The 72089-nt window shown below is 33.7% G+C and overlaps 1 protein-coding gene across 2 annotated transcripts; it reads right to left on the bottom strand.

Moving 5' to 3' along the window:
- Window positions 1–27295: 27295 nt before the first annotated feature.
- On the bottom strand, window positions 27296–48364 carry LOC149813322 (uncharacterized). 2 transcript variants are annotated; one of them, XM_089991893.1, is made up of 6 exons: window positions 46947–48364; window positions 30746–30804; window positions 29631–29759; window positions 28463–28598; window positions 27588–27701; window positions 27296–27505 (listed from the first exon to the last, which is right to left on the bottom strand). In XM_089991893.1, exons 1-6 carry the CDS (start codon window positions 47649–47651, stop codon window positions 27365–27367), a joined length of 1284 nt encoding a protein of 427 aa, XP_089848019.1. In that variant the 5' UTR covers window positions 47652–48364; the 3' UTR covers window positions 27296–27364. The 2 variants fall into 2 exon arrangements, with proteins under 2 accessions (XP_089848019.1, XP_089848018.1); XM_089991892.1 differs by having other exon boundaries at window positions 27296–27701.
- Window positions 48365–72089: the final 23725 nt, after the last annotated feature.

Raw genomic sequence — 72089 nt, 5'->3', positions numbered from 1 at the left:
TCATCTTGTAGGGACAACACAGTCCCAGTCTTTGATGTCCTTTATCAATTTTTGTAAATACTTAGTTGTTGTTCTTAGCTTTACTTAATCAATGAAAAAAAATGATCTTCTCTTCATGCCTCAGTGCCTATCATTCTTGCTTATATATTGTCTATGCCATTATTCTTTGCTTTCGTATAAAAGGCTATTTTGAGACAATATGCTAAGTCTGTCATCGAAAGAAGATTTTGAGCTAATGATCTGGTCCTTAGATCAACGACTCATCTCAAACACCATCCGCATGGCAAATGGTCACCAAATTGGGAAGGCCCTTACATGGTTAAGGAAGCATTACCCTGTAATTTGTATCGTCTAATAAACGCAGATGGAGTGGAGTTGCCGGATCCCATCAATGCCATACATTTGAAGAAATTTTATACCTAAAATGTTCATTCTATCCTTGTATTCTTCAAAGAGTCCTCTTCAATAAACAATGATCTCTTATCTCCGACCTTCTTCTCTTCTACAATAGGGCATCTTTTATGTAAGTTCATTTTTACTTCAAAAATTCTATATGCAAGTGAAATCCAAATAAAATTCTTCATCATTAAATGTCGCCAATTTTCTATTCTACCCCATTCAGGATAAGGGGCAATTCTGAAACATTATTTTTGCCCATAACATCTTGTGGACATACAAGATTGAGAGGGTTTTTCACCATCAATTTTTGTCATCTCTTAATCAACTTCTTTTTTTTACCCATTTAGGATAAGGGATAATTCTAAACCATGCCACAGAAGCAATAGAACCACCTGCAATTCAAATCATAAATTTCCTTAGATCAAGAATTTTCATATGAATAATCAGAGGTTGATAATCTCCAGATTCAGTTCATAATCATTATTAAATTCTTGCAAATTCAATCTCAGATAGAATCATTTTCTAAAAATCCAGTTTTCATTGGTCGGGATTACCAAAATCCAGTTGTCACTAGTCAAGATTACCAAAATCTAGTTTTTACTAGTCGGGATTACCAAAATTCAGTTTTCACTGGTCGGGATTATTAAAATCCAGTTTTTCACTGGTCGGGATTACCAAAATCCATTTTTTCACTGGTCGGAATTATCAAAATCCAGTTTTCACTGGTCGTGATTACCAAAATCTAGTTATCACTAGTCGGGATTACCAAAATCTAGTTTTCACTAGTCGGGATTACCAAAATCCAATTTTTACTGGTCGAGATTATCAAAATCCAGTTTTTCACTGGTCGGGATCACCAAAATCTAGTTTGTCACTGGTTGAGAATATCAAAATTCAGTTTTCACTGGTCGGGATTATCAAAATTCAGTTTTCACTAGTCAGGATTATCAAAATCTAGTTTTTAATAGTCAGAATTATCAAAATCTAGTTTTTCACTAGTTGGGATTATCAAAATCCAGTTTTCACTTGTCGAGATTATCAAAATCCAGTTTTCACCGGTCGGGATTATCAAAATCTAGTTTTCACTAGTCAGGATTATCAAAATCCAGTTTTTTTTCACTGGTCGGGATTATCAAAATCCAGTTTTCACTGGTCAGGATTACCAAAATCCAGTTTTCATTGGTTGGGATTATCAAAATCCAGTTTTCATTGGTCGGGATTACGAAAATCCAGTTTTCACTTGTCGGGATTATCAAAATCCAATTTTCACTTGTCAGGATTATCAAAATCCAGTTTTTTTCACTGGTTGGGATTATCAAAATCCAGTTTTTTTCATTGGTTGGGATTATCAAAATCCAGTTTTCACTAGTCGGGATTATTAAAATCTAGTTTTTCACTGGTCGGGATTATCAAAATCCAGTTTTCACTAGTCAAGATTATCAAAATCCAGTTTTCACTAGTCGGGATTTCCAAAATCTAATTTTCATATTAGTCCTTCCAAAATTTCAGCCAAAGGTTTCGTCAAATCCGATATCGAGTAATTCTTTTGTAAAGGATTCTTGAACATTTGACCAATTTGCTAAAATTATTTGTTGATTTCAAAATTTTACTGCACAAGAAAATCACCTCAATTTACCACTAGTATTTTTCCCAAAAAAGGCGAAGCTTTCTGTGAAAAGAACAAAATTCAGTTTTTTCTCCTTGTTGGTCAACCAAAAGGAAGAAAGAAAAATCTTTGGTCTGATCAGCAAAGGAATCTTCAAGGATGTTGACAAGTCAGAAGCGAATTGATATTGATCATAGCTATGACACATTCTCAAAGGCGATTATTCTAGCAACAAAGCAATAAAAATATCTTGAGCAATAAAGAATTCAATCAATTTCCTCAATATTGAAAGTATAATCAATTATCTGCAAAAGGGATCTCTTAACTATCGTCAAACTGAAGACCGATATGCGAGTTAGACCCTTAGGGACAAAGAAGAATCAGATCGTCTCCAAATTGAAGGAGTATGTGACATATTCCTCCAGGAAGAGTTCAAATCATCACCAAGTTGAAGGTTGATGTGACGAACCTCCCGACAACCCTAAAAGATATTTTGATTCATACTATTAGAAGATTTTAGAGAGATGATTCTAATTCCTGGGGACAAGGAAGACCCTGATTATCTCCAAGTTGAAGGAGCATGTGACATGTTCTTCTAGGGAAAATCAAAACATCTTTAAGTTGAAGGTTGATGCAATGAACTTCCCCCAAACCACAACAAAATTCAGGTCTGTCTCAAAAAGTGCAAACAAGTATATGTGGATAAACCCCCAAATATCATACTGCCAAATTACCAGGAATATTCTTTTCTTATGCAAAATTCTTTCAGCGATATCTTTTCATTACTTGCTTTTATGAAATTAAAAATATTTCTTCTCTTTCCGTATCAAGGAAATTGATAGCTTCCTTGAAGAATCTCAACAACATTAAAATTTGAATTTGACTCTTGAATTCATGGAGTTAACCTCATGGGAGGGAATACTCTAGGTGGAAGAGGAAATATCTTTTACACATACATGCACATTTTCAAGCATTTGAATCAACCACAATTTTATCTTATTGACAATATTTTCTAGCTATCCCGATATAAAATAAATACTCGATGTCCATTTTGATACAACTTGGCATTGTTTACTTCTTCGAAAGAATTGTCTTATTCATTTTTCCAATTTGCTCCTACAATATCATTTTTCATTCCCAATCAGGTTAAGGGTCAAACCTGAGCCTCATTTCATGAGGTATTTTCATTCTCAATCAGGTTAAGGGTAAAACCTGAGCCTCGTTTCATGAGGTATTTTCATTCTCATTCAGGTAAGGGTTAAAACCTAAACCTCGTTCTATGAGATATCTTTCGTCCCATCCAGGTCAAGGGCTAAACCTAAACCTTTTCAAAAAGCTTATCTTGTCTCAGCCATGAGACCTCCTTTTCACAATCTTGGGATCTTCATTCAAAAGTCCCATCACGATTTTCTTATTCTTTCTTTCCTTCATCCTCGAGGATTTCATCATGTTCAAAAGTCATTCAGAATAAAGGATTAAGCCTGAACCTCATTTTATGATGGACATTCAAAATTAATTCTTTCATACCCAGTCAGATTTTTTCTAATCGGGGCATTTTATTTTTTAAATTTGTTGTATTTTCTTTACTACTAAGCTCGACTTTCAACCAATTTAGCAATAAAGAGGGGCATCTATAAACACCTCAAATTTTTTAAATCCATTTCAAACATCCTCATTTCACAGATGCCAGTGGTGATATAGAGCCTCCCCTAGGTCTACCCCAGTCTAGAGGTCAGTCTTACCTCATTCAGCTAATAAAATTACCATTTTACCCCTAGGTCACCCTTAGACCTTTCGTCAACTAGGTCCAACCAAACTCATCTCAAGTTCAGAGAAGTTAGAATGTTTATCATTTCTAGCTCTTCTGAGCTCGCGAGGAGCGAACCCTGGCCATTTTTACCATTTTTAGCCAATTTGGCCCGTTTCAGGCAAAATAAGCACATTTTAGCTCAAATTTTAGCCAGTCTGTCTTTGAGTCAGCCAAATCCAGTAGATCTTATCCCCAAAAGTCTAACATGAGTGCATCAAGAGTTTGAACGGTCCAGTTTCAATTTAAAGTCACTTTTTACACACTCAGACCTTCGTTTTAACTTATTTTATCTCTTTTTTAGCTCATTTAAGCTCAATACAACCCAAACCGAGCTTACTCTAACTGGTTGAGCTAGTGTTTTAGCTCTTAATTCAGTTCATCTGAGTATAACTGGCTTCAGATTCAGTTTATTCCAATCCAAATTAGTTCAGACCAGTCTAGTACTGTGTTTCTGCCCTTGTAGGGCGAATAACCAAAAGAATAAAATTATCTAGGACACTATTTCCAACAATTTTTGAACTAAGACAGACCCCAAATTTGGACTCAGATCAATTTCTTCATCCAATATTTTATCAATATCTGAGATCCGCTCCACTTTATTTTGGATATTGGATCCAATGTTGGATCTGGTATGTAATTTCCTCCTAGACCTGAATTTTTCATCTGATTCATTCAAAAATCCATATCTAGAGTCCAATTTATTCTTTGAACCTAGAATATCTCATCAGATATTCAGTATCCAATTAAACCATTTTGGATCCATTTCAATCTAGATCCACCTTCTGAACCAATCAGAAGTTTAGTTCAATCAAATTCTGAACTCAGATTAATCTAACATCTGAGATTGAATTTCACTTCTAGAATTCTGATTCAAATCTAAATCTAATTTCATCCTCTAAACTGAATCAAAATCCAAAAACTCAATTTTATGATGAATTTAGGTTTTTTTTCATTCTTTAGAAATCCATATTCAGGGTTCGATTTCCATTTTTGAACAAAAAATTAAGATCCAGATCCAATCTTTTTCAAAACTTTGGATCCAGATCCTTTTCAAAACTCAATTTTTATTCTAATTTCAAAATCAATCTTTGAATTTTTAAATTCAAATCCACCATTTTGCAAAAATCTTTTGAAAAATACCTTGGATCTAGTTCAAAATTCAGTTTGGATTTCAAAATGTTAAAATAGATCTAGATCCAATTTCAAAATCCATTTTTTATTCAAAATCAATTTGGGGATTTCAAATTCAAATTCAAAATCCAATTTTTATCCCCAAATCCAAAAACAAACCTTTAAATTTTAAAATTCTTTTGAAAAATACCCTGGATCCAGTTCAAAATTCAGTTTGGATTTCAAAATATTCAAAAGGATCCAAATCCAATTTCAAAATCAATTTGGGGATTTCAAATTCAAATTCAAAATCCATTTTTTATCTCCCATTTCAAAATAAACTTTGAAATTTTAAAGATCAAAAATCAGTGTTTTACAAAAATTCTCATAATTTCAATCTGGATCCGGTTCCCAATTCAGATTTTATAAATCAAAAATTGAATTTTGAAGTTCAATTATTTCCAAAAATTCCCTTTTTTCACTTTCATATTTTATTCCCCTTTTTCTTAATTTTCAAAATAAAAAATAAAAAAATATTGTTTTCAAAGAGGGGCACCACTGGGCATTTTTGAAATTCAAAATAAAAAATATTTTTTGCAAAACTTTAAAAAACCCCTTGCCTTTAAAAACCCACGTGAGCATCACCCACAAGATGATGCCATGTGTCAAATATTTCAAGAAAATCCCATTTTTGCCCATCTATAATATAAAAAAAAGACACACATGGGCACCCTCTTGCAAGAGGGTGCCATGTGTCAAAAGATTTCACAAAGGGCTATTTTGCCCATTTACACAATTGGGAAAAGACCCACATGGGGTTGGCTCCAACCCCATGTGAGCCTCCTTTGCCACATGGGCACCCATGTGCAAGCAAGGGTGCCATGTGCCTAAGCTTTTCTAAAAAGGCCATTTCATCCATTTACAAAAAAGGGAAATGCCCACATGGGTTTGACTTCTCCTTGAGATCTTGTTTCATTCATATCTCTCTAATGAGCAGTTATTTTTTAGATCTGTAAAAAGGAGTTTTCTCCTTAGAATGTCTAGTTTATGCATTCCAATTTTAAAAAATTTCTATTAAGTTTTCATTTGTCATTTGGAAAATTAGAAACCTGTTGAATTTTCTCTGACAGGCTTTTACAGATTTTTGATCAACTTGATCAGATGGGATCTCCCTAATGGAAGATCATTTTCTAGATCTGTAAATTAAAAATATTTCATGGTTGAACTGAGCAACTGTTTCTATAAATTTGGAAGAAATTGAATTAGTTTAGCCTCTGAAAATCTAAAATTACAAAAACTTATCTGTCAAAGCTCAATTTCCTGATTTTAAAATTTATTTCTCAATGTTTTAATCATATCCCGAGTTTTAAAAATGCTTTTTGAGATATGTAAAAAGGAGATGATTTCTTTAAGAGTTATGAATCCATGTAATCAATTTTCAACTCATTATGAGTTGTTTTAGGCTTCAATTTATTCAAAATACTTTGGCACGGTCGATTTACATATCTCAATTTTGAAATATCTTGGTTTACTTGAATAAAAAAAACCTAAATTTAGGTTTTTTTCAAATGTTTTATGCATTTTTTTATTTTAGGATACTTTTAAGGTTATTAGTAACCTTCAAATCAAATTTCATCAATTTATAATATGTTTATAGATTTTTCTTTCATTTTTTGGGGCATAAAAAGGCTAAATTATAGATTTTTCTCAAGTTTTTAATAATTGAAGAAAATCCATAAATGCCTACATTTATTTCTAACATGTTTGCTCATTTTTCTGGATTTTTTTTCTCTATTTTCAATTGATGTAAATTCATTCAAGTATTGTAATAATTCATTAATGAGAATTTTGTTTTATGCTTAGTTTAGAATGAATGAACATTTAGATTAAATTTTATTCATTTTCCTTTTCTTTTTAAGAAATTCACTATAGAAAAATATGAATGGAACATGCACCATTTAATAAAGAATAAATAAAACTAAGTAGAGTTCATATTCGCGGCCATAGTCAGAATATGAATAATACTTAGAATTATTATTCTTTATTAAAATACAAAAATCGACTTGCACTCTTAAGTCAAGTTCAAAAATCATTATATTTCAAGAAAAATATATTTTCTCCCTTTATTAGATTCTAAAGTGAATATTAAATTGAAGTATATTTGTGGCCATAGTCATAAATATATGAAAAATTAATTTTATTTTAATTCTACAAAGGCATAAAAATTTATTTCATTCTTTATTAGAATTTAAATAAAGATTAAATTAGAATATGTTTGTGACCATAGTCATGAATACATTAAAATTTAATCTTGTTTTAATTCTATTAAAGATTGAGATTTGCTTTTAAATTCCAATAAATTCTTTTAATGCATTCATCATTTAAGATAGAATTGTATCATTCTTTTTCAAAAATTATTATTCAAGTTATTTTCGAATTTCCAAGTAATTTTTTAAATAATTTCTATTTCTAAATTCAAAGTTATTTCTCAATTTTCAATTTTCGTTTCTTACTTTCAATTCTAACTTTCCATATTTGAGTTTCTAAATTTAACTTTGAAATTCATTTTTGATTCTGTGTTTTAAATTCAATTTCTAAATTTTAAATGTTGGTTTATTTCAATTTTAAATATCAATTTTATTTTTTATTTTTGAATTTCAAATTTTTACTTTGAATTTCACTTCAAGTTCAATTCTTTATTTCTTTTAAAGTTTTGAATTCTATTTTCACTTCAAATTCAATTTCAAATTTTCCATTCTAAAACTTCAATTCTTAATTTGGAATTTCATTTTAATTCTCAATTTTTATTCCAAATCAAATTTCAAAATTCCTTTTTAAACTTCTAAATCCTAAAATTCTAAATGCAATTCTAAGTTTGATTTTAGAATTCAATTCTTAATTCAGAAATCAAACTCTAATTTCGATTTTCTATCACAATTCAATTCAGATTTCAGATTTCAAAATTTAACTTTGAATTCAATTTCAAAAACTTCAAATTCAAACTTTCAATTCAAATTACAAATTCTCAATTTCGATTTCTGAAACTTCAAAATCATCTCTTAAAGGATATTTTCAAATTCAATTTCAAAATCACTTGGAAAATTCAAATTTCTAAAAAAAATTCAAAAGCATACACATTCTCAAACTCAAAATCATAGCATAAGCCTAATTCAATGTGCATTTAGGACTTAGAAATTCTTTTTAGATAAATTTAGACAAAGCAAAGGCATAAATTTGATCCTTGGTTTGATTACCTCTGGTAAAGGTGCCAGGAACGGTTAAACCTTGTACCGACGAGCGAATCCTGTCTCCCCATTTTCTCACAATTTTTAAAACGGAGGCGAGTAATTTCAAAATATCTTTACAAAAAGTCAAGTGAGACCTTGCGAGAGTTTTTCTCTTTCTTCCCCTAAAAGAAATAAAAGGATTTTTTTTGCAATGATCACACTAACTCTCTGCTTATTACATTATATGATAATCATATCATCAACTTAGAGAAGTAATATCACTATTCCTACATTAGAAGACTTAACAAACAATGCAGTGTCAATATAATAGGATTTAAAACTGAGTTGTGTCATCATACTACTGAATCTATCATACCAAGCCTTTGGAGTTTGTTTTAGACCATACAAAGTTTTTTTTTCATATGCTAAACTTAATCATGATGGGGGTCCATGTAAACTTCCTTATTGAGGTTACCATTCAAAAAAGCATTTTTTACATCTATTTGAAAGATGTGTCATTTTTTAATTGATGCTATAAAAATAAGGGTTCTGTCAGTGGTCATTTGAGCAACCGAGGTAAAGGTTTCATTATAGTCTATGTCGTACTCTTGACTATACATTTTGACTACTAGTCTAGCTTTATATCTTTCTAATGTTTTATCACTTTTGATTTTAATTTTATACACCTATCTACATCCTATAGTTTTCTTTCCTTTGGGTTGTATTTGAATTTCTCAACTTTTGGCATTTTTTAAAGCTTTTAATTTATCATTCATTGCAATAATTCATTCTTGGTGATTTTTAGATTCATTATAAGAGGATGGTCCACATATGAGTGTATGGCTATTAAACATGTTCTATATTTAGGTTTAAAGGAGTCATAGGAAACAAATCTACTAGGAAAATTTGAAATTCTTATGGATCTTCTAATACTAGATGTATCTATATTTTGATTTTGAGAATATCTTTTTATAACACATGGAGGATGGTCTTCGGTACATCAAGTATATGTTTGAATTTCATTACGAGATTGGTTTATATTATCTAGACCGTCATTCCCATTCTCATGCACATCATGAACATTATCATGAGTTACTATTTTATTATGTTCATTCACAAAATAAAAAAAAGAATAATCACAATGCTCTTAGATATTATTTTTACTAAATCTATTTTTGTTTTCAGGAAAAGTGACATTTCTTGTCACATATAACTTGTCCTTTAAAATTTAATAACATTTATATCCTTTTTAGTTTTTGACATATCCCAAGAAAACACAAAAAATGATTTTAGCGGAAAGTTTTCCATTTTTGTTGGTAAAAACAAAGCATTTACAAAAAAAAACTCTTAACCTATTGTAATCCAGAGGTATTTTAAATAATTTTTTAATGTGAGAAATATTTTCAATAGTTTTTGAAGGCATTCTATTTATCAAATAGACTGCTGTAAGTGCGGCTTCGGCCCAAAATTTTTTTGGAACATTTCTTGATATAAGAGTGTTCTAGTAGTCTCGTCAATATGCCTATGCTTTCTTTCGGCTAGTCTATTTTGTTGAGGAGTATAAGGACAAGATTTTTGGTGAATAATCTCATGCAAATCAATATAGTTTTTTAAAAAAATTTATACAAATTCGCCTCTAGAATCAGATCTAAAGATTTCAATATTGGCCTTAAATTGAGTTTTTGCATAAAAATGAAATTTTTGAAAACAATCAAATACTTTAGATTTGTGTTTAAGAAAATATATCCAAGAGTGTCTACTATAGTCATCCACAAAAATAACATAATATGATACTCCTCTTTTGGATATAACCAGAGTCGGTCCCCATTCATTTGAATACACTAACTCAAATGGTTGTTTTGATATGAAAAGACTAAGTCCAAAAGGTAGAGATTTCATTTTTCCAAGAATGCAATCTTCACAAGCTAAATCTTTTTCTTTATAATTTGCAAAAAATGAAAACAAACATAATTTTGATGCACTAGGATGTCCTAGTCTCTTATGCAAATTTTTTATATCTTTCTTTTTCATAAAATTAAAAAAGTATATTCTAATAACTCAAGATTGTCAATAACATAGAGATCTCCTCTTCTATGGCCTCACCAATCAGCTTCTCGGACTAGAGATCCTGTATTAAACAATTATTAGATGAAACCCATGATCTGCAATTTTGGTTAAGAGGATTAAATTTAATTTTGGATAAGAGGTTTAAGTTTAATTTTGGTACAATTCTAACATTGGGTACATAAAAGGTTTTATATTTTTGTAAAATTTTAAAACTTTTGATTTTTAAAGAAGTTCCATCTACGATTGAAACATAAGAATCATTTGGGTTAATATGGCATTAGAATAGTGTAGACTCATTTGGGATCATATGAAAAGAAGCGTTGAAATCAAGAATCCAAGAAGTCTTACCGGGATTAATAAATGTAGATACGACCACACCCGAGAGAGAGGAAGCTTGGCGCTTGAGCATTGATTGTAGTGCCTTCATGAGTTGTTCCAAAGATAATGAGCCAATGCTTTTATCATCTACACCATTTATTTCAATAGATGGTCCCACGAAAAGCACCTTCTTTTCATCTTCTCTCCTCCTTTTAGGGCAAAAAGGCTTGATATGACTTAGTTCATAACAAAAATGGTATACTATTTTGCCACTCTTTTTGTATTCATGGTCACCTCTTCTATCATTTGGACTCCTTCCATAATCATTGGAATTTCTTTTATTCTCATTATTTATTCTAAAGTGAGGGGGCTTATAAGCCCTAATGTGGTTTTTGTGCCTTGACATAGCAAGCATAGATTCTTCATCATTAATGAAAGAGATTTTCTTCAACCTATTTTTCTATATAGTCAACTCTTCAAGTGTTTCTACTATGGTAGGTACTCCTCCTTTATGTAGAAGAACAAATTTGGTTCTTTCAAATTTAGGTCTAAGCCCATTTACAAATTAAGAGAAATGCTCTATTTTAATTTATTTTTTACGGAGTTTTACATCTTGAGGATAGTGCCACTTAGGCTCTAAAAGAGCCAATTCATCTTAAAAAAGAGACCAAGCATTATAATATTCTCTAATGCTCATATCTCCTTGGGTCATGGTTCATACATTGTTTTGCACATTACATATATGTGTTATGTCTGTTAAACTATACATGTCTTTAAGGTATTTTCATGCATCACTAGCAAAATCAAATTTTGCTAAGCTAGAACATTTTTTGATGTCAACACTATTGAAGAGTCACCCAATGATCTTGGAGTGGCCCATCTTTCATTCTTTCTATTTTTTTTTTATATTCAATGATGGCCTTGGACGTATCTTCTCCTTGGAGAGCCACTTCCTTCCCATTTTCCATCTTGGTGAACATAAGTTTAGGCTCTCTTTTGATATCATCAACCAAACCCCATAGACTTTTTTTCATATTTTGTGTTTTACTATGGATGCCCACATCACATAGTTAAATTCATTGAGTCTTGCAGGAATGGAGACAACAACTTTTCTTTCATCCTCCATTTATATAATAAAGACAGAGAGAAAGAGAGAGCAAAAGAGGAAAGAAATGAAAGAATATATCAACGATCCTACGAACCGATGCTCTACCAATCTTTTTAATTCTCTTCTTGGTCTTTACAAATAATTTCACAATCCAATAGCACCAAATCTCTTATACCATTTAATGAAACAAGAACAAGAACAAGAACAAGAACAAGAACAAGAACAAGAACAATAGAGTGTCTCTTATGGGCTAACAAGAACACAATATGGAAACACAATGGATCAAGCATACATAAGCCACTAAAGGGCAAAGAACACAAATTGAAATATAGGATCTTGTATATTGATGAAATGCTTAGAAAAGCATTAAAGAATACAAGGGGAGAACCCCCTATTTATAATAAGAAAAGAGGGGGGCAACCCAACTAGTTGTTAGGCTCCCAATGGTCACATCAGCTCCAACAGCTAGTTTGAGCTATCCTATCAAACCCATGTTTCAATAAAAACAAAATAAAAAATAAAAAAGAAGATGAAGTCAGCCACTAATGGGTTGACCACTATTACACTATGAAATAACTGAAATACCCTTGATGGGTATTTCGGTTTATATACATTTGAATATAAAAATTGATAACTATAACTATATATATATATATACATTCTTAACACACTAAGTGCATTAGAGAGATATTTCCGAAGTCAAGACATAGATCAATTTAGTGTTAGAAGATCTACAAGAATATCCCAAGCACCTAGTAGGTTTGTATCCTATGAATCATTCGAACCTAATTATAGAACATGACTTATGGCCATTCACTCCTATGTCGAACCATCCTCATATAATGAGGCTAAAAGTCATCATGAATGGATTGAGGCCATTAATAATGAATTAGAAACTTTCGAAAATGCTAAAACATGAAAGATTCAACCCTTACCTGTAGAAAAGAAAATCATAAGGTGTAGATGGGTTTACAAAATCAAAACTAAAAGTGATGAAACATTAAAAAGATACAAAGCCAGGCTAGTAGCTAAAGAGTTTAGTCAAGAATATGGGATAAACTACGAAAAAACCTTTTCTTCATTAGCTAGGATGACTACACTTAGAAGTCTCATTACCATAGCTTTTATTAAGAAATGACATGTCTGTAAGTGCAGTAGGATTGAGACAACGAGCACTAGAGGGGGGTGAATAGTGCTTTTAAATATCGTCTGCAGAATTTTGACGAATTTTGTAATTTGCAAAGCAAACACACAAAGAACACAATAATTTATCTTGGTTCGGTCTTTCCCGACCTACATCCAGTCCCCAAGCAAAACTAGCTTGAGATTTCCACTATCAACCTTGTGTAACTACAAGATCATACAAACCAAATCCGGTCCCACTTTAAGTAATACACCTACTGAAAGCAAACAACTCCTTTAAACCAAGGAGTCCTTTCTTTTACAGAAAATTGAAATAAGTAACAACTTACAATACAACCTATGAGCCCTTCTTTTGAATGCAAATAAGATGCAATTGGCTTTTGAAGTTGTTGAAATACTATACTCACGAATTCACTATTTCTCAAAAGAATTTGAGTGAAAAACTGAAGTGAAAATATCAAGTGAGTGAGAAAATGAATATGAGTGAAAAGCAAAGAGTAATTGATTCAAATTGATTGAATTGAAGTGCTTTTGAGTGTAAAATGCACTCATATTTATAGTTGAAAGTTTTCATACATTGAGGGTATGAAAGGGTGTCAAAACAGTCCATTTTAAATGATCAAAATGTTTGAAAAATGAAAAGACATGCCTTTTTAAAGTTTCAGGAAAAAACGATAAAATTAGTCGACTGAAACAATAGTTAGTCGACTAATAATTAGTTATTAGTAGACTGACAGTTATCGTCAGTCGACTGATCTGTTAATCGAGCTGTATGAAAAACTGAAGTTTTGAAACTTAGTCGACTAGAGATAATATTAGTCGACTGATAATATCATTAGTAGACTGAAAAACCTTTCAGTCGACTGCCGCTAAAATCTTCTGAAAATATACATTCTGTCCGGTCGACTGATAAAAGCATTAGTCGACTGCTGCTAAGTTTCCAGAAAACACATGTTCTGTTCAGTCGACTGATAAAGTCATTAGTCGGCTGCTGTTAAATTTTCCAGAAAATAGACATTATGTCCAATCGACTGATAAAACCTTCGGTCGACTAATTTGACAAAAATGACATTTTGTTTAGAAAATTTGGCGCGAAAGGATTAGTCGACTGGTGAGTCTATTGGTCGACTAATAAATACGAAAATTTAAGAAAAGAGTTTTCTAAAAAGATTTTCATGAAGGGTTCTTTTAGAAAAGTTTTCTAAAGACTTTTTAGGTGAAATGCAACCTAAATATGCACTCTAAGTAAGGCTTTTACAAGAATCTAAGACTTTTAATGAATTTAACATTTACACACTAGTCTTCAAAGATTCTTCATCGAATTCTTCAATGCTTGTCATCTTTCTTCATCGCCTTAGCTGAAATGCAATTGATTTACTTGTTCATCATCAAAACCTTGTACTTGAAGTATCATGTACGACTTCAGTGGCGTAACAATCTTCCCCTTTTTGATGATGACAAACTTAATAAAAAATGAAGCATTTAGATGCATAGATGAAGATTTTACTCCCCCTATCAATATGCTGCAAAACATTAAAAGTTAGCACATTCAAAGCACATATATCACATATTGATTGGTTTGCATTTCCATTCATCATTAGTTCATGCATTTAAAACTTTTTCATAAATGCAATTTTCTATGCTTTCTTTTTCTTAATTTCGCATTTCTCATGCAAGGTCTCCTGCAATTTCCATGCATGTATCTAATTCTATCTTTTTCTCCCCATTTGTCATAATAAAAAAGAGTAAGGGCAGAAATAGCATAAGCAAAATGTAAATTCAAGTTCAAAATATTACAACCCATAAAGTATCAAAGTTCAGTAAAGACAGAAAACAAAGATCAGAAAAGTGAGTTGAGCAAGTCCTTGATTGCAGTAATATCTTTCTGAATCGAAGAAAGTTGTTGAGCCACATCTTCACGAAAAGTGTGTTGATGCAGCTCCAAAGCTTCCAGTCGCTGCAAAACTTCATCATTGTCTTGACTAGTAGAAAATTTCTTTCGTTTTGCTTGAGATGAAGGTGTCACAAAAGATGGTGATGGTTCATAAATTGATGGTTCTGTTTGATCAAAGTTTAAAGGAGGCAAATATTTGATTTTCATTCGTTTAAAAATAGTTTGATCAAAGAACTCCTTTTGCTCAATATATTTTCATTTGTTAAGGGTACTTTGAAATGTCTGAAAATATGAGTAAGAAGACATCCATAAGGAAGAAATGGTTTTTGTTTCCACAAATTAGTAATATACACGTTGGCCCAATTTATAGAAATATTTCCAAATAAAACATAAAGAGTCATAGAGAGATCTGTGGAATAATAATCAAAAGAACCAGTTTTAGGTAGAACATTGTGGGCAAGAATTCGTTCAGCAATGCATGCACGAGTTTGAAGATTAGTATTTTTGAAAGGAGGACAATGAGGTGCCCCGGGAAGAAGAATTTGTTCAAAAATTCTTTCATCATTAAGTTTAATAGTATTGAAAAGAGTGTCTGAAGGTGGAATTTCTAGGATTTTTCCAAGTAGTTTAGAATCAAACTCAATTTCAACATCACGAACAAGAGAGGAAATAACTCCAGTTTCATGATTAATTTGTAAATTTATATAAAACAAGTGAATCAGAAAAGGATAATAAAGGGTGTCTGCACATGCATCAAAAAGATGTGAAATACCTGAAAATAATTCTTTTATTTTGTAACGAGAAAACAGGTGAAACAGTACATTTCGGCTTGGTAAAATAGGTAGTGCAGAAATCGATCCAAAAGTATCATATAAAAGGGGATTTCGGAGTAATCTGAGTGAAAATCCATGTCTTGTTGAAGGTGTAGGAGAAGGAGAACCTTTTGCAGATGCAGTCTTAGAACGAGACATGGTTAAAACAGATTCACCTCAAAAAAATTAGTTGAAGAGAATGATGTCGGCTTCCAAATGACGTCCGACAGAAGGAAGATGTTGTCCGGCGTTGTGAAAGAGAACCAATACAACAGAAACATTGAATAGACGAGGAGGAGTCCGCGGTGGATGACGACAGATGCGAGGAGGCTGCCACAAGGGGATTCCGGCGAGGATTGAAGATGCACCGGTCACGACAAGAGGATTCCGACAACTCCCTGTCACGACCAGAAGATTCTGGTGAGGAGAGGTTCGAACGACACTCTGAGGGTTTTTCGGAAGAGAGAGAGGAGAGAGAGAGAGGGTTTCATTTTTCAAAGGGTTTCGTTTTTAAGAAAAACAAAAAGGTGCGAGAAAAAAAATGAAACGATGCCCTTAAAAAATCGGGAAAAAAATCCAAGGGGTATCAGGTCCCTTCAGTTAAAATTTAAAAAAAAAAAATAGTCGACTAAAATTTTATCGGTCGACTAATAAGGTGCGACTCATTCTAAAAAATTTTAAAGCATCAGTCGACTAGAAATTTATCAGTCGACTAATAAGATGCGAATTTAAGATTTTGTTCAAAAAATCAATATTTTATAAATCTAAAAATGAGCAAATGCCTAGTTCTCTCCTAATTCTCATAAAATCTTCATTTTTAAGTGGTTTAGTGAAGATATCAGCATGTTGTTCATTAGTGGAAATAAAATTTAACGAAATATCTCCTTTTAACACATGATCTCTTAAAAAATGATGTCTAACTTCAATATGCTTAGTTTTTGAGTGCTAAATAGGATTTTTTGAAAGATTTATAGCACTAGTGTTATCACAATAAATAGTTGTTGTGGAGTAATTCAAACCAAAATCTTTTAAGGTCTGTTTCATCCATAGTACTTGTGAACACGCTAAACTAGCCGTTATATATTCTGCTTCAGTTGTTGACAGTGACACTGAATTTTGCTTTTTACTAAACCAAGAGACTAAGGAATTTTCTAAGAAATGACAAGTTCCGCTAGTACTCTTGCGATCAGATTTACTTCCTGCAAAATCTGCATCACTATATGAAACTAAATCAAAGGAAGATGATTTCGTGTAAAACAAACCAAAATCTGAAGCATCTTTCAAATAACGAAGAATTTGTTTTACTGCAGTTAAATGAGATTCCTTTGGATTAGTTTGAAATCTTGCACACATACAAACACTAAACATTATATCAGGTCGACTAGCAGTTAAGTATAATAGAGATCCGATCATACCTCTGTAGAGCTTAGTATCTACATTTTTACCATTTTCATCTTTATCAAGAGAAGTAGTTGTACTCATAGGATTTCTTCTTGATTTCGATGAGTCCATCCCAAATCTCTTAAAAAGTTCTTTTATTAAAAATACGATAAGCTTTACTTCTAGAAGAATATCCAAGAAACATTGATTCATCTGATTTTGAATCAAACTTATCAAGATTATCTTTGGTATTTAACAACAAACATTTACTACCAAAAAAATTTGAAATATGAGATCTTTGGTATACAATCATAATACAATTCAAAACATGCTTTATGTAAAATTGGTCGAATAAGAACATTGTTTAAAACATAACATGTTGTATTTATTGCTTCAGCCCAAAAGTATTTTGGTAAATTTTTATCTTGAAGCATGGTTCTAGCACATTCTTGTAAAGTTCTATTCTTTCTTTCAACAACTCCATTTTATGGAGTCGCTCTAGGAAAAGCAAAGTTGTGAGATATACCATGTAAATCACAATACTTTAGAAAAGATTCATTTTCAAATTCACCACCATGATCACTACGAATTTTAATAATAGATGTAGATTTTTCATTTGTAATTCTTCTACAAAGTTTAGAAAATTCCGAAAAAGCATCATTTTTGCTTTTTAGAAAAATCACCCATGTAAATCGAGAATAATCATCTACTATAACAAAAGCATACTTGCTACCATTCAAGCTTTGAATTCTAGATGGTCCAAATAGATCTAAATGTAAAAGTTCAAGAGGACGTTTTGTTGAAACTATATCTTTTGCTTTAAAAGAACTCTTGATTTGTTTACCCCTTTGGCAAGAATCACATAAGTGATCTTTCTTATATGGTATTTTAGGTAGGCCTCTAACAAGATCATTCTTGGATAACTTGGAAATAATTTTAAAGTTAACATGTCCAAGTCTCTTGTGCCATAACCATTGAATTTCATTTGAAACAATAAGACATTTTTTATTAAAAGTGAGTAACTCATCTAGATAAAGTTCATACACATTGTTCCTTGTTATACCTTTAAAAATGATCTTTTTAGATTGAAAATCAGAAATTAAGCATAAATCATGTTCAAAAGAAACAAGAAAACCTTTATCACATAATTGACTAATGGATAATAAATTATGCATTAAATCATCTACTAAAAGAACGTTTTCTATCAAGGAAAATTTTGGATTACCAATATTACCAATACCTATTACTTTTTCCTTGTTATTGTCACCAAAGGTGACGGTTCCTCCATCCTTACTTTGGAGGGTGGAAAATAACTCTGGCCTTCCAATCATATGTTTGGAACAACCGCTGTCCAATATTCATTTGCTCCTTATTTTGTGTACCTACAACAAAATTAGACGACAAAGCATTTGGCCCCTTTCTATTTTTGGGTTCATGAGAGTTAGTCTTAGGAACCCATATCCATTTGGATTTTGGTTTCCTTTGATAATAAATATTCTTTCTATAAAAAGATTTAGCATTTCTAGAGAAATCATGTCTAGGCTTATAAGCATTATAAGTTCCATGATTAGATGCATTTCTATTAGAACTAGAAATTTTAGTTCTATGAACAAATGGTTGAGAATATTGTCTTTGATTTTTCACCACATAGTTTGGTCTATTTTGAGTATCAAAGAAACTATATCCCAATCTGGTTTTATTAACCGAGCATCTTTGAGAACCAAGAAGTCTTTCTAGATTCTCTTGACCATTTGTGAATTTGGTCACTATAGAAAGAAGATCATTTGAATTTTCTTTCAGACTCGTTATTTCTTTTTGTAAGAGATTGGTTCTAACTCCAATTTCTTTTATCTCAAATGCTTGACAAGAGTTTTCCTTCTTGAGATCTTCTATCTCTTGAAGTAACACTTTGTTTTGAGAGTGAAGAGTTGAATTTTCAGTTTTTAACTCTTTGTTTTTAGAACCAAGACTCTTAAATTTAGCATATAAATCATTAAATGCTTCTAATAAATCATCATAGTCAAACCGACTTACTGAGTCTTCTTGTGCTACAAAACACATGTTGGTGACTTCTTCATTTGATTCTTCATCGGAAGAGGAGTCACTATCATCCCAACATGCTTGAAATGCCTTTTTCTTCTTGAATTGGTCCTTGGGCTTGATTTTGAGAAGATGATAATCTTTCTTGATATGTCCTGCCTTTTTGCAATTAAAGCACTTAACTTCATTTGGATTGAAAGAATCCGTTTTCTTTACCTTTCTTTGAAATCTTTCCTTTTTGATGAATCTTCTGAATTGCCTTGTAATGAGGGCAATATCTTCATCTTCATCTTCTTCTGAATTTTCAGAGTCAGAAGTAACTTTAAAAGCAAGAGATTTCTTCTTGGGTTCTTCTTCTTATCTGTCTTGAAGTTGAACTTCATATGCCATTAGGTTACCAACCAAATCTTCAAGAGTGAGAGTGTTTAGATCATTTGCCTCTTTAATAGTTGTGGTTTTTCTCTCCCATTCAGGAGTTAAACACCTTAGGATCTTTCTGACTAAATTCACTTGTGAATATTCTTTTCCAAGGGATTTTAAAGTGTTAGTTATATCAGTAATTCTTGTTACCATGTCCGATATAGATTCATTTTGCTTCATTTTAAACAATTCAAATTTATGAACTAAAGAAGCAATTTTAGATTCCTTTACCTTTGACGTACCTTCGTGAGTCACGAGAAGAGTACGCCAGATTTCATTTGCTGTAGAGCATTAAGAGATGCGATTGAACTCTACCTTGTAAACGACACAATACAATGCATTCATAGCTTTGGCATTAAGTGAAACAATCTTCTTTTCTTCATCGGTCCATCGGCTGAAATCAATTGATGGAGTTTGGTACTTATCTGAAACAACTCTCCAAATATCGAGATCCATGGATTGCAAGAATATTGCCATTCTCACTTTTCAGTATCCATAGTTTGTTCCGTCAAAGAGAGGAGGACGAACAGAGGAGCATATTTCTTTGTGCTGAGATGTTGTAGTTGTCATGCTAGATGATGATCAAATCAAAATAATAGCAAACCCGCTCTGATACCAAATGTAAGTGCAGTAGGATCGAGGCAATGAGCACTAGAGGGGGGGGGGGGTGAATAGTGCTTTTAAATATCGTCTGCAGAATTTTGATGAATTTTGTAATTTGCAAAGCAAACACACAAAGAACACAATAATTTATCTTGGTTCGGTCTTTCCCGACCTATATCCAGTCCCCAAGCAAAACCAGCTTGAGATTTCCACTATCAACCTTGTGTAACTACAAGATCATACAGACCAAATCCGATCCCACTTTCAGTAACACACCTACTGAAAGCAAACAACTCCTTTAAACCAATGAGTCCTTTCTTTTACAGAAAATTGAAATAAGTTACAACTTACAATACAACCTATGAGCCCTTCTTTTGAATGCAAATAAGATGCAATTGACTTTTGAGGTTGTTGAAATACTCTACTCATGAATTCACTATTTCTCAAAAGAATTTGAGTGAAAAACTGAAGTGAAAATATCAAGTGAGTGAGAAAATGAATATGAGTGAAAAGCAAAGAGTAATTGATTCAAATTGATTGAATTGAAGTGCTTTTGAGTGTAATATGCACTCATATTTATAATTGAAAGTTTCCATACGTTGAGGGTATGAAAGGGTGTCAAAACAGTCTATTTTAAATGATCAAAACATTTGAAAAATGAAAAGACACGCCTTTTTAAAGTTTCAGGAAAAAATGACAAAATTAGTCTACTGAAACAGTAGTTAGTCGACTAATAATTAGTTATTAGTAGACTGACAGTTATCGTCAGTCGACTGATCTGTTAATCGAGCTGTATGAAAAACTGAAGTTTTGAAACTTAATCGACTAGAGATAATATTAGTCGACTGATAATATCATTAGTAGACTGAAAAACCTTTCAGTCGACTGCCGCTAAAATCTTCTAAAAAATATACATTCTGTCCGGTCGACTGATAAAAGCATTAGTCGACTGCTGCTAAGTTTCCAGAAAACACATGTTCTGTTCAGTCGACTGATAAAGTCATTAGTCGTCTGCTGCTAAATTTTTCAGAAAACAGACATTCTGTCAAGTCGACTGATAAAACCTTCGGTCGACTAATTTGACAAAAATGACATTTTGTTTAGAAAATTTGGCGCGGAAGGATTAGTCGACTGGTGAGTCTATTGGTCGACTAATAAACACACAAATTTAAGAAAAGAGTTTTCTAAAAAGATTTTCATGAAGGGTTCTTTTAGAAAAGTTTTTCTAAAGATTTTTTAGGTGAAATGCAAACTAAATATGCACTCTAAGTAAGGCTCTTACAAGAATCTAAGACTTTTAATGAATTTAACATTTGCACACTAGTCTTCAAAGATTCTTTATCGAATTCTTCAATGCTTGTCATCTTTCTTCATCACCTTAGCTGAAATGCAGTTGATTTACTTGTTCATCATCAAAACCTTGTACTTGAAGTATCATGTACGGCTTCAGTGGCGTAACAATATCTTTCAGATGGATATTAAAAATGTTTTTCTAAATAGAATCCTTAATGAAAAAGTCTATACAGAACCACCTTCCGGGTTAGGTTTCTTTGTTTGAGAAAGGCTTTTTATGGTCTAAAACAAGCTCCTAAGGCTTGGTATGACCGTTTTAGCAATGTGATGGTTCAACTAGGATTTCAATCTTTTTATATTAATATTGCATTATTTGTTAAGTCTTCTAATATAGAAATAATCATTTTACTCCTTTATGTGGATGATATGATTATCACAAGAGGTGATAAACCGGCAGTTAGTCATATAAAAGATGTTCTAAAAAATAACTTTGATATGACAGATCTTGGTTTTCTTAGATATTTTCTTGGAATTGAAGTTGCTTATTTGCTACATGGATATTTTTTGCCTCGAACAAAGTATGCAGCCGAAATAATTGAAAGGTCATGTCTTACTGATGAAAAGAGAGTTGACACCAGAAGTCATGTAAACACCCCAAATTTTTACCTTCACTCACCAATACCTGCCTCCTGCCACTGAAGCCCACTCTCTGAAGCCTTCAGAGAATCAGTTGGTCGACACCTGAGCCAGAACCCAAATTTTGCACCAAATTTCAATATTTTATCTTGCAATCAAGATTCAATCTCTATTTTGGCTCAATTTCAATTATCAATTTTCATCAATTTTTAGCCTTCGAACAGAAATGTTCAATTCTTTGTCTCTGCCAGGGGTCTGGGACTTCAAATCCCTCATCCAGGGTTTTCCTTTTGCATCTCATTTTATATCATTTCACAGTATTTCACATCATTTTATAGCATTTCATATTATTTTATGTCATTTCATTGCATTGCATATCATTTTCGAGATCCAACACTCTCGTTTTTCAAAATCTTCAATCCAGATTCGAGTTTTAAAATTTGTCTTTTGAAATTAATTTCAAACACCTGGGTTTTAGATCGATATTTTGCCATTTATCAACTTCGAGGATCTTATATTTTCTTATTTCAGAAACATTTTCTTTAGAAAAATAATCTAGATTCATTTTAAACTCAATTTTAACTGATCTCAATTCTCAGATGAGACCCATCTAGGTAGTGTCACTTCTAGATCCCTTCTTTCATCCAAATTTCTCAAATTTCAGAGTTTTAGTGGGATCAGGACTCTGTTTTTTTACCTTTTTAAACCCTTTTCAAAATTCTATTTTGATTTTAAACCAGAAGTAGCCTTATCCCTAGTCTATTTCATTCATTTTGGCCAAAAATCTCATAGTTTCAGTTGGACTAAGACTCTATCTCACAATTCTATTTTCATCTATTTTTAAGAAAATCTTTCATTTTGACCCAAAATTTTAGAGTTTTAGTCGAATTAGGACTCTGTCCCAAAGTTTTAGTCGAATTAGGACTCTATCTTGATTTAATCCTTTATTCATGTTTTTTACTTGTTTTCAAAACCCTTCTCATCTGACTTTCAAAAGAGCCAAAATCTTAGAGTTTCAGTCAAACTAGGACTCTATCACAGAGTTTCAGTCGGACTAGGATTCTATCTTTCATCTATATTTTCACTTGTTTTTAATAAAACCTGTCAAAATCTTTCATTTTGGTCAAAATTCCAGAGTTTCAGTCTAATCAGGACTCTATTTTTCATTGTCATTTTTACTTGTCTTCAGAAAAAACTTTCAGAATCTTTCAAAAGAAGTCAAAATTTCAGAGTTTTAGTCAGATTAGGACTCTATTCTAGAGTTTTAGTCGGATTAGGACTCTAACTCTGACTTCATTTTTTAGAGAATCTTTCAAAAACTTCTCCATTTATCTTTCAAATAATCAAATTTCAAATTTTAGGACTTTATTGTAGAGTTTCAAAATTTTAGGACTCTGCCCCAAAGTTCCAGTCGGTCCAGAACTCTACTCTGATTTTTGCTTTTTACTTCTATTTCACTTATTTTTTAAAACAAATTCAATTCTAAGAGTTTCAAAATTTTGGGACTCTACTCTAGAGCTCCAGTTATTTAGGACTCTGACCCTGGTCTCGTCTTTTCATTCATTTTTGCTAATCTCTGAGAAAATCTTTTAAAATCTCTTTGTTTGGCCTTCCAAAACCAAAAATTGAGAGTTTTAAAAATTTGGGACTCTGTCCCAGAGTCCTAGTCAGTTTAGGACTTTGTTCTGATTTCTATTTCTACTTCCACTACCACTTTTTTTTAAAAAATTCACTCGTCTTTCAAAATTTAGTCTTTTTGCAGAGTTTCAATTGATTTAGGACTCTATTTCAGAGTTTCGGTTGATTTAGGACTCTAATCCCGACTGCATTTTTTTAGCTCATTTTCATCAGTTTTGGAAAAATCTTTCAAAAATCTTTTGGTTTTGTCTTTCAAAAGCCCAATTTTAAGAGTTTTAGTTGGTTTAGGACTCTGATCTAGAATTTCAGTTAATTTAGGACTCTGTTTTCAAAACTTTTGATTTTCACATGATGATTTTAACTTTGTCTTAAAACCCGTTTCAGTCTTTATTTTAACTTTTTCAAAACCCTAATGTGGGGCCCACACAGTTGGCGCCACATCTGGAAGAGTTTCAACTCATTCAAAACTCTAGTTGATTTAAAACTTTGATTCTTATCTTTTGTTTCAAACTTCTTTTTGAAAACATTACTTTTAACCCATTTATTTTCATGTTTTTAAAATTATTATTATTTTTTTTTTAAATCAAATGGGGCCCACAATAGGTGGCGCCACATTTGAAAATGTTTTTAGGTCAGTTCAAGTTTGATTAGTTCCCTAATTGAATTAAAATTTCAAAAGATCAAAATTGATTTTAAAACATAACCTTTATTTTCACTTTTTATAAGCATTGTTTTTAAAATCTTGAAATTAAGGCTTTTAAAAACAAATATGGGCCCACAGTAGGTGACGCCACATTTGGATTTGTTTTATGTTAATTAGGACTCAATTATGTTAATTAGGGTTGACCAATTAGTAGTTTAGTTAGGTTAGAAAGCTCTAGGAAAACCGTCCCCCTTAATTGAATTAATTAGGAAGAATTTTGAAAAAATTCAACTCTAATCAAAAGGGTCAACCATGCTTTTTCTCCTCTCTCTCTCCCAAATTTGTGGCTCCCTCTTTACATCAAGTTCCTCCATTGTTGAATCCCCCAAGGTGAGTCAACTTCTCCTCATTTTTTATTTTATTTTATTTTTTTTTTATATTTTTGCCATTGTCGCCTTTTAGCATGCTTTTTCCTTGTTTTTATTTCAAAAAAATCACGTGAGAGCCTCAAGATGATGATCAACTGATGTTTGATGGTCCCTTACACATTTTTGATCCATTAATAATATTTATTTTTTGTTTATTATATTAAATACCCAGAAAAGATCGAGATTCGACCGCTCAATGGATCAAATCCCTCTTTTAATGGCTAAATCAAATTCCAATCATGTTTTCCCTGATTTTTTTTATTTTTTTTGTCATGTTAATGTTTATTTCATGTGTTTAAGCATCAAAATATAATTCGTTTCATTATTTGTATTTTGTTATGATTTTTACATGCTTAAATTATGTTTATTCATGCGCTTTGTCGATAATATACATATCTCAATTTTGGACATGCAGGAACAACATTATTTTATATTTATTTTTTTATCATTAAATTTTATTTTTTTTAGGGTTAAATTGTGCATGTGTCAGTGACTTTTCATAAAAAATTTGGATTATTTTGAGTTCTGTAACCCTACTAAAAAAATCAGAAACCGAACTCTACTTCTTGTACCGTGAAAATGTTACATGAAATCGGGGCAACTTGTCGAGGTGATATCTCTCTCATCGAAAATTCGATCGATGATCCGTAAAAAATAGTGGATTCTTTATGATGTCTATTATATTATGTGAAATTTTTAGATTTTTCTATGGTCATTTTTTATTTTTTCTTTATCATAAATCAGAACTTGTTTTACAGTGGCCGTTATGTATGATTTTAGCCTTTGGTCAACTTACGTAGATCGTATCTCCCTAACCAGAGATTTGATCGATGATCCATAAAAAGTAATGAATTTAGCAGCATATCTAGTTTTATCAGTGTGATTTTTATAATTTTTTAACACTGTCTGTTATTTTTAATTAAGCCAAAATTAGAACTATCTTTTTTGGAGTCGTTACGTATTCGCTGGAATCAAGCGTATATTGCCAAAACGATATCTTTCTAAACAAAGATGATTTTTCTGATCTGTAAAAGGAAATATTTTTGTTTATTTGTCTAGTTTTTTAATATAAAATTTTACTATTTTTCATTATTGTTATATGCCTGATTTGAGTCTGACACTGTGACAGGTATGTGCCTGCAGGCAAAATCATATATTTTTATGTTTTTATTTAATTTTTTATCAAAATAATACAAAAAATTCTATTTTCAATTCTATTTTAATTTTAGAGTCATTAGAAGTGTTAATGTCTATTTTTGTGAACTTTGGAATTTATTTGATGCATTATTTGATTAAATCATAAAAGCAGGATGCCCGCAGAGTCCTGATTCAACTGAAATACGGGCAAAAATTGCTATTTTCGTGATATTTCATTTTTTTAGGAAAAGTTAAAAAACATGATCCAAGGTGTGATCACTCGCAAACAGAACTTGTTGAACACGTGGTCAGATTGATTGAAAGATTGTTGACATGAGTGCACAAAGTGCACGTCTTAACTGGTGCACAGCTACCAATCACTGCGTGTGTGTGTGTGTGTTGCATTTATGTTCAAGAGAAACCTTGAGCTTTTGTTTTAGGTCCTTTTTTCCCCTTTCATTACTGCAGAAAAAGGATCCTATATTAATTGTTGCGTGTGTTTCAGGTGCTGAATGTTGCGTGGGAAGTTAACATACATGTAGCCAGTGAGAATGCTCTGTCATGTCACGATAGAGATGGTTATAACAAGATTTTGGAGAATGCAAAGCCTCTGAATGATCCTGATAAAAGGCACCTGTCTGCATTCACTTATCTCAGACTGGGCCCAGCTCTGATGGAGAGAGACAACTTCTTAGAATTTGAGCGCTTTGTGAAGAGAATGCATGGTAAATACTATTTCTTATCTTCCCTTCACGTTTATCTATTCCATATGCAAAGATATATAGTTTTGTGTTGCTTCTGCTGGGATGTTCGAGTCTTTGGTAAATATTTCTTTTTTTTCCCTCTACCCAGTTTACTATTTATTTCTGGTTTTTGTTGGTATCAATTGCACATCCGTTCCATAAGCGTTTCTTGGGCATATATCCTACAATGCCAGGATCTAGGTTTTGTTGATGTTTTAAGCATAGATAAATAAAAGAATTGACTTCTAATGCATTTGGTGGTGATGTAAGAGGGTGGGTGCGCATGCATGCACAAACGTATATACGTGTGCTGATAAACTTTATTCTTTTTTCTGTGAAATAGGCTTATCAACAAATTGAGGAGTGATAACACATTTTTCTGACTAATTCTACTACCAATGCTTTCGGTAGGTATTCACTTTCTGAACTACTGTTGTATTTGTTACCTTATGCCTTTTGTTTGCAACTGTGTGTAGATACAATTGAAAGAAAAACTGCTCGCTTCTATACCTTCCCTGTTCGCTTCTTAGTTTGGAAAAAAAGAATCCATATCATTCGTTCATTTTGAACATCTTGCATATTTTCATACAACTAATTTATGCTTGAACCAAGTTACTTTGATTTTGTTTACAAGCAGAAAAGAGAAGGCTGATGCATGTCTTTCTTTCTTGCAGGGGAATGGGTGCTTGGTACGTAACTGTAAACGGGAGAGATTATCCACATGCACCATGTCTAGAGGATTTTTTTTCTCTCCCCCCCTCCCTCTGGGTGTAAGAAACACTGTACTTGAGAAACTTAATGCTCTCCCATGTTGTAAAGAAATTTGCAATCTCAATAGAAATTTTTTATTTCTTCTGTTCTGCATGCTCAAACTTGAAAAAAACAACAATAATACAATCAATAGAAAAATCAGAAATTTACATAACTCGTTGCCAGCTTATGCTTTTCTGAGAACCATGTGACCAGACTCATCCTTTTCAAACAGGCGTTCAATGAGCTCATCCCAGCTCTCCTTCTGCCTGCTTTTCCTAGTGCTCGATGAGTCCTCGCCTGCAAGAAAATGCTCACAGTTGGATCTATCAAAGGTGCCATATAGAGACGGCGCATAAGCGTGAGGAACTGCTAGTGTTACTGCTCTTTGAAGTGCAGCTTTGTACTCCTCGCTGTGTTCTCTCTCTAGCGTTTCTTGGCGTTCCATCCGCTGCTCTGGTGGTATCTCTGTGATCATATCCTTTTCCAACATCAACTGTTGTGCATGAAAATAGTTACTAGTAGGGAAAAATTAACAGAAAATACGTGAAACCGACAAGAACAGCCATGTAGAAGGACGTAGCCATAAAAAATGTGATCTTGTTGAAATTTTTACGTTATAAATATCATTTTTTAATCTGTAAACCCCAACCATTCTACATGATTTATTCAGTATCTGGAAAAAGCAATCATGAACCTTGATATGAAAGTAAATATTCCCATTTGCGTGAAAAATTGATCAATGTCTGTCATAAGCACAGATGATCAGTCTGGTAGCTTGTAACAAAGTTTGTGAAAATACATTGGCGGGTTCTTTGGAGGAAAATCTAATATAATAAACATTTTTTTATCACCCAATAAGGTATCACTATTATTTAGTCTTAATATCTATAATGGTGAGAGAAGGACCAACATAACAAGAACTAAATCATTTTATCCGAACCGAAATTATGCACTTGATCATGAATAATTTACAAATATTTTCAGATTTTTTGTTTTTGCATATGAGTAGCATTCTTGTCAAGTGGCCTAACCATCCAACCTATCGACAATAGCTTGGTCTTGATGATGTTGGAGTTGCAAAAGATAACTCTAAGGCAGTAAGGAACCGGAAATAGATTCAAAGTGCACAAATCAATCAGAAAATAATGTGAGCATGGGTGCGTTTTCGGAAACATATAGTTCTTAACTGATCACGTCCTTTGTTTATAATCCAAAGTAACCAACTTCAAAGTTATAGTGGTGTGATGGACTTACGTCTAGAGCCCTCTGAGCCTCCCTCTCTATCCAGATAATTGTGTGGTCTGATGTGGCATTACATGAGAGGACAATATGCTCAAACCTGCCATCCACAGGCACAGCTGTCCTTACAACTGGTGGGAATCTTCCCCATCTGTAACATTAGGACGAGCTATTTTTGGTTAGCCAGGTCAAAACCGCAAGCATAACTGATCAGTTTCTTAAGAACCATGAGCAGGTCTCATTAATCTCCTTGTTGCTACCAGACATGATGAAACACTTAGTATTATAAAATCATACTAAATACCAAATGAATTTTATTAGCTCACGAACTACATGCAAATGTTCTCTTGAAATTGTTTATGTGATGACATAATTCTGGCCATTCAAGTGTCGTCCGGTGAAAAAATGGCAAGCCATGCACTTGGTTTCCTGTTCAGACTAGAACAATGTTACCATATGGGCTAGCTGTGACATTCCGGGAAACAGAACTTAATTGGTATACTGTGAACATTTTCAAAGATGAAATAAATAAATTACTTTTTGAAAGCCAAAGATACATCAGTCAATGATCATAGTTTTGAAGTATTCGCAAGGAAAAACTCTGGACAAATAGAAAGCCAACTGCCCCTACACAGCCCAGAGTCTTTCTTTGTTCCTAAAGATGTTCTCTAGCTTATATTAGAACTCATGTTATCCATATGAACCTGCACACTAATTATCTGACAATACAGTTAACTCAAACAACATTTTGTGGAACAACCAATTAGAAAAAAAAAATCTGAAAGAGTCCTAATATATACAAAACTTCCAGTTTTACCATGATTGAAACTTTATTATTGTCATTCCTTGATAACTCAAAAAATGACATTGGCCCGAACAGTGAGAGAAGTTCATGTTGTGGTTCATACAGTATGCCATAGATTATGGTGCAAGAGTATGACTCTGACTGGTGGCCGGGAAGCGAGGTTTCCTCCATATCTTGTTATGACTCAGTGATATGGATAATCAGTTCTATCTATCCTGAGCAGTTGTATGTGACAAAAAGCTTAAATTTTCTCCCAACGAAATTAATAGTCACCACAATCTAGTCAGCAATTTCAAAGATACATGTGTGTGTGAGTCACATCCTCCACCATGATGAAAGGGAGAAGAAAAAGGAAAAAAGAATTGCATTTGCACATACTTGAATGGCTTTCTCTCAACAATGTGGTACAGCCGGCCTGGAGCATAAAGTCGCCTAGGATCTTTGAGCATTCTGTCTTCTGGTGTGCATGTATCTCTCATGCATCTCAAGCATAATATGCATGGCAAACTGTCCACAGAAAGACCTCTTTTCATTGTGAAGCTCACACACACACACATACTCACGCATGCACACATGCAATACACACACAGAGACAGACATACACACATGCAAACACAAATTTAATAAATGCTTCTGTTTACAGAAATGCATCCAACATATGCATGGGAGTGAGCACAAGCAGAGAGAAGCACACAAGTCCCAGAAAAGAATAAAGGACAACTTCCAGAAGACTCATTTATGAAAACATTGCAAGAGAACCAGTTTTTGACTTAACACACTGAAAATCAAGGTCATTTATTTTGATTGTTATATTTTTATGGAAAAAATACGCTCGACCTTTCTAAAAGGAACTGCAGTTCAGTAATTTTCATCATTTAGGTTCATGTGACAAAAGAAAAGACAGTTTGAATGCTAATTTATAAAACCAATCTTATTTAAGGGTCTGGGAGATGGACAGCAAGGGCTCAGAATTGTGGTTGTTCGTCAGAAGAGAATTAAGAGAAAATGAGAGACTGGGAGGGAGTTTCCAGTTTCAAATCCTTTGTTTCCTTCACTCTTTCTATTAGGAGGTTAATTGTTAGTTCTTTCATCATTGAAGTTTCTGACTCCCTTGGAAAATCATCAGCTAACCATATTTGAGGAAACTGCACTTTTCCTTCTTCTACCACCTTACTCCCTTCTCCCCTTACCAATCATCCCATAATTTTAGGACATACCATCTAAACCCTACCCCAGTCATTTGCTCCTCTCTCCTACTTATGAGGAATCGTCTCCCAATCAAAGTAAAGAATATGGGACAATTGGTAGCCAGAATCCTTTAAGGAATTACTAAAAATTCACAAACAAGAGAGAAAATCCTTAATTCTCTTCAAATCATTTCCTGTGATTCCTCTAAATCATTTCCACAAATTCCCTCAATGTGCGTCCTCTGAAACAAAAGATTGATAACATAGGAGAAACCATGAAGATTAGAAAAGGATTTAGAGTTCTACCAGAAGAGTGACTTGAATATGTCTTCCAAAGGTGTAGCTATTCGCGGTAAAAAATCATCCTGCACCACCAAAATTCCTATTAGAAAACAATTATAACTGAATATCAACAAGAATGAGGAAAATTAACAAGCACCAAAGGGTTTTAATTTGGTCCAATTGTTATCTCTTGAGCCATATACAATGAAGAGAGAACGAGAGACCCAATAAATTTAGAGTTTTAACATATAATGCAATCTTCTAAGATCTATTCAAAATCAGTTTTTACTACCTGGACATTCCTACCAGCTAGCCATCACTGTATCCAACAATTGGTGACAGTGATACTGACACCAACATTCTGGACACTCCACTTTTTTATTTATTTAGTGTTCATGCCTTTTTTGTAATTGTACCTCTATTTGTTCCAGTTTCAGAATTAATCATCTTTTCTATGATTAATGTTGCTTATTTGGATAAAATTACAAGAACCTTAATGACTTCATATTGGCACTTTTTCATGGGTTTATTTGAATTTTCAAAGAAAGAATGATATAAACAGATATATCTATTTTATTGATCTTTTAGGCTCATGCAATGCAAAACTAATTTGACATCCTCTCTCCTTGCAGTTTGGAGTTTGAACACGTCTTACTCTTTCATGTGTGTGTGTGTGTGTGCATGTGTGTAGCTGTATCCAATTGTATCCCTTTTTTGATCTTCTTCGTGTGTGTGTGTGTGTGTGTGTGTGTGTGTGTGTGTGTGTGTGTGTGTGCACGGCTAATCTTTTTTAGCTTTGGCATGTTCAACATACCCATGTTTGACATTGACACCTGTATCCTTGTCTAGGTAACATAAGGTATAATTTTGAACTTATTTGACAGGATCGTGTAGACTTACATGCATTTAAGGATGCTGCTTGTGATTGTCTTCTTTGGCCTTATTCTGCTACGCGTCAATGATATCGACACTACAGTAGCTCCATTCATAGGAACTTCTGACAATATTATTGTCAGAGGTGCCTTGGATGTTGTTCATCCTGAGATGAATGGCAACCCAAACACCACCACTTTCCCTTGTTTTTCAGTCATTCATTTTTTGTGCTTTAGATGTCATTCATCTAGAACATGAATCATTCTGACCCATCTGAGAAGTAAACTATCCAACCATGGTGTTTGGGTTTCCGCTCATCACATGGATGAACGGCATCCAAGGCACATCTGATGGTAATCTGTCAGAGGTGCCAATGAACTGATCATGTCTCAAATTCAAAGTTTGATGGTTCCACTTGACAATTCATTATTATTTAAAACAATCATGTAAGTACGGTTCTCAACTGACATGAATATCCCATAGTTCTGGAATGACTGATTGCAGGCCTTCCTGCATTGCAATGCATAAACATTTAATAGTAGATAAGATGGTCCTCAGCTTGATTACAGTGCAGCATTACAAGCACCCTTACCATGCATTCACATGCTAGACATTAATTAACAAGGTTTCTGTAACGAAGTATGTGAAAAGATAAAGAATGCTAAAAAGCATTCACAATGTCCCACAGTGAACTATACACAAAAGGAACAATAGCCAAGTCCACTATGGGACAATACATACATAAGCTTTAAGGAAAGCACAAGCTAAAATAATAAAAACTCTTTATTGAGAGAGAGAGAGAGAGAGAGCACTAAGGCTTCAAGGAATACAAGGGGATACACCCTATTTATACAAATGAAATGGCCTAAAAAAGAAGGCCAAAAGGGGGCTCCCAAAGAGTCGTTGGGAGCCCCCAACGACTCTATTGTGGCCCCCCTTAAGTGGCTTGAAAAAATACAAATAAAAGGAAAAAAAATAAAATAAAAGAAAGTAAAAAATAAATAAAAAAGAAAAACAATTGTTTACTAAAACAATTGTGAAAAGACTATAATACTCCTATCGGGTATTATAGTATTATATATATATATATATATATTTATATGTATTAATACATATATTTTAACAACCCTCCTCAAACTTTATGGGGAGATGACAGAAAGTTTGCCAAGGAGAAACACGAAGCGTGGAGCACGAAGTGCTTTAGTGAAGAAATCCGTTAACTGATATTCTGATATGACATATGGCAATATAACTGTTCCGCGTAGATACTCATCACGAGCATAGTGACAGTCCATCTCTATATGTTTGGTCCGCTCGTGGAAGCTGTGATTTCCGACAATATAAATGGCAATATAAATGGCACTTTTGTTGTCACAGCAAAGCTTTAAAGCTCCAAAAATATCAACTCCCATATCTTTGAGAAGACTTAAAAGCCAAACAAGTTCCATTGTAGTAGTTGTCATAGCCCGATATTCAGCTTCAGTAGAGGATAGTGAAACTTTCTGTTGCTTCTTGCATCTTCAAGCAATTAAGGAATCTCCTAGAAAAACACAGAAACCAGTAGATGAGATTCTATCATTAGGGTTACCTCCCTAATCTGCATCAGTATAAGCAAGTAAATTTAATGAAGAAGATGAGGATAGGAATAGCCCTTTAGTTATGGCCCGGAGCATAGCACCCATATGCACAGTTGTAGGAGCATGTTGGAATTGACTAGCAGAGTGAACAACATGAGCGATGTCAGACCTGATGATAGTTAGATATCTGAGAGATCCAATTAGTTGTTTGTAGGGTGTGGGATCTTCTAGAAGAACCTCATCCTCCAACCTTAATTTAACATTTATTACTTGTAGAGTCTCCACCTTTTTATCATCTAAAATGCCTGACTTAGTACATATATCTGCAACAAGCTTTATCTGTGATAGAATATATCCTCAGAGAGAATATGCAACTTTAATACCAAAGAAATATCTAAGAAAACATAAATTAGACATGTCAAAGTTAAACTTTAGCATATTTTTGACATTAACAATACTATCTTGATCATTTCCTGTGATAATCATGTCATCAACATAAAGTAATAGGATAACAATCTTAGTACCTACACTTTTCACAAAAAGAGCAGTGTCAGTATAACAGGAACGAAATCCCAATTTAAGTATATCACTAAATTGATCATACCAAGCCTTTGGGGCTTGCTTAAGACCATATAAAGCTTTTAAAAGTTTAAGAGTTTGACCTTGTCCAATGGTAACTCCAGGTGGCGGATCCATATATACTTCTTCATTGAGATTTTCATTAAGAAATGTATTTTTCACATCGAGTTGATATATAGGCCATTTTTTTATTGATGTGATAGCTATTAAGGTTCTAACACTTGTCATTCTGGCTACAGGAGCAAATGTTTCCTCGTAGTCAATCTCATATTCTTGCGAATATCCCTTAGCCACTAATCTGGCCTTATATCTTTATAAGGATCATCGCTTTTGGTTTTAACCTTATAGACCCATCGGCATCCAATAGGTTTTTTATATAAAGGTAGTTTGACTATTTCCCAAGTATTGGCCTTTTGTAAGGCATTTAGTTCTACTTTCATGGCTTCAACCCAAACTAATATAGTTTTGGCTTGATTATAGTGAGCGGGTTCATAATATGAATGTAGTGTTATTAGAAAAGCCCGATAGTTAAGTGTTAGAGAATCATATGACACAAACCTATTGGATGGAATTGATTCTCTAGAAGATCTCTTATCAGGGGGTTTCTCTAAAGATTCAGTAAGTTGAGAAAATTTCTCCAAGGCACTAATAGGCCTTTCTTGGTCTCTTCGGGTATAAACATTAATATTGTCATTACTGATATCACCATTATACGGTGATATATCAATATTAGATACATCACAAGTATCCTCTATATTTTCCGGATGATTCATAGAATCATCACATATATCATCTATAAAATCATGTAAAAATATGTAGTCAACTTCATTTTGTTTTCCTAGGTTTTCAAATCCATTCTCTTCTTCCAAAAAGGTTACGTCTTTTGAAACATATAGTTTGTTATTTTTGGAATCAAAACATCTATAGCCTTTTTTATTTTTCCCATATCCCAAAAAAACACGTTCAATCGCCTTTGGAGATAACTTATCTCTCTTATGTAAGAGGACAAAGCATTTACAACCAAAGATACGAAGGCAATTGTAGTCGGGTGAGAATTTGAAAAGTTTTTCATACGGAGAAACATTTTTTAGTTTAGAAGAGGGCATTCTATTGATTAAATATATTGAGGTCAAGACGGCTTCGACCCAAAAAAAATTTGGAATATTTTTAGAGACAAGCAACGTTCTAGCGATTTCGATAATATGCCTATGTGCAACCTCCCAACACATGATGACAGGCACTAACTGTTCCTACCAGACAAGTGGAGCTTCCGTCAGTAATAACACAGACATCGTTTAAAAACGACAAAATCTCGTCCGGCAAAAAACTTGGGAGATTTTGAAAATTTTCATAAATCTCATGTTTTTTCGGCAAAATCTCGGGAATAAAAAGTAAAAAAATTATATAAGAAAATATAAATAAAATACATTTAAAAATAAAAATCTCAGGGGTTTTCACGATAAATATCCTTTAAAAATATAAATATCACGATATTTGTCACAGTTTGAAAATCTTGCGAGAAATTGTTGTTTTAAAATTTCAGGCAATTTCTCACGATATATTGCCAACATTTTTATAAATATCACGATATTTGTCACAGAGGTTAGGAAGGATTTGACTTTAAAGTTTCATTTTTTCATTTCCTGGATTTCCTCCCATTCTATAGATCCCAAAGGGGCTTATATGATTTATTTCATTGCTAAAAGTAATTTGGATCTGGGCTCATGGTCTATGCCCTCTTGCACCGGGTACCCAATCTGACCTGAGCCTTCATACTCAGGTATGGGCATAAAAAGTGTCGACCCGAATAATATTCAGGTCGGACGAACTTGGGCAATATACCAGCATGTTTGGTTATGATTTTTGTTGGGTACCTGACCTGACCTGGCTTTTTTGTTGGATACCCAATGCGACTCGAGTGTTTTATGCATATTTTAAGAGTAAATTGGCAACCTGATTTTTATACTGTAATTGTTCAAGTGTTTTTGTAATAGTGATTTTCTACAAGCAATAAAACTGGTGGTGTGTGTTCTCCCCCGAAGATGGTCGTTAGCTACATCGTATGTTCGGGCGGGTCTCAATGAGTGCCACATATGTAAGCACATGGGGCTTGTATCCCCATGTTTGTCAGCATCAGTTACCGTCAGAGTCCGGTGCGGTTGCAAAGACTTAAGTACCCTTTCTTGCTATTCTCGCCATAAAACGACGGTTCGAGAAAGTGAAAAAAATGTCCTTCATTCAAAAAAAAGGGAAACGACGGTTCGAAAAAAGCACAAAAATATCCTCCATCCAGAAAGTCGATGATGATGTTAACTCTTCAAAGTCCAAAAGGCGAAACAAACTTGAAACACTCTCTCTTTCTTTTCCGTTTGAACTTTTCGTCGTCATCTTCTTCCTTCTTCGTGAAACACTGTATTAAGGGAAGCAAAGAGCCGGCGATCTGATGGTGATCGTCGTCCTCTTTCTGCTAGCAGTGGCCGGAATGTTGCCCTCATTCAGCGAGCAACTGACTGCGGTGGCTCCTCCGCCGCCTTCGAGAGACACCTACAACAGAATCTTTCTCCACTTTCCGCTAGTCCATTTTGTTGTGGAGTTCTAGGGCACGATTTTTTGTGATAAATCCCATTTTGTTTTAAATAATTTTGAAATTCGGTAGATAAATATTCTCTACCGGAATCGGATCTAAGAATGAATATATTACTTTGAAATTGATTTTGTATTTTCACATGAAACTCTTAAAGAAGGAAAACACTTCGGATTTATGACTAAGAAAATAAATCCAAACATATCTAGTGAAGTCATCAATGAAAGTGACATAGTAAGAGTAACCACCTTTAGACATGACCGGAGATGGACCCCAAACATCTGAGTGCACAAATTCAAAAGGTCTTGTAGAAAGAAATGTTCTAATTGGAAATGAAATAGACTTCATTTTCTCAAAAATGCAATTTTTGCAATTAATGTCTTTTTCCTTACAAAATTTGGTTCTAAATGGAAAAATATATATTTTAGAATAACTTGGATGTCCAAGTCTTTTATGCCAAGTTTCAATGCTTTTATCTTGGACATAAGTACAAAAAGAGTTTGTAGGAACGTTTAGATGTTCCATATAATAGAGGTCCTCCTTCCTATGTCCTTGCCCAATCTGCTTCCCGGATTGGAGATCCTGCACAAAGCAACCATTAGATGAGAAATATTTCACATCCATAGTCGGCAATTTGGGAAACCGAAAAAAGATTCAAATTAAGCTTTGGAACAACTCTCACTTTAGGAACAAAGAGATTTTGAGAATTTTGAGAGTTAAGTGTTCCAATACTCGTGATTTTTAAAAAAGTCCCATCGACCGTAGAAACACATGAACTTTTTGAATTGGTGCATACATCGATTAAAGCATTTTCATGAGGGGTCATATGAAAGGATGCTCCAGAGTCTAGGATCCAAGAATACGTACCGGGTGATGATGTAGACGCAATGGCCGCACCCGATGTGGAGGAAGTGGCTTTGAGAATTTGTTGTAGAGCCATAGATATTTCACCAAGTGTTTCTTTGAGGTCCCCACTTTTGCCTTCATCTTCTTTGTTAGTGGTAGATTCTTCAAGAGAAGTCACCTTAGGCTTGAATGTTCCATTTAGCTTTGGGCAAGCGGGTTTGATGTGACCGAGTTCATAACAATGATGACATACAATCATATTTCTTCCTCCATTATAGTTTCCTTGTTTTCCAAAATGGGGTGGTTTATAGGTTTTGACATTGTTGTCGGGTTTGGATACGACAAGCTAGTGTTGTGAAAAGCATTGAGGCGTAGCGAGGCGCTCCACCAAAAACCGAGGCGAGGCATAAGCCTCGAGGCGTAAAACGTAAGCCTAAAAAAAAATTGAGAACTTTTAAAAAATTATAAAAAAATATCTAAAAATACAAATAAATAAAGAAATGCTTTATTGATGAAATAACAACCAATAAGAAATAGAAAATCTCAAATAAGTACTAAAAAATATAAGATTAACATATAAAAGTAACTAAAAACTGATTACATAACTAAAAAATATGAGATTAGCCTACAAAAGTTAAAATATATGAGATTAACCTATAAAAGTTAAAATATATGAGATTATTCTAAAAACAATATGAGATTAACGTATAAAAGTAACTAAAAAATTGATTACATAACTGGAAAATATATGAGATTAACTAACAAAAATTAAAATATATGACATTATTCTAAAAAATATGATATTAACATATAAAACCTAACATCAAACCATGGCAGTATATCATACACCTAACATCAAACCATGACAGTAGATGTAAATTTAGCCACAAAGAACTTAGTTATTGTATTATGGAATAATTAAAGATTGATAAAATTGATTAAATACTTAGTATCAAGAGCATTTACATTATTATGCCATAAAATAAGTTTGTTTGCATGTGCACATAGTGTTCTGGCCAATGAATGGAAACTCTAAATAAAGTAAAGTAAAAAGGTAAAGAAGACATGAGAGGGATTCCCAACATGAAAAGAGATCTGATATTTTTTTATGACATAAGAAGTGATCCAATACAATTAGCCATAATCCTATATATTCCCAAACCTATACCATGTGCTTGAAGTTAGACGATTGGATTTGATTCCTGAATTAGTTATACTTGTCAAATTATGTGTTGAAAACTATGTTTCTATAAGCTAAGTAACCAGTGAAGCTATGGTTCTCTTTACTGATCCAACTGTGATTTGCATCTTTTTATGAGACAACGTGCAAAATACAACACTCCCAGTGTGGATGCTATTGAGAAAGCAAGAACAGTTCAACTGTTACAGTTGTATAGACTGCAGTGAAACAACCCTAATGTAACTAATGGCATAAGATGGACTAACCAACTTTGCAGCAGAAAACTTTCAAAAGAATAAACATATGCTTCAGAAATCTTGTTGTAAAAAAAAAAAAAATGTGCCACAGAGGGCCAAGCCTTAAGGCGCGTTTTTTATAACACTGCGGCAAGCACTTCATCAATGTTCTTACTCATGCCAAGCCTAGTTTCCTCTTGTGTGATTTCGGCTATGGCATCTTCAATAGGAGGGAAAATAGATCTATAGAGAAGTGATGATGTCACTTGCTTAAATTCGGGACGTAGTCCAAACAAAAATTGGAACAATCGATCTTGTTCCATTTGTTTTTGTCTTAGTTCGACATCTTCCATAGCCACCCATTTTGGCTCTAAAAGAGCCAACTCATCCCATAATGGGTTTAATGCACTATAATAATCTTGTATACTTGAATCACCTTGTTTGGTGGTTCAAATTTTTCTTGCAAAAAATATGCTCTTGCAAGGTCTTTTTGGGTATACATACCCTTCATAAAGAACCAAGCCTCATTGGCTCGACGGAATTTAGCTATATTTGCACATACCTTGAGTTCGACATTGTTCATGAACCAAGCAAAGATCTTGGCGTGATTGCTTTTTCAATCTTCAACTTTCTTTTGGTGGTCTTCAATGGCTTTGAGACGAGCATCTCTCTCAAGAGCCTTTTTTTGACCTCCTTCGATCTTGGTGAGCTCTAATCGAGGTTCCAAAGTTTGAAGGATAGGTCATAGCCCCAAAGTTTTTTACCTTTGAGGTTGTTCTCCATTGCCGATGCCCACATCATGTAGTTCTTTTCATTGAGCTTGAAGGATAGGTCGATTTTGGATTCCATGACACCACCAAAGTATTGTAAAGAATGAGGACAATGAATGTAAAGATGAATATCACGCCCTTTTTATGAACCAAATGGCTCTGACACCATGTAACGAAGTATGCAGAAAGATAAAGAATGCTAAAAAGCATTCACAATGTCCCACAATGGACTAATACACAAAACGTGTTAAAATGTATCATTCAATCTTTGTAATCTTATATATATTTTATATATATAAAGGATGATACATATACATATATGGTATATATGCATATGTATCTTCCTAATTATATATATATAATATATATTTCTCTATTATTAGGCATAAGGGTAGTTTAGTCGTTTCCCCTTTTTACGCATATTCCATTTGGAATATGTTTGTAATTTTTTTTTTTTTTTCATTCTTGTGGTTTGCACCACCTAGAAAGGCTCCCCAAAGAGTCGTTGGGGAGCCCCCAACGGTCACATTTGTGACCGTTGGGGGCTCCCAACGACTCCTTTGGGAGCCCCCTATGTGGCTCCTCTCTTGTGTTATAAATAGGGGTCTCCCCCTTGTAATTTAGGTACTCCTTTGGAGGAGCCTTTGCTCCATGTAATGGGTGTTACACCCTTCCTCTTTTCAATAATATCAACTTATGCCTTATAGGCATTTTTGCCCCTTTGTGGGTTTATGTGTTAGCATATTATGTGCTTGTGTTTTCCCCTTTAGTAGGTATATTCACACTTCATGTGCATGTGTATTGGTTCATTATTGAACCTAATATATTCAAAGTCATTTTCTTTCATGGTATCAGAGCAAGGTTGGGATCGAGTTGCTCTTTGTTGCATTGGGAAGCGTGTTATTCAAGAAATTTTAAAGAAGAATGGTGAAGTTCTCGTTTCTCTATTTTACTTCTTAAAATTATTTGATATGCATTATATTTCTTTAAGTATTATGCATTATGAAGAATTATATGTTTTTTCATATGTGTTTCTCTCTTTTGCTTCTTAAAATGGTTGGTATGCATTATATTTCTTTAAGTATTGAGCATTATAAAGAATTAGATATGCTTTTGCATTTGTGTTCTCCATGTCATTATGAGTTTGGATTCTTAACAATTCCATTGAACTTTTTATATTATTCTCTTTCGTATGTCTTTTCTTGAAAAATAAGTTTTTTAAAGAAAGTTATGTTAGAAGTAAAATGTTTGTGAGAGATGTAGCATTGCTCACATACTCTCATCATAATTATTTCATATTAAAGGTATGTGTTTACCCTCTAAAATGTCCTATATGAGGTTTTTTCATAATAACATGTGTCTTTGAAAAATGATGTTTTATTTTCCTACCTAATGAGTTCTTTTTCATACGAGCAATGTTTGATTAAGAAGGCATTTTTATAATATCGGTTGAATTAAGTTTTAAAAATGATCTCATAAAATATAGTTATCCTCTTTTCATTGTTCAATTCAATTTCAAGAATATGTTTTATTTATGGTCTTCATTAATGTTGCATACTTATTACATATGTTTTAAATATTTCATGTTGTGTTTATTTAAAACATATTCATGCCATTGGTTATAATCTATTAAGTCATATAATATTATGAATTTTTGTTTATAGATTTATGCCATAACGCAATCCTAGTATTCTCTTTGGGGATTTTCTCCACTTTAATAAAGTTTTCCCTCTTCCTTTCATATGTATCCTCATTTGAGAATTTTGTTTATTGGATCTCTCTTTGAGAGGCCTTTTTATCTGTGTGAATCTTCTTATGAGTATATACTCTTTGAGAAGATTTCATGATTGTTATAAGCTTCTTTTTAATATTGGTTTTTTATGAGATTTTTTTAATATTACCATCTTTGTGAAAGCTTGAGAGTCTCAAGCATTTACTCCTTTTTATACATGCATTATTGCATGTTTGCTATTATTATGCTTTTTGCGTATTTTGTTCAAGTATTGTGAGAGTGTCTTCGTACACTTCTTTTATAAAGTATTCATGCTTGTATGCATATTGTCTATTCATAGACATTTTCACATGGTACTCTCTTTTCAATAAAGAGATGATATATATTGTCTTCCTTAGGGCTTGTTTTGTCCCTTAGTGGACTTGTGAGATTGTTCATTTTATCATTATAAGTGCTTCCGCAATTTCTTGTTACATGTTGTCCTAAATTTGCTCATTTAAGATTATTGTCATTCTACATCTTGGTATGCATATAATTGCAATTTATAGAGGCTTGATTTGATTCTTAGATTATTCCAAATTCGTCCTCACAACATGACATTGCTTAAATATTTCATGTTGTGTTTATTGAGTCTTTTGATAATGATCATGATTGAGCATAATTTCGTATTTATGCAAAATTATTATAAGGCATATTGTTGTGATTAATTATGTTGGACCTTTAAATCGGCCCTCTTTGTAAAATTACATATTTGGAAAATGATTTTCCTAAGTGTTCATTGCCTTTTTATGACATTTATTTTTATCCATCACAAGTTATATGATGCATCAATCCTTTTTGTATGGCCTTATTGTTATATTAGAGATAATTGTTAAGGTGAGTTAAGGGCACCTTGTGTTATGTCATTTTAGATTGTCCAATTACCATATTAAAGATGGTTGTTGAGGTGAATTATGGGCACCTTGGGACTCTAGAATGATTTGTTATATGATCTCTAATCATGAGTGTGTCACTCGTTTTCTTTTGGCCATTGATCTTATGGATGCTCTTATTTATATATAAATGTGATGGATATATGGTGTCTTGAAACCTTAAATGTTTTAAGGTATATTTAATTCAAGGGTGTTGGGGATTATTGCCCAACCTTTTATTGCTTATAAATCTTATGAGTGCATTTGCACATTTGTGATTTCGTGTTTTGTGCACAAGTGTTCCAAGTGTTCTTGGTATATGTATGTTCTTACATTTATATCGTTCTATCGATTATAGTATCTTGTTAAAGATACTTTTACATGCTTTTGTGCACAAGGGTTCCAAGTGTTCTTGTTGTGCATATGTGCACATATTTATTTTCAAAATATTCTCCAAGGTTTTATTTATATGTTTGTCATTACAAAGTTTTATTGCCTCAAAAGTCTTCTCCTCTTATACCTCTTATCTAAGTGTCATCATATATATACAAGACATATTATTACACCATTGTGTGTTGGTAGCCCTTTGTTGGCTTTGCTCTCTTGGTCTAGTAGCTGAACACACTGGTCTTGAGTGTTATTATATGTAGACAAGGCACGTTGATTCACACCATGGTGTGTGATCTTTAGTCCATGTTGGCATTTGTGTCCTTGTTCTAGTCGCTGAGATGTATGCCCATTGTTGACTTCTTTCACTCATTTCAAGTGCCATTTTATGTAGACAAGAGATGTATTGTGTTTTAGCCCATGGTTGGCTTGATACTCTTATTCTAGTAGCTGAACATACTTGGTCTTGAGTGTATTTTTACGTAGACAAGAGATGATTTTTGTCCATGTTGGCGTGTATTCTCTTGTTCTTATCGTTGATGCACTCATTTCAAGTATTATTACATGTATACAAAAGATTCTTTTACACACCATTGTGTGTGTCCTTGGCCTTTAATGGCATTATATTTATGTTCTTGATCTAGTAGCTTACACACTTGATTTGTGTGTTTTGGAGAACTAATGAGGTAGTTGCTTGTAATGGATGAATTATTGTTGAAATTTGTGAAATTTCATTCATATTTTGTCTTTTTAAGATACAAGTGAATCATATCATTAATATGCATATTTTAAAATCAAATTGATTTTTTGGTCACCTTTTATATTTGATATGCAAAATGAGTTTTTGTAATTGCAATCATTTGAGTGAGATGTTCCTAAATGTGTAAGGTTCTCTACTCAAATAACTCTCATTATTTTGCCTCTTAAGTGGACTTAAAACCTTTTTGAACTCTTGTGTTTTATACACTCTTTTGAGCATTTCCCTCTTGAAATCGTTTTCAAAGGACTTGCTAAAAATAAAAAACACTTGTATTTCTATCTTATAGGTTCATATTACTTGACTAAAGTATGATTGGAGCATGATCATTAATGACTCTTTTAGGTGTTGATTCATTTCATGATATTTTATGCATATGCTCATTATGGCATTTTGGCCCTCATTCAATAAATTATGTGCAATTTATGCCTCTTCGTAGGCTTCTTGTGGTGTCCCTTGTGGACCATTATGTTATTCCTCGTTATAAGGTTGTGTTTGTCCAATGTTGGACTTTATGAATGCATTATGCATTCTTGTAATTTGTTTCCGCTCCCTCTTCAACATTGTATATGATTATGAAAAATTGGTTTTCTAAAATCATTTTGCATACATAAGTAATTATCTTGTTCCATCAAATCCTGTGATGAATTATGCATAGAATATCTTTTTGCACCATTACTTTTTGATGAATTACATGATATGATTTTTTTTGGTTGATTCATCTTATTTAGAATATTTCACTTGATTAAAGTGCAAAGATATCTTTTACTTGGACCTCTTCTTGATTTGTTCCACATGATCTTGAAGATGAGAGGAAAAGAAGTACCTTGGATAGATCATGAAAGGTGCCTCATCGTTAAAGACTTTGGAGGAAGATATTTGCAAATTTCAATGGCATTCAGACTGAAGGCTCTTGAAGCCTTGAGATTCTTCCTCTTGCATTCTTCAATCTTTTCGTTCCCCCACGCAAAGTTTGAGGGGGGTGTTAAAATGTATCATTCAATCTTTGTAATCTTATATATATTTTATATATAAAAAGGATGATACATATACATATATGGTATATATGCATATGTATCTTCCTAATTATATATATAAAATATATATTTCTCTATTATTAGGCATAAGGGTAGTTTAGTCATTTCCCCTTTTTACGCATATTTCATTTGGAATATGTTTGTAATTTTATTTTTTATTTTTATTTTTATTTTTTATTTTTTCTTTTTTTCATTCTTGTGGTTTGCGCCACCTAGGGAGGCTCCCCAAAGAGTCATTGGGGAGCCCCCAACGGTCACAAATGTGACCGTTGGGGGCTCCCAACGACTCCTTTGGGAGCCCCCTATGTGGCTCTTCTCTTGTGTTATAAATAGGGGTCTCCCCCTTGTAATTTAGGTACTCCTTTGGAGGAGCCTTTGCTCCATGTAATGGGTGTTACACCCTTCCTCTTTTCAATAATATCAACTTATGCCTTATAGGCATTTTTGCCCCTTTGTGGGTTTATGTGTTAGCACATTATGTGCTTGTGTTTTCCCCTTTAGTGGGTATATTCGTACTTCATGTGCATTTGTATTGGTTCATTATTGAACCTAATATATTCAAAGTCGTTTCCTTTCAAAAGGAACAATAGCCAAGTCCATTATGGGACAATACATACATAAGCTTTAAGGAAAGCATAAGCTAAAATATAAAAACTCTTTATTGAGAGAGAGAGAGAGCACTAAGGCTTCAAGGAATACAAGGGGATACACCCCTATTTATACAAATGAAATGGCATAAAAAAGGAGGCCAAAAGGGGGCTGGCTCCCAAAGAGTCGTTGAGAGCCCCCAACGGTCACATTTGTGACCGTTGGGGGTCCCAATGACTCTATTGTGGGCCCCCTTAAGTGGCTTGAAAAAATACAAATAAAAGGGAAAAAAATAAAATAAAAGAAAGTAAAAAATAAATAAAAAAGAAAAACAATTGTTTGCTAAAAAAATTGTGAAAAGACTATAATACCCCTATCGGGTATTATAGTATAATATATATATGTATTAATACATATATTTTAACAGTTTCTTCGATCAGGCATACACCATCTACATCAACTATCTTAGAGTAGCCAAGACTAACAGACTAGTTCTCGGTCTAGCAATATACAAGGATTATGCTTGTATGGCTCACTGTCAAGTATTTTAATTTTTTTTTGTATCTTTAGACAGTTCCATTACTTTGTGACATCTATATTGCTATGATGTAGGTGCTATTTTAATTTCTCTTGATCCCATTGAACAAAGGAAGATGGTGCACATAAAAGAAGATTGACATTCTTTTCTTAAGTATTAAAGATCAAGAATAGGAACTACAATTTATTTAAAGTGATTACAAACAGCTGACCTTCACTTCCACTTGATTGTATGATTTAGATAATTGGGACAGCTCTCATATCTCAGGAGCATTCCTAGTTTTGAAAACACACAATGCAGAAAAAGGGAGGTTTGGGAATTTCTACTTGATGACAGAGAGAAATAGAAAAGATTCTTCAGACAGTGAAACTAGAAAATATGCAAGGCCTGCTCTTCTAGCAGTACGAGTGGGACCAACCCTTTCTAATGAATGAATCAAGTATGTGAGAGCTTCTTCGAGCATGACACTTTCGCTATTGGTAAGTCGCCTGAATGATAAAATTGCCAAAAACTTCCAATCTATCTCTAGCTGATACAGAAAGAAGATTCCAATAATGAAACAACTTCATTTTCTGACAAGGCTTGTCCTTTTTATTCGGATGCATGATTTGAATCATAAGTTTTAACAGAAGAACTCAGCGATTACCAATATTTTCATTGCATTAAGGTGACCTTTTGCATTGAATTATGTGATCTCAACAGAAAGATGATCATTAGCAATTTTCAGTGAGTATTTAATGGCTAGCAAGACAGTGGAAAAAATTGTTTTGATAAACATAACCACATGTCCTACCTAAGGACATTCTTGATTGTTCACATTTATTGTCATCTTATAAGCATCGGTCCAACTCATAGTTTCACATTCTTGGCTAATTTTAGTACAAGCACAAACCTGGTATGATGTGTGTTCAGATTATTGCTTACATATAAACAATGCATGTTTCGCCTAGAATTGGAGCTGCATGCCTTCCTGGACTTGGCTTGGATGAATTTACCTAGGCACTTATGATTCTAGAATTGGATCATTTTCCGTTGATACTTAGCATCTACCAAATTAATAATTAAAATATAATGTGCAAATAATTCCAAGTTGAGGTCAGCCAAGTCTAAAGGAAGCCTGTCCAGACACAGGGTTTGACATCTAATATGTGAATTCCTTTTCTCTAGATACATTTTGCCACAATGACATGAAGCAAGCAAAATGCCAAAGAATAGTACTAAGGGACTTCAATTCATCAGCTCCACTATCACTTCCAATCACTTTCGGCTACAAGGTGGCTGCAGAAAGGTCAGGATGCCACTCAACACTGAAAAAAATAAGCCTCCATCACATAGCACCTGCAAACCGACCCAAAACCCAAACCCCTACCCAATGAAGTGCCAGGAAGGGGTTGAACTACCGGAACTCTCTTCCTTTGTGAGTGTGTGTGTGCGTGCGTGTCTCTTTGAAACTTAGGATGCCACCTAGATAAATCATATTTTATTGTTGACCCGTCAGTGTTAAATATAGCTAGGTCCATGACTTCGAAAGTTAACATGCCATCAGTAATCAAAATGCTTCTCCATGTAACTTTGTAGGGAAGTAAGAAGATCATTTAAGAACAAAAGGAAGAAAGGAAAAGAACCATGCCTGGAGCACAACAGAATTGATAACATCAGCATATCTCACAGCCAAATTCAAAGAGATGCACCTCGCCGGAGCAATTGCAAAACACCTTATCCTTTTCCTTTCTACATTCCCCAACCGATCTCGGTTTTGCACCACCACCATTGCCAATAGTGCTACCACTCCCGCCCCAAGTGAGTGCCCTGCAAACGTCAATGTGTACCCAGGATTCTTCTCAAGCAGGTCTTTGAGAGTTTCACACTCTGCATCTAAGACCCACACAGCTGCCTGAAGCAAGCCATTGTGGACATATCCACCATCAAATTTCCTCTGTCCGAGCCTATTATCCAATAAAACTGCATAGTCGCTTTCCCTTGCCAAATTAAAGCCACGTATCGCAAGAACAATATCACAATTACTGTGATCAAGGTAAATTAAGTAAGGAGGTGCTCGGCCTAGAGTATGCTCATACTTCTTCCGAACGATCAAGAAGGCAGGATCTATTCGATACCCATTATCTGGGGGCCATTGCGGGTTATTAAGATCTTCTTCATAGACAGCTAGGATTAGGCGGCAAAGGCGAGGAACTGGTTCGAATTCGTCAAGGGTGGCAAGACCCCAATGCTCACTGTCATGTCCAGCTGTGTGGAGGCAACGTTTCCATGCCCAACGAGCACAAGCAACACAGTATATGCCTTCAATGAGAGGAATTCCACAAGCTAGAGACATTCAAGGATGAAGAACTGGGATCATAGACACAAATTCCTGAATACGCACATAGGAAAGACCTAGTCTTTTAAGATTCAACAAATTAAGGTTTTATTCAGATGAAGAAAGTTCTGGATTTGAAGTGGGGATGTCGATCACATGTAGAGAGGGAAGAGTTTGATCTTGTTGGCCTTTTCTCTATGGAACAAGCAGGAACACTGAATATAACATCAAAATAGAAACACCCAAAAGATCTGTGGGCTTTTTGCAAGTGGGTGATTTGGTTTCTAATATAAATGAGATGAAAATGACTGTAATTTATAGTTTCAAGAGATGGGTTTTCATATTTCAGCAAATAGGAGAGAGTATTGATTCGAGATTGATGAAAAAGAAAAGGTTGGGGGTTTTTCTCTTTTCATTTACAAAAATATCTCTCCCTCTCGATGCAAAGATTGTTCCAGACACAGTAGGTAGAAGAAAGGTAGAAACTTGCAGGAACAGAGTGGCTCTCTCTCTTTCTTGCGTTAATTCAAATATAGGGATCACTAAAACGGAATATGATATTGATTGTTCCAGAACCAATACTGAATTGAATAAGAACGAAACAAGATACAGAAATCTGACTCTAGGAAACGAATTCTGTGACACCAACAACGAATTGGAGCTCGAAACTGAAGGCTTGGGATCGTACCTATGATTTAAAGCCCGTCCCCAGTAAATACTGTTTTCAACATCACAAGGCTTCCATTTCAATCAAAACCTCACCATCATTGATTCAAAAACCAAGCCTCTTGGAAAGAATTCCAAGATTAAACTCACCACTCCAGCCCCCTAAAAATTCAGCTAAATTGAGGTATAATGAATTCCAATATTAAACTCACACTCCTCTCCCCAGAGAGAGAGAGAGAGAGAGAGAGAGAGAGCTGCTAGTCAATGGCGAGCACAAACCGGCAGATTGGTAAGTGGGGGAAAGAAAAGCTGCCCCCCACCAAACCTGAGTGGCTGCTGACGCTGCTGTATTCCTTGTGTGTTTGTTAAATTGTTAGATTTGGCATTTTCTCTGCCGGTTTTCATTGCGTTCTTCACACAAATACGGGACGACACGATACGTGACTCGTGTTTGGCACGTGACTTTGATTTTTTTTTTAAATACCAGATATGGAGACATGGATTTTTTTATATTTTTAATCAATAAAAAAATATATTTTCTTAAAATATTACTAAAATTTTAAAAATTCTTTGAAAACATTAAAATAATGTGTTTTTTTCATGTTTCAAGTCATGTTAATGAGTCAAAACGTGTCTGACTCGTGTCTCCCATGACACAGTGATGTGTTTTACCATACAATAATTTGGCAGTAGGAGGGTGTTTGTTCTCCTGAAAATCTCTCGACATTTTGAAAAAGTAGTCCACAAAAAAATATCAGCATGTATAAAAGTATATATGATAAATAAATACAATAAACATATGGATAACATAAAAATATAGCAAAAAATTATCATGTTAAACCCGTGGTTACCAAGTACTCTACTTACATGTGGGAAAATCGGTTCTTGGGAAACTTTTTTCGAAATTGAAAACTCAATGTTTTCGAAACTTGTGAATATGCATGAGAAACTCATTTCTTGCTGAGTGAACCCCGTTTCATATGACACATGAGACAAACTTGTTTTATATCTGAAACTTGCTTTCCTTATTTGGGAAACATGTTTCACATACGTTTGTTGGATGTTTTCCTCGAGTAAAAAATTTCTTTTTCAATAAAAAGTTGAGATACACATTTTATTTAAAATTTTAATTATTTATTTAAATATAAATATATATATATATATATTAATATTAAGAAGGGGGTAATGTATTGGATAAAACAGAAAACAATTCTTAAAATCTAGTGTAACTGCATTATTTTTACCTTATATCTTGAATCTATTCTATTTAAATCATGAAACCATAAGTTGCATTCAAATAATTTATTTATGATATTTATTATTTATTAAAAGTAGGCACTCCTTTACATAAAATTTAAAATTGTGTGGTTGTTTTGTAGTTGTATTCAATGTATTCATATATATTTTATGCATGAAACACATTTATTAACATTTACTAATCATAATATCATTAAAGAAATAAAGTTTGTGCAGATTGATGATATTATTTTTGCATATTATCAATATTTACAATATATATACACAAACACATTTCCCTGTTTCCCTTTCTAGTAACCTTGGTTAACACCACAATATTTTCTATAAGAACGTTTTTTTAAAGGGGTTTTTGCAAATTGCTTCTCGCCTTATAGTCATTTTACAAAATAGTCTCTACCTTATGCCATTTTTGCAAACCACTCCTTACCTTTCTCACCATTATTATAAATTTTGCAAATCAGGCCTCACCTTTCTCACCATTATTATAAACTGGTACTTCTATCAATAGCTATTAGTTCGACCATGGTTAACTAGTCACCAAAATTCCCTTCATCAAACCTTTTTTTTTATGATGAGGAACTCTCGCCGAAGCAAGGAAAACCCTGGGTGGGACCCACGACCACCCTGCCTTACATGACTGTGAACACCCCAATTTTTTCAAAATTTTGTGAATATTCTCTTTTTGCCCCTGGTCTCCATTTTCTGAGTAAATTGAGTCATTTTCAATATAAAATCCAGTTATTTCTCAGATTCACTGAAATCCAAATTCATTTTATATATCTGATTCAAATTCGGATCCGAATCCAGTTCAAAATTCAAATCTGAGCCTCGTTATCCAATTTTTAAATTAAAATTACAAAAATACCAAAAATAGTTTCTGAATGGCTCAGACAGTCCATCCGGCATCCAGTTGGATCCATGACTCTATATTTCTCGATTCGAGGTCAAAAACTCGAGTATTTCCTCAAAACCCGGATCCAAACCTGTTTTCTGAAGAAATTTCCAAAATTCAAACCCGAATTCTCAGAAAACCCTTCTTTTGTAAATATTTCTTAAAAAATACAAAAGATAGTTTTAAATCTCTTATTTTCCCATAGTTTAGAGTTTTATTTCAAAAATACAAAAAAAAAATCAGAAAATACAAAGAAAAAAAACCAAAAAAATAAAAATAGAAAGAAAATACAAAAGTTTAGGAGCCCCTTTTAAAAGTTTTTTTGTTATTTTAAACCACCTTTTAAAGAAAATCTTTTGAAAAACCCCTATTTTGCAAAATCTTTTAAAACAGGGGACCTGATTGGTAAGACCCCCCAACGGCCTTCTGCTATAAGAAGAGCCACAGGGGTCGATCAAAAGGATCCATCCCGCCTTCACCCCTCCTGGTTCACGCGTCTTCTCTGATCCCTCTTCTTTTTCTCCCCTTTCCCTTTTTCATTACTTCTTTTTCTTATTTTCCTGGTCTTCTTCCTCATCGACTGAAGAAAGTCCATCTTGCCGTAGGAATTTCAAGCAACCAGTAAGAGCTTTTTCATTTTCCCCTTGTAATTTTGATTTCCTTATTTTCTTTAGTTTTTCTGGTTAATTGCCCCCATTAAAGCATCCACATAGCATCGATCTTGCATATAGCAAGTATCGATCTGTGTAAATATGCAAGATCAAAAGGCACGAATGCGTTCCAACATTTTTTTTTGTATTTTCATTTATTTGTTATCTTTATCATTCTATGCGATTTCCATACTTTAATTCTGTGTTACCTTGTTGATATTGAATTTTTTTCTGGATTTTAAAATTTAGTTTGAGGTTTACCTTCGTATGCGTCTACCCATTTTCGCAGCATTGGGTTATCACATATCAGTATTTCCTTCTTTTGTCTGTTGTCTGGCATTAATTGAGACATCGATATCTACTTTGCAGTATAGCATCCAATATCTCCTGTACAGATCCAAGGATGATCGTCAGAGTGGCGTCCGATCTGATCTAGTATCAGATCGGATCCACTCTGTAACAACCTTTCATCGACTTTATGTTTCATTCACATACCCCAGCATTGATGTTCTCTCCTCTGTTATGCTTGGACTCACTTAACACTCAACTAAAGAGCATGCTGGTCGTAGATGATCAGTTAGAAATTATGTTCATCCTCATTGAAAAAAATTTCTTGTTGATAAGAGGATATCCTTGTTTGTTAATACATCCAATGAGCCACCGATTGATTATCTCAATGTCTAGGCACTGAATGCTGATAGCCAAATCCTCATGATGTCTCAAACGACCGTTGTTAACTTTTTAAGTGTTGGAAGCACCACTCTTGCATGTATTTACTTTTGTATTTTTCTTTTTCTTTTTTTATTTCCACAATATATTTCATCCTTATTGTTTTGCTATAAAAGAAGAAATGAATCCTATGAGAATTGTAATGACATGTTGAGGCCTCTCTGAGAGTGATGCTAGAATTAATACTGCTTGAAAGTATCTGGTTGGACCTGGGAAGCCGGGTTGAATTTTTGCAGGGAGTAATGTGATCATGGGAACTCCGCCTGTGTATAACTGTTTAGTTATACACTGCCGGTCTTAAGCCTGGATAAAGGAGGAGGGTTGCGGTAGGCCTGTGACAGCCAGCATAAAAACTTTGTCATACCCTATGAAAATGAACCAATATGAGAATTTCGTTGGGGCGTTCTCTACTGAGTGACGCGTTGTACTCTCTAGGCTCGAAGGCAGTGATAAATGGGCAAGGGTTGCTAGGTCGTCGCCCAGAAGCGACGCGTCACACCGGCGCCCGGTGTGGTGTCAAATAGGCAAGGGTTCCCTCACTTTGTTGGACGGGTGGGGGTAAAGAAGTTAGTCCAAGACCATAAAATTAGGTTAGCCACTTGGAACATAGGGTCTTTAACTGGTAAGTTGGTAGAGTTAGTAGATGTTATGTGTAGGAGAAAGATTGATATTTTATGTCTTCAAGAGACCAAATGGGTAGGTGAGAAAGCAAAAGTAATAGAACCTTGGGGATATAAGATTTGGTATACAGGAATAAATAGGAATAGGAATGGAGTAGGGATTGTTATGAGTCGTCAGTTTATAAATAATGTAGTTGAGGTCCGTAGGAAGGGTGATAGAATTTTACTTATTAAATTAGTATTAGGTACGGATATTATTAATATTATTAGTGTTTATGCACCTCAAGTAGGTTTAGATGATTCCATTAAACATCAATTTTGGGAAGATTTAGATGGAGTAGTACAAGGGATATCTTATGGAGAAAAGCTTTTCATCAGTGGTGACCTTAATGGACATGTAGGCATTAGTAGGGATGGATTTGAGAGTATCCATGGAGGCTATGGTATAGGAGAAAGAAATGAAAGTGGAGAAAGGATTTTAGATTTTTGTTTGTCCTATGATATGATCTTAGCAAACACTTGGTTTAGGAAGAGGGAGTCTCACCTAGTAACATTTAAAAGTGGGGTTAATACGAGTCAGATAGATTTTTTCCTACTTAGAAAGAGAGATAGGGGTTGTTGCAGTGATTGTAAGGTTATACCGGGAGAAAGTGTAGCAACACAACATAGAGTCTTAATTTTAGATCTTAGAATTAGACAATGTCGCAAAAGGGATAGACATAGGATAGATCCTAGAATTAAGTGGTGGGCACTGAAAGGAGCTAAACAAGGAATGTTTGTAGAGCAGGTAGTTAAGGAAGTTGATTGGTGTCTCGAGGAGGATTCAGAATCAATGTGGAATAAGATAGCGGGTGGCATGAGAAAAGTGGCTAAAGAGGTATTGGGTGAGTCTAAAGGCGGTGCACCACTAGGTAAGGATACATCATGGTGGAACGAGGATGTCAAATTAGCTATTAAGGTTAAAAGAGAGTGTTATAGAAATCTAAGTAAGAGTCGTGATAATGAGAATTTGGAGAAGTATATGATAGCAAAGAAGGAAGCTAAAAAAGTTGTTCGAAATGCGAGGGCTAAGGTATATAAGGAGGTTTATGACAAGTTGGATACCAAAGAAGGCGAGAAGGATATTTATAGGCTTGCAAAGATGAGAGATAGGAAATCGAAGGATTTGGGTATGGTTAGATGTATCAAAGATGAAACACAAAGGGTTTTAGTCAAAGATGAGGAGATTAAGGAGAGATGGAAAGATTATTTTGATAAGCTATTTAATGATAGTCATGCTCAAGATCTTGGAGACTTCTCCATTCCTTTTCATGAGATAAATCGTGACTTCATGCACAAGATTCAAAAGAAAGAAATTGCAGAGGCTTTGAAGAAAATGAAATCAAGAAGGGCAGTTGGCCCAGATGGTATACCTATCGAGGCTTGGAAATGCTTGGGAGAGAAAGGTTTAGAATGGTTGACAAATCTTTTTAACTTGATTTGATGAACAAATAAGATGCCTAATGAGTGGAGGAAGAGTACTTTGGTGCCTTTATATAAGAATAAGGGTGATATACAAGATTGCTCAAACTATCGTGGTATAAAACTCATGAGTCATACTATGAAACTTTGGGAGAGGGTGATTGAGTCTAGGTTGAGGAAGGTTGTCATGATATCGGAGAATCAATTTGGTTTTATGCCTGAAAGATCAACTATGGAAGCTATACATCTTCTTAGACAACTTATTGAAAGATATAGAGAGAGGAACAAAGATTTGCATATGGTTTTTATTGATTTAGAGAAGGCATACGATAGAGTACTTAGGGACGTTTTCTGGTGGACAATGATGAAGAAAGGTGTTTCTCTCAAGTACATTAGTATAATTAAAGATATGTATGAAGGAGTAGTAACCAATGTCCGCACTTGTGGAGGGGTGACAACCAATTTTCCGATAACGGTTGGGTTACATCAAGGATCTGCTTTAAGCCCTTTCCTATTTGCGATAGTGATGGATGAGCTTACGAGATCAATTCAAGAAAATATACCGTGGTGTATGTTGTTTGCTGATGATATTGTTTTGATTGATGAGTCTAGAGTTGGGGTTAATGCTAAGTTAGAATTATGGAGACAGACATTGGAAGCTAGAGGTTTTAAGTTGAGTAAGAGTAAGACTGAATATATGGAATGTCGGTTTAGTAAGCAACGAAGTAGTGATGGGAGTGTAGTGAAGCTTGGTGAGCAAGAAATACCGGTGAATGATTATTTCAAATATTTGGGATCCATCATTCAAAAGTATGGAGAAATTGATGGAGATGTAAATCATAGGATAAAGGTTGGGTGAATGAAATGGAAAAGTGCAACTGGAGTGTTGTGCGATCGTAGAATGCCATTGCGGTTGAAGGGAAAGTTTTATAGCACGACTATTAGACCCGCTTTACTATATGGTACAGAATGTTGGGCTGCCAAGAGACATCATATTCAAAAAATGAGTGTAGCTGAGATGCGGATGCTTAGATGGATGTGTGGAAATACAATAAAAGATAAGATTCAGAACGAGGAGATACGTAAGAAGGTAGGTGTTGCACCCATTGAAAATAAGATGCGAGAGAATCGTTTACGGTGGTTTGGACATATTCGGCGAAGGCCTAATGATGCTCCAGTTAGAAGGTTGGAGAAATAGGAAAATATATTAGTTAAAAGAGGTCGGGTAGGCCTAGGAAGACTTGGATGGAGATGATAGGAAAGAATATGAATGCTTTGAACCTCACCGAGGACATGGCATTGGATAGAAATGATTGGAGGAAAATGATTCATGTGGAAGACCCAAAATGATTTTCTCTTTTGGTTCATATCGCTGACCTCAATTGTTTTGGGATGAAGGCGTAGTAGTTGTTGTTGTTTGTTGTAGTAATGTGATCATGGGGTTTTACGTGTAATGACATACGTATTCCTGTATTTCATTATGTATTACTGAAAATGTTGGAGACATGATTGAAAAGGGAGGCAATGTGGTTAGAATTATTCACAATGAGGCAAGTACTGATATCAAAATTCTTGATTCTACACAAGAGGATCGATTCAGATCCATATCTGCTCCTATCCATCCACTTGATAGGATTGCAGTTGCCTAGGATACACTGCTTCATGTCCAAAGTAAGCTCATGAAATCGATTCCTGATGCAAAACAAAACAAAAAGGGGAAGTGTACATAAAGGGTTAGATTAGCATAGTTGAAGCTCCTGTTCTTGCTACTGAGGATGAAACAAAAGGGAACTGTCAATATAGATATTCTTGACACTGATTGATTTAGATTTTAAGATTGACTCCCCATTGCATCAGATTCCCAGGTAGAGTAAGCTTTATTGAATTCCTGTAAATAGCCTTTTCGTCAGTAAAATGATCTATCAGCAAAGCATATTACTGTGGTTACATGGCATATATTTTTGTTCTTTGAAATGTATTAGAAGAGGCATTTTCTGTGGCCTTAGTACCCTCAAATTGTAGTGGTAACATCTTGCATAAATAGAACCTTAGTTACAGATTTCATGTATGTGAATGGTTCATGTTTATACATCTCCTCACATCCCTGCAGCACTACATTCATGCTCATCTTGCTGCATCTCATTCCTTGTGTTCACTTACACTTTCTTCATTACATCACAATACCACTGCATCTGCTGCAGTCACCACCCATCTCACCATGTTCCATCTTGCTGCACTATTCACACCTTCCCCTGCATATAGCCTCCACCTTCCTCACCAGCTTCCACCTCCGCACCTACTACATTGGTTGTTGCCACCTACAACCTAGCCCCTGCAACTTGTAGCAGCATCACCACTTCACCATTCAACCCATAGTAATGCACTGTTACAATGCCACCCACTTCACCTCCATGTCACCTGTGTGCCTCCTTCACTCTGCAGCAGCCCATTGCCACTGCTACCTTCATAAACCTTTACCTTGGTACCTGTATTTCACCCACTACACTCCCTTCATATCATTCATCCAGCCCTTACTACCTACTATACCACCAACAACTATCACTCACTCCACTTTTCCATCTCACAACATAGCATCCCATCACCTGGGCGCAACACTCTTCATTGTTGTATCTATTTACCCACTAGCTATACCTATACTTCTATTTACCCTGTTGCACCTAAACTCGCAATACCATCTTCAGCTTATTATACTGCTGCAACATCATAGCATCCACCACATACTTGTTGTTAACACCGTTTTCTGCAAACTGCATTGTTCATCCCACTTACTTGCACATCATATGCAACTACCCAACTACCACACCGCTTCCCACTTCCACCTTACTTGTTGAAGCTCCAAACATTCCATCCATCCATCTATTGTCTGTGGTGATCCTGGCTTCAACCTCATCAATCCCTCCACTTGTGGTAACCTTCCACATGCTTACAGCAGTGCCTAGCATTGCTGTAACCATTTACAGATATACAACAGTACTTGGCACTGTTGTAGTCATTTGCATATCTATAGCAATGCCCATGCACTGCTATGATTCACCTGCATTCCTGCAGCATCCATCTTGTGTTAACACCTATATCTGCTGCGGTGATTTCCTGCAAATCACCTAATCCCCAGCCCATTCTTACCATGAGCATATTACTTAAAGTGTTCTCATATTGCATTTCTCACTAATATCAGCCCTGCATACACATGTCTATAAGTATTTTTTTTATATATACATGCATTGCTTAACATTCATTCACCCATTGGTTTAAAATATCATTTATATGCTTAACACCCATCCTTAACTTAGGATGTTGTATATATATATATATATATATATATATATATATATATATATATATATATATATATATATATATATATATATATATATATACGTCCTATTCTTCCATGAACACATGCATTCCTACATACATCTCTTCATTAATACAAATGTGATCATATGTATATCGATTTCAGCATGGTTTGCTTCTATATTTCTGTATCTTTGTTAAGTGCTAACCCTGTTTTGCAGGAATTACATGGAAAATATTGTTTTTTCTTCCTAAATTAGGGACTTTTGTAATTTGAATTTCAATTCAAAAGTTGTAATAGCAAGATTATAATAAGGATTTACATTCCTTGCACTAGATTAGAATGTATGAGCATGCATATCCTCTAGAATTGCTTGTTTCACGTCATTTTTCTCTTTTATTTTCAAAAATTCACGAATGGGAACACGAATGACACGTGCATCATTATAATAAAAGGTGATTAAATCCTAAGTTGACGATTTGCATTTATGGTCATAGTCAAAAGGTGAACAAAACTTAGGGTTTTCATCTTTTATGGAATAACATTGGATCCACATTGGATCTTTTTCAAAAATCATCATATTTTTCTAAATATTTTCTTCCTTTATCAGAGTCTAACTTAAAATTAACTCAAAATATATATCAATGATCATAGTCAGGATATATTGAGAGTTAATTTCATTTTAAACTCTATAAAGACACCAAAATATGTTTTATTCTTCATTTGAATTTAAATATAGATTATTATATAATACATTTTATGACCATAGTCAAAGATGTATTATATTTTCAATCTTATTTCAATTCATTTAAAGAATGAAATATGCTTTTCAAAAATACAAATTTCAAAATTCTTTAATTCATTCATCATTTAGGATGGAATTACATCATATTTTCAAAATTCTTTTTCAAAATCCAAGTGATTTTGAGATAATTCTTCAAATACCTTCTTCATTTCTCAAATCAATTCCTATTTATAAGTACAAACTTATCTTCTCAATTCTATCTCATTTCAAGATTCAAAAATCTAATTTCAAAGTTCAATTTGACTTTGAAATTTTGAATTCACTTCTATATTCAAAATTCAATTTCTAATTCAATTTCAAAGTTCAATTCAACTTTGAAAATTCAAATTCATTTTCAGGATTCGATTTTAAATTCAATCCAATATCTCGGATTGTATTTCAAAGTTCAAGATAAAAGTTGGAATTTCCAGATTCATCTCCCGGTTTCAAAATTCAAGTTTCAAAATCAAGTTTTATTATTTATTCTTCACTTCAGGTTCCCAAATCATCTCCTGATTTTCGAATTCAAGTCTGAATTCAAGATTTATTCTTTATTTCTCAAAATTCCAAAATTCTAAGTCTTAAATCAGACTTTAAAAATCAAAACTTGGTATTCACTTTGAAAATTGATTTTTCCTAAAATTCATCCTCTTTTTCAATTTCAAAATCAATTTAGGATTTCTCAAATCCATTTCCAGATTTCAGTTCCATATTGGATTCTAGACTTTGGATCCAATCCCATTTAGGATTCCAGACTTCGGATTCAATTCTATCTAGGATTCCAGACTTTGGATCCAATTTCATCTAGGATTTTAGATTTCAAACCCAGTTCCATTTCCAATTCCTATTTTTAAAACCATTTTTCAAATCTATTTCTTAAAATCTAAATCCAAATTTAATTCATGTTTCAGGTTCTGAAATTAAGAATTCCTTTTTCAGAATCAATCCATTCAAATTCAAAATCTATTTTCCAAACTCTGATTATTCCAAGACTTGAAATTTCAAGTCTCTTCTTCCAGATCCATTTTAAATTCTGAGTTAGATTCAAAATCTAACTTTGTTAAACCAATTTCAACCCTTTGATTCATTTCTTTAAGTATCTTCAAATGTATCTCAAAATCACTTGGGAAAATCAAAATTCTAAAAATCTTCTTCTTAAAAGCATACATCTCTGCATTTGCATTACACAACCATGATTCTTTGTGCATTTTAGACTTAGAATAAATTCTTAGACAATATTTAGGCAAAGCAAAAGGCATAAGTTTGATCCTTGGTTCGATTATCCTTGGTAAAGGCGCCAGGAACGATCGAACCTCATACCGACGAGTGAATTTCGTCTCTCCATTTTTTCACAAAATTTTAAAATGGAGGCAAGTAATTTCAAAACATTTTCAAAATTAAGGTCAAGTGAGACCTTTGCAAAAGTGTTCATCTCTTTTTCTTTCTTTTCTTTTCTCTCTTCTTTTCTATCTTTTATTTTTCTCTTCAAAAAGGAAAATAAAGGCTAGAAAGAAAAAGAGAAGGAAAAGAGAAAACCAAGAGGAAAAAATTTGCAATGATCACAATGACCCACCTCTTAAAGTTATGGTGCACACCCTTGCAGCAGTGGGGTTTGATTGGGTGTTCATCTCAGCACCTTCACAACCACCCCCACTGGCCACGCGGGCGACACCGTGGTGGTATCAAACCTTTTTTTAAAATACCACATTGTTTCCTAATTTTCCGAATGATAGCGGGCATTAAATTTCAAATATTAAAGGTATTTATGTCAGACGCACCAATTATTCCCTTACAGTCTTGCAAAGAAAAAAGACTCTCTCCAACGTCACTGACATTTGGAAGGGCAAACCAATGTTGTCAGTATCAATGTGTATCAGCTAATAAGTATCTTATCGAAAAATCAATACGATACTGATCTGAATTAGTCATTTTTTAACAAATATAAAAAATAACTTAAAATTAATTTTTAATATCATTTTAATAGTTTTAACACGTAAGATGTTCTGATTGATGACATATAATAGTTTTTAATTATTTTTTGACTGATTCAGAATGATACACTGAAGTATCGGTTTCAGTAGATACACCTGAATTTGTTGGCCAAACGATACAGGTCCGATTCCGATACTGACAATATTGAGGCAATTCAACCCCCTCAGTGGTTTCCCTCTGCGTCTGATAAGTAATTTCTACACTTTGATTGATAGGAACCTCCCTAACCCCAATCCTAGTTATAAAAAAAAATGTGAGACATATTATGAGCCTAACACTGAATTCAACGTGTCAAACCTTTTCTTGGATTGTTTTGCTAAACTTAACGTCACAATTAAGTAATCACCGCAAGACTAAATGAAAAACTTAAAATTGAGCTCTCATTGCTGCCACAAATGCAAAAAGTTTGGTTGGTGTGCACCTGTGTGCACTCATCCTACAACATCCAATCAAATGATCAGATTGGTAAAAAAAATGATATAAATGTGATGTGCATGGTTTGTTTAGTTAAAAGCAAGTTTCATGTCATGTGGTTGTGATGTATAACAGGAAATTTTCCAAGTCTAATAAAATCAGCACCCTCATAATGTGCAAAAGTTATATGATTCAAAAATCACAAATTTTCAAAGAAACATGACCAAGGATGTGATCACTAGCAAACAAACTATGCTAAACACACACTTGTTGGTTCAGATTGAGTGTGAGAGAGGTCATTGACATGATCAAACGTGGGTGCATGAGTGCACACCTATCAATTACTCTCTCTCTCTCTCTCTCGATATATATATATATATATATATATATATATATATATATATATATATATATATATATATATATATATATAGAGAGAGAGAGAGAGAGAGAGAGAGCATTGCATAATGTTTGAATCTAATGTCCAACTCACGATAATATACATAAATATATATATGAGGCATATTTACCCAAGTGGTTCGACAAATGTCATTTTTATTTATTGGTTGTTTTTCATAAAACTAACCTTACATATGTGATATACATATTTTTCTAAATGGGAATCAACTCTTAGATTGTTTGATTATAACATGTAGGCAAGTTTCCATATGGATTCAAAAATCAACTGCCTACAATGTGCAGCAGTAGTTTCCTAGGTCATAAAATCATGTTCTTTCATTAAAAAACATTATTAAAAAGTCAACCCCTACTATTTTGGACATTTTGAATTCATCTATGATATATGATTAGATCAAACAATCTGTGACATTTGTACATAAACTTAGCAAATATTTTTCACACATCAGCTTGTCTATCCAAGAAAAAAATCACATAGAGAAAAATTCAGCACTATTAAATAATAGAAATCTTCATAACAAAATAATTATCCTTCTGGAAATGAATGCCAAATGGAAACATTTTAGACAAACTCAGTAAAGTAGTATAATATTTGCTATGCAAAAGCATACAAGGAAAAAACTTAACAAACATGATAGAACCAATCACACAGTAGAAGCTTTAGCAAAAAAATAAAATCTGGAGCACTCATCTTGCAGCAAGGCCTGTGGGTTTCCCTTTCAACCTAGGATAGAAAAAAGGAAATTGTTGAGGTATTGAGAAGATGCAGTGAAAAATCTTTTAAAAGATTATCATGCCTTATATTCCATCATATAACCTTAAAACATGTTGGAAAGAAAACTATGCAAGCTAGACATTGAAAGTGCAACCTTTTTTTGATAGATGAGTTTGCTAGTTAGATGGCATATGCAGTCAAAATGCATGCAAAGTATTCAAAACGAGGGTACTAGATCCATTGACCAATTCTATCAAATGAGATTTTACAATCTTCAAGTTCAAATTGATTGAAGAAAACAAAATTGCAATTTATTACAGACACAAAAGAGTTGGATATTAGTGCCACGCTAGAGTTCTATATGAAAATGCAAAGTTGAAGGAGTAGAGAGGGTTCATATCAGTAAGAGTTTAGGCATACACTTGGATGACCCTGACCATAAGCCCAAAGTGTACACAACACTACCGGATCCATCCTAAAAATGTTCATTGTATGTGCAATCTAATTGTATCCACTATATGTGCAATCTAGCTGGAAAATTATAGGTACGAGTTGTACCCATTCAATTTGACTTCATAGATGTATTCATCATAGTTTGTTTGCTAGGGATCATATTTTTATTCATCATTCTTTGATGTGAAAATATGCTTTTTCGAATCATGAGGTTTTGATACATGTCGACCATTGATTTTTTAAGCCCTTAGAAAACCTACATGTTGCAAAAACATGATTGAATGCATGTTTTGTACTAAAAAAACTATGCAAATCACCTATATATGGTTAGATTTACAAAATTACAAAAAAAATAAAAATAATGTGTAAAAATAGTGTGCAAGTTATAACAACTTAATTTGATTGCATAGATTCGTTCAACATGGTTTGTTTGCTAAGGATCATGCCTTGGATTATGTTTTTAGTGGTGCTTTTGTTATAAACTTGTAGTTCTGAACCACCATAACTTATAATATATGCACTTGATTTATGTAGATTTAATATCCAAAGCAAAAAACTAACTTTTGAAGTATGTTTAGCATGCTCTATTTACAATTTTATGTGCTAAAAAATTAAATTTCTGGATTTGCATCCAAACAAACCCTAACATTTATGATTTACCAGTAGTAGTGCGTGTAATATATAGATCTTCTTATGACATGGTGATATGACCTATAGTTGTCTAGATCTAGACGAGCATTCTAAACCTAATATGTGGTCCAACTTGACCCATATATATAAGATAAGATTATAGAATGTGTTCAATAAAAGATATAATTGATGGCATGTCAATCATCATAATCTATTTATGTTTTTTTTTTTTTTACCATACAAATGTTGTCAGAAAGTCCTATATGGATCAACCTAAAAATTGATATAAGTGCAATTGAATATCTATCTATTGAAGAGTTGACAAAGCATCTAGGTTACAAATGAAGTGTAATGTAACTGCCTTTGTGTTTTTTTTCCTCTTAAAAATGAGTTAAAAATATATATATATGACCCTAGTTTATATTTCATAATTGTGTGTTATTTTAATTCCATGATCTTGTTGTTGTTTTTTATTTCATTTAATATTGTTCTTGTATGATAGTAAATATTCTTGTCTGATTTAATTATGTACAATAGTCTGATCTAATATTGTTTGTATGAAATTAACATATGTCAACATATCGTTCGCAATGACAAGGTGAGTGTTCTTCTTTCCCGTGGATCAGTTCACCACCCGCCAACCAAGGTGAACACTAAGATGAGATCGACTTCAAATCACAGGTGGGTGATACTTCAAGGGAGGAAGAGGAGACCCCCCCCCCCACACACACACCATAAGTCACTGCAGCTCCAGAGCCATCCACGGTGGCCTCAAATAAATACTAATCTAGTATTTCTTTAGTATAATTAAAAATTTATTATTGTTATTCCTATTAATATTTATTTCTTACAACCAATTAGCAATTGCAAAATCTTCGCAACACAAATGTGGGAAGAACAAATGTATAGCCCACCAGAAGCAAATCAAGCAACAAAAGGCTTTAGTAACTATCAAGCCTGGGACACAAGGGGTCATGGGCGAGGGTGCCTCCGTATTCTCTAGGAGTCTTTCATGCATCGTCAAAGAGTAGGTCAATATCACTCAGAAGTTGTAGATAAAGGTCCCAGAAGACGAAAAGATGGTATTGTGTGAGGCAGTTTATGTAAGTATATTTTCTAACTATAGTTTGATAAACAAATTAATCCATTAAAAAAAGTGTTACTAACTATATTTCAATAATTTGGTGTAAGCCAAGTTTGATTTAGACAATGATATAGCCGAACATCAAGCTACCGTGGATAAGCAACTTCAGCTATCATACTCAAGGGTGCAAGAAGGTTTTTACAAGCATTACAAGAGGAATGAAAACCACGATAAAGCAACAAAACATCCTCCTGAGAGAGTCAACTCTGAAGTGTGGAAAGGGATTTACAACTTTTTCATCGGAGCCTATTAGACAGTAAATATTGAATATATATTCATAAGTAAATAATGTTCAAATTTTTAAATTTTTGTGAACTAATTGATCATCCTTTGGTTAACAATGGATGTCGAATAAAATTTTTATGAATGGAGCAAAATAGACAGTCCAACATACCAGTAGATAATCTTCATACATCCAGAGGTTACATATGAGGGTAAGTTTTTTATTTTCTAAGTTTATTTTTTTCATATAGTAGTAAAGTGTTAAATATGTTTGATTTAATAGATTCTAAATTTGTTGTTTGCATACTGAAATAGAAGGGCACAAACCGATAGTGAGTGTGTTCTATAAAGAGATGTACACCCATTCAGATCGCACAACATTCATTTGCAACAAAACAGAAGACACCCTTGTAAGTAACTCATACTTTATAGCAGTGAAGCAAAAGCCATTATCATTCATTCTATTTTGTACATTATCAGTAGTTACTGATAACCATATGTTAACGTCGTGCATAACAAATTGCACTCTGTAGAAATTGAAAGTGATAAAACATGTTCTTAACAAACACTACAAGAATTCTGTGAATTAGCGACAGACGCTATCCGACACTAATCCATCGCAAATTCATCACTGAATTGTTTAGTAATGGATTAGCGATGGATAGCATCTATCGTAATTCCTTGGCCACTAATTAGCGACAGAACTGATCTGTCACTACTTTGCGACTGATTAGCGAATGCCATGATTCGTCGTGAGTCTGTCACTAAATAAGCATTGATTTGGTTTTACGACAGATACATATTTGTCGCTAATCTGTCATAAAAATTTAATAATGAATATGTATCTGTCTCTAAATTTTGTCGTCAATTTAGCGATGGATTACATTCCATTGCAAAACATCTACTGATTCAATTTTTGAGACATAAATATTTGTCCCTAATCCGCCGCTAAATTTGCGACGGATATTATTCATTGCCAAATACCGTCGCCATTTTGTGACTGAATTTCTTCATAAAATCCATCATTGAATATTAGTGACAGATAATATCTGTTGTAAATCCATCGTAAAATATAAAAAAAATAAAACAATTTTGTTTGAAATATAAATATCAAGAAAAAATTTCTCGTTATATAATTTATATAAGTTGTGTATAAAAAACAAAGTACATATAAAAAATACATATACAAAGTAGGTGAAACAAATTTAACACAAGTTATAAGTGAAACAAATTTAACAACCCAGTATAATCCTCGCCAAGTTCTAATTAGTTATAAGTGAACATATACAAAGAGTTTCATTTGAAATAATAAGTACGTGAAACAAATTCAACACATGAAGCTATTCCTCTCCAAGATTCAGAGCATCATCATCTTTATTGTCTCGATCTGCCCCTTTATCCATGCCTCCGTCAGCTTGTCTACGCTGATCATCTCCAGCATCCTACAAGAGAACCAAAATATTAGTATTGATAAATAAAATATAATGAAATAAATTATATGCAATGCACCTAATCTAAGGCAATCAAAGTAACATAGCTGAATGACACATAGACTAGCAATAAAGTGAAGGACATTAACAGAATTCAGAAGCCAACAAACAGTATATGTAGAGTCAACAGAGGTTAAAAGTGCATGTGTTGATGGCCATACTTTTGCTTTTTTCTTTTTTTTCTCCCCCATTTTGGGGATGATTAGTCAAGGGTTTCATGATGTGGGCATTTGATAAACTCGTTCTAAACAAAGAATAGATTATTTAAGCATATATCAGAATAGAGTGTTTCAGCCAGAATGAAACTATTACCAAAAGACCAACCCAATATTACTTCAACATATAAAACTCCATATAAACAATTAAATAAATGATTCAAAAAAAAGAAATCAACATAAACATAAGTGAACTTGACACAAGAATGACTCGAGGAAAGAATGACATATAAGCAAAGTTATTAAGATTAAAGAGAAGAAACAAAAATCCTTTTGTATCTTCCAATTCCAACAATAATCAAGCAGAATGCCAATGAAAAAACCAGTATAAAAACAAATAGAATCTCTGACCTCAAATTACATGTCAAAAGCAAAGCATATTATTGTGTGAAGACTAATGGGTAATGATAAAAATGAATCCTGTAACTTGATTTTTTTTCAACTATTAGAAAAGGTTTTGAGAACTTAAAAGCACAACAAAAAAGCCTGAAATTATACTTAAAGGAGACAAGCAAAACACATGCAACATAGTATTGTTTCCAAAATAATAATTAAAAATTTGGCTTCCAAATCATTTTTTTTTCTGATATAATTCTTGTACATTCGAATCTGAATCTTACTATTAATCCAATTAGCTTAAATATGGTAATAGCTATATCCAATACCAATTCCTTGTATTACTGGTACTAATGACTGATGCACACTTCTAATCTCCAACCTAAACTGTGATGTAAGTATTCTATTACTGGACATAAATTATGTGTTGTGCACAGTTACTATATTAAAGTATAATAAAATTCACATATTAAAGAATAGTCAAATTCAACTAATATAATCATAATGAAATATTATAGGCATATACGTATTGAAATCTAACGACATAAAACTAATGACATGAAACTTTAGATATGTATTGAAATAAATGTTATACGTACCTGACGGGCACAAGAGCTCATGTTGAAGGCAGATGAAGTTTCTCTGTCCCGAAAAAAGTTGCACAACTCATTATGAACAAGGTTGGAAATGGCTTTATGTAAAAAATCATGCATTGTGTCCTGAAGAAGCTGACAGTCAGTATCCTAAGAAATAGCAGGGTCAATCGAACCCTGAGAGTTGATGCTGGCCGGAGAACTTTGAGAGCCCTGGCTGGAGGAGGCAACGATTGTTGTGGTATTCATATTACTCTCAAACCTGAACACATGACCTTTTTGGGGTTCACCGGTTGCAGTCACTCATGCTGCAGGATCAAAAGGCGGATGTTGAGTGGAGTTACCGCCATATCATTGTACCATCTGTTGCTCGTATGACTCCTACAAAGTAATGATTACAATATAAATTAATAATTAATAATTACAATGTTTATGATAATGTAATTCATGGTAACTTATATATTACAATGTTTATTAATACAATAAATACATATCATTGTCGTTCTCCCCTTCTCTGATACAAACTCTCTCGTGCTCTTATGTTTATGTGTTTCAATAAACACATCCTTGTAAGGCACAAAACCTCCTTTTTCAGCTTCCTGCAAGGTTAAATGATAAAAAAATCAATTAAAATGTATATAAAAATACTTATAAATTTGACTATATATATTGATGAGTTACCATTTTCTTTTGGTGGCTCTCAAACGTCCTAGAACCACCTGTGTGTAGATGGACATCTTTGCTCGGTTCTGTGCAGTCTTTGCTGAGCGGTTTCAAAATTCATGACTCGCTCACTTGTCATACATTGCATCCCAATAATCTGTCCTGATAATAGAAGGGTCATGGCCCTTTCACTGCAGTTGATCATCTATCCCACCAGCTGCTTTTATTGTTGCAGTCTTCATATTGTGAAGCATGTCGACAAATCGACTGACAACCACCTTCTGTCACACCAGCCTTGCGTCCTGCTCCTCCTTTGCAGTCACAAAGCGATTCAAAACCTATAAATAATTTCAGAAAGTTAGTACACATGACTATAATAAAAAATTAAATATGAAAAACATTAGTTATGATAAATGATTATATACTATGAATGAGAACCATAATCTGTCCAACACCTCCTTCGGGTACTCTTTCCATTGAGCAAGTGGTCCTGAAAGATGTTGAACTAGTGACTTCATAATTTCTTGAATCACTTCTTGTGGCTCGAACCTCATATTGCATATGAATTGGTACACATTAACAATCAACTATCGATATACACTATTTATAAGATAAGTATTAGACAAGTGACAATAAAATACTTACGGTTGACTATCGATATACATTATTTCAATGAGTCATCGTGTGTCAGACTGAGAAGACCTAGCATCCATGCAACTCTCTTGGATTGTTGTACAAAAATAAGAAAATTCATGTACACATTCTATCTACATGTTGAGTAAATAACTTTGACCATTATGGAACTATACATACAAACCGGCATTGACTCGTGATGTGTATGAGTAGCTGGTGCAGGTGGGTCATGTGCAAGCGAAATATCATCTATAGAACAATGAGTTAGAAATTCATATAATGCATATTTAAACTAATCAAGTATATAATTATTTAAATGATATACCTATTGAAGTTGTACGTGAAGACGAAGGCTGAGACTAGCAATCACTGAGCTGAGATCCTATAAAGACGATTAACAAGTAACAATTTTTATATCAACATATAAGCAAAAATATAATGAATGCCTATATTTAAATATAACACAAAGACATCTACCTAATGTTGTCCCATGACCTCCACTTGGTCCTCGACCACTGGGTGCTCGACCACTGCGACCTCTATGAACCATATTTTAACAAATTAAAATGTTATTTAGATCAGTTACATAACTCTTGATCTTAGCATGGCATGCATGGACATGACATATGCATGAAATGTAAAGATTTAAAGGTCCTACATGAATCAGTTTTATAATTATGCATGAACTGTGCATGTACATGCTAAGTATACATAGAATGTAACATGATATGTAAGATATAATGTTAAAATACATAGTGCATATGAGAAAGTGATGTGGTATGTACTACAAGATGTATTTCACTAGCTCAAGTATGCTTCTTCATCACTTGTTTGACTTTCATGTTTTTCTTCTTCCTCCCCCTCATCTTCGTCTTCTTCTTCATTGGGCGGCCATACACTTGGTATATCATTTGGATCACATTCTTTCATACGTGTGCCATCGGACAATGGAGATGTGACATGCAGACCATGTGTGACATCATGACTATAAGAGAAGTCATACATATCATCTGATTGATAATAATCATCCTCTTCAATAATCTCATTTTTCTGTAACTGATTATACACGGGGTATAGTTTAGACTTCACCTGGCAAACCGTCCACCATTCATTTATATCTGACTTCCTTGTATTCAGATATGAAGTATAGTAAACTTGTTGAGCTTGCGATGCTAATATGAATGGTTCATATGTTCCAAACATTGATTTATGATTCACCTCTACAATGCCTGAGGCTTTGTCGACTCTTGTTGTTGTGGGATCAAACCAATGATACTTGAATAAAGTTATCATGTTATTTATGCCTAAGTAAGTCAACTCCATTATTTCTTCAATAATACTGTAGTAGTCAATTTTATTTTCACTGTAACTGCTGCCCTTGACACATACACCACTATTCATCGTTGACTTGTTTATATCGTAGTCTTTTGTATAGAATCGATAACCATTTATGATGTACCCGTTGTAACATTACACAACTTTGGTTGGACCATTTTATAAATCACATATTTCTTAGTCATTAACATCACCATGACGGACCTACGAGCATAAACAATGATTGTAAACACGACTAATTAAGTAACATATTGTTGTTTACACGAAAAAGAATGTATGTCATCGTCCTTACCAACTCTTTCAGCTATGCCCTAAACTTATTTTCACGCTCTTTTTGTACTTCTGAATCAGTGAGATATGAAAGTTTTCTTTGCAACTCCAGATCAAATTGTCTGCACTTAAACAATTATATTACCAAACCATGTACGTAGAGAACTTAGTATAACATATTATGTATACTTACTCGATGTAGGGGTCGATCATTGAACAATTAAAAAGGATATAGATTTGTGTTGTGTCTTGCTCTCGATCTTTCAAGAGTCTTGACTGACAATTGCCAAAGGCATGCCCAAGTGGTTTAAATATCGATAGTTTATCATCCATAATAACTTGTTCTTGATCATCATTATGAGGTAGGCAAGTGTAACATGTTGGAATGTGAGGCTTAAAGTACATAGATGAGGAATTTGAAATCTCTTTTAAAGTGTATGCCTCACAAATCGAACCCTCCACTTTTGCTTTATTCTAAACCTTTTTTTTGAGGTCAAACATACATCTGTCAACAATATACATTTCGTAATACAATAAATTTCTAATAGCATTAGAGAAAAAAATATAAATAAAAATATACCTTTCAAATGGGTACATTCATCGATATTGCACAGGACCACCAACCCTAAGTTCATATGGCAAGTATATGATCACATGTTTCATAACGTCGAAAAATGCTGGCAGAAATATTTTCTCTAGCTGACAAATATTAGTGATGACAGAATCCTCAAGATTCTTTACCTCAGTTACTATAACTTCTAATGCACATAATATTCTAAAAAATTGACTCAACACGAATAATACCCTCATATAGGTTTGTCTAACATATCATGGAATGCTAGAAGAATCAACTATTGCATGATGACATGACAATCATGGCTCTTCAACCCATATAATTATCCCTCATCTATCTTCACAACCTGAGCAATGTTAGAGACGTATACATCTGAAAATCTTAATTGTTTCAACCACTGACATACCTACTTTACTTGATCTGGTCCTAACACGTACTTTGCTTTTGGTTTCAGTACTTTGTCATTGTACTCTTCGAGTTCCAATTTTGGTCTTTTACATATTACTTTTAAATCCATACGGGCCTTCGAATTATCTTTTGTTTTCTCTTTGACATTCATTACCGTATTGAACACATTATCAAACATATTTTTTTTCACATGCATCACATCCAATTTATATCGTATCAATAAGGTCGGCCAATATGATAGTTCCCAAAATATAGATTTCTTTGTTTAATTGTGATCCTTCCCAAATTCAAGAAAGGACATCACACTTCGGGCATCTGTTAGTCCATATAGAAAGTATCACAATCATCTTAAAATTTCTATGTCAAACAACCGTGTAGGTGGACCTTCTATTTCAGTTGTGCTTGCTTAGAACACATTCCTTTATTGTCACAACAGATGGTCGTTGGGTAAAAATTGACGGTGACAATCAAACCAACACGACTTCCTTCCATGCATCAATCTAAAAGATTTTGTATCATCCATGCAGTACGGACATGCCAATCTTTCATGTGTGCTCCAACCAGATAACATATCATATGCAGGGAAGACACTAATTGTCCATAGAACATCAACCTTCATATTGAAGTTTTGTTTTTTTAGTCATTGTATGTGAGAACACCGTCATCTCACAGTATTTTCAGTTCATCAATCAATGACCTCAAATATACATCAAGATTTTGGCCTGGAGACGTCGAACCAAGGATCAATAGAGACAAGAAAAGATTTTGATGCTTCATACACAAGCTTGAAGAAAGGTTGTATGGGGTAACAAATACTGGCCAACACGAGTATGGGGTTGATCTACCCCCAAATGGATTAAATCCATCTGTACATAAACCAAGTCTAACATTTCTCACTTCCATTGTGAAGGTTTGATGAGTACGATCAAAGTGCTTTCAAGCTTTCGCGTCAACAGGATGTGTGATCTTGTCTTCGTCATGTTAAACTTTATTTGCATGCCATCTCATGTGTTTAGCTATCCTCAAAGACATATATAGTCATTGCAATCTAGGGGTGAGAGAGAAATAGCAGAGTGACTTGTATGACACTTTTTTTTACCTCGTGCTAGCATTGCCCCTTGTCTTTGGCTTGAACCGAGGATGCCCACATGATGGACATGATCTGTTATTTTCTTGATCTTTGAAATACAACATGCAGTGATTTGGACAAGCATCTATCTTTTGAAACCCCATACCTAGAGCGTTGACCATAACCTTCGTATGGTAGAATTTTTGTGGCAATTTCTCGTCTTTGGGCAACATACCCTTCACAATAGAGCACAGACGATCAAAACATAATTGGCTCAAATTATACTCTGACTTCAAATTCAGTAGTTGAAGAACTGTAGACAAGATAGTGTGACTCTCGCAACCATTCCACAATGGCTCATCAACATCTCTAAGTCATAAAATCTACTAGCTGCATTGTTTGGTGCTTCTTCCTCTACCCTAGTTGGTACATCACTAGGACTCATAGCAAAACTCAGTTATGGTTCTGCAACATCAAATATCAAATTCATATATGAATTATCGTGCAC

This window comes from Nuphar pumila, chromosome 16 (genome assembly GCF_984573655.1).
Source record: "Nuphar pumila chromosome 16, dmNupPumi1.hap1.1, whole genome shotgun sequence".
In the NCBI taxonomy this organism is placed as follows: domain Eukaryota; kingdom Viridiplantae; phylum Streptophyta; class Magnoliopsida; order Nymphaeales; family Nymphaeaceae; genus Nuphar; species Nuphar pumila.
Note: the sequence above shows the minus strand (reverse complement) of the source record. Positions and strands in the feature narration are given on the sequence as shown.

What these genes read in the sequence shown, in the direction of transcription:
- LOC149813322 (XM_089991892.1), bottom strand. Translation starts at nt 47,651, where the DNA reads ATGTCTCTAGCTTGTGGAATTCCTCTCATTGAAGGCATATACTGTGTT. An exon ending in GTTGAGAGAAAGCCATTCAA is followed by an intron (nt 28,599 to 29,630) that starts GTATGTGCAAAT and finishes CTAATGTTACAG; the next exon opens with ATGGGGAAGATTCCCACCAG. An exon ending in AGGCTCAGAGGGCTCTAGAC is followed by an intron (nt 27,702 to 28,462) that starts GTAAGTCCATCA and finishes CATGCACAACAG; the next exon opens with TTGATGTTGGAAAAGGATAT.